This window comes from Ascaphus truei, unplaced genomic scaffold (genome assembly GCF_040206685.1).
Source record: "Ascaphus truei isolate aAscTru1 unplaced genomic scaffold, aAscTru1.hap1 HAP1_SCAFFOLD_441, whole genome shotgun sequence".
Taxonomy (NCBI): domain Eukaryota; kingdom Metazoa; phylum Chordata; class Amphibia; order Anura; family Ascaphidae; genus Ascaphus; species Ascaphus truei.
In genome coordinates, this window is record NW_027456772.1 from 42 (window position 1) to 72,130 (window position 72,089).

The following is a 72,089-nucleotide window of genomic DNA, read 5'->3' on the forward strand; positions in this document are numbered from 1 at the left end:
GAGTGTGTGTGTGTGTGTGTATGGGTATGAGAGAGAGATTGTGTGTGTGTGTGTGTGTGTGTGTGTGTGTGTGTGTGTGTGTGTGTGTGTGTGTGTGTGTGTGTGTGTGTGTGTGTGTGTGTGTGTGTGTGTGTGTGTGTTTGAGTGTTTGTGTGTGTGTATGGGAGAGAGAGAATGTGTGTGTGGAGGACACCAGAGGTAACCCCCAGTCAGTCACCCCCCCTCCACCAGTCAGTCACCCAGTCAGTCACCCCACCCCCCACACAGTCACCCAATCAGTCACCCCACCCCCCACCCAGTCAGTCAAAAGTCCCCAGTCAGTCAGTGTCAGTCATACCACCCCCCCACCCAGTCACCCAGTCACCCAGTCAGTCATCCCATCCCCTCACCAAGTCACCAAGTCAGTCATCCCACCCCCCCAACCAGTCACCAAGTCAGTCAAAAGTCACCCAGTCAGTCAAAGTCAGTCATCCCACCCCCCCCCCCCCAGTCAGTCAGTTACCCCCCCAGGTCAGTCAGTTGCCTCCCCCCCGTCAGTCAGTTACCCCCCGTCTCTCCCCCTTCTCTGTCTCTCCCCCCCTCTCTGTCTCTCCCCCCCTCTCTGTCTCTACCCCCCTCTCTGTCTCTCCCCCCTCTCTCTCTCCCCCCTCTCTGTCTCTCTCTCCCCCCTCTCTGTCTCTCTCTCCCCCCTCTCTGTCTCTCTCTCCCCCCTCTCTGTCTCTCTCCCCTCTCTGTCTCTCTCCCCTCTCTGTCTCTCTCCCCTCTCTGTCTCTCTCCCCTCTCTTTCTCTGTCTCTCCCCTCTCTGTCTCTCTGTCTCTCCCCTCTCTGTCTCTCTGTCTCTCCCCTCTCTGTCTCTATGTCTCTCCCCTCTCTGTCTCTCCCCTCTCTGTCTCTCCCCTCTCTTCCCTCTCTGTCTCTCCCCTCTCTGTCTCTCCCCTCTCTTCCCTCTCTGTCTCTCCCTTTCTGTCTCTCTGTCTCTCCCCTCTCTGTCTCTCTGTCTCTCCCCTCTCTGTCTCTCGGTCTCTCCCCTCTCTGTCTCTCCCCTCTCTGTCTCTCCCCTCTCTGTCTCTCCCATCTCTGTCTCTCTCCCTTCTCTGTCTCTCTCCCCTCTCTGTCTCTGTCCTCTCTGTCTCTCTCCCCTCTCTGTCTCTCCGTCTCTCTCCCCTCTCTGTCTCTCTGTCTCTCCCCCCTCTGTCTCTCTGTCTCTCTCCCCTCTCTGTCTCTCTCCCCTCTCTGTCTCTGTCTCACACACTCTCTGTCTCACACTCTCGATCTGGATATCTTATTTACCCTGTATATCTTAACTGCCCTATACTACACCGAAATAACCTATACTGCTTTCTTCCAGATCTCCCCCAAGCTTCACCCGGAGACATCGGAATCCCCCCCAACCCAGAAGACAGGTAAGGAACACCTCCCCTCCAATGTATAACATTGCGGGAATGAGGGTACCTGGACATTGAGGGACTGCGGATCAGGTAAGATCCCAGGCGGGATTGCTGCTTTAAATATTGTGAAGCGGGGATGTCCAGATACTGGTTAAGGGGTTCAGGAAACTAGTCATTCACATCTGGCTTTTTTTTCTAGATCTGACATTTATTCACACAAACACACACACACATACTCAATCTCTCTCTCCCATACACACACACACACACACACACACACACACGTAACAAGGACCAATTGTAGTATAATGTAATACAATAAATAAACTTATGTCAAAAACGAATGTTCTTACTAGGAATTTATTCAATTTATTTTATTTATGTATTTTTTTAAAAGCGGGGGCGGGACTAGGGGCGGGGTTGTGGGCGGGACTAGGGGCGGGGTTGGGGCGGGACTAGGGGCGGGACTAGGTGGCGAGTAGATTTTTTGGTTCGGCGAGTAGATTTTTGGGTGATTTGTCAAGCACTGTATATATATATATATATATATATATATATATATATATATAGTGATGTGTGTGTTTTGTGATTGAATGTGTGCTGTGATTGTGTGTGGTGTGGGGGGTGTTGTTTGTGTTGTGATTGATTGTGTGCTTGGCGAGACAAACAAAATTGACATTGAAGCATGCTCAGCAGCAGTCAATGCGCACAACCCCACACCCACACACAAACACAGAAATAGCCCTGATCCATACCCCCCACTCGTGCTTGCAAAATTATGCAGGACACCCTGTGCTCATGCTTGGAGAGTTGGTGATGTCACCACTCTCGGCGGCAGCGTGTACGCAGCCTAATTTTGCAATCGCGAGCTGTTGAAACATATTTGTATTTACATTGTATATCGTTTAATAAAGGGGGGGGGGGTTCATGTGATTTTGATTACGTCAGGCAGGGGGGGCCCGAGAAATTAAATGGATGAAAAGGGGGGCTCGGCATAAAAAGTTTGCTCACCCCTGCGAGTCTATCTGACCTTGCATAGCGAGGCCCGCCCTTTCCTGCATGGAGCAAGTCAGGTGACTACTGCTCCATGCCACTCTCGCTTCCCCCTTGTCCTCCTGCTCTGATTCCCCCCCCCCCCCCCGCTCCGGTCCCCCCTTCCCGTTCCGATTCCCCCCCTGCTCCGGGTCCCCCCTTCCCGTTCCGATTCCCCCCCCTGCTCCGGGTCCCCCCCCCCTGCTCCGATTCCCCCTTGTTGCGAGTGTCTGAGTTTGTGTCTGAGTGTGTGTCTGTGTGTGAGATCAGGGGGGGAGGGAATGAATGTGAGGAGGACGGATTCAGGGAGTGGGTTTGAGTCAGAGGGGCATAATTGATGGAGGGCGGAGAGTGAGGAGACAGGGGGTGTAATCGAGGAAGTGAGGTGTGAGGGGAGAGAGTGAATGAAGAAGAGAGGGGGTAAGAAAGAGATGGGGCTACACCTTGGGACTATCTGCATTAGAGTGGTGTGTGTGGTGTGTGGGGTGTGTGGGGTGTGTGTGTGTCTGAGTCTGAGTGAGAGAGAGAGAGTCTGAGTGAGAGAGAGAGTCTGAGTGAGCGAGGGATTCTGAAGGGGAGGGAGTCTGAGGGGGGAGTCTGAGAGAGTCTGAGGGGGAGAGAGTCTGAGGGGGAGAGAGTCTGAGGGGGAGAGAGTCTGAGGGGGAGAGAGAGAGTCTGAGGGGGAGAGTGAGAGTCTGAGAGGGAGAGTGAGAGTCTGAGAGGGAGAGTGAGAGTGAGAGTCTGAGAGGGAGAGTGAGAGTCTGAGAGGGAGAGTGAGAGTCTGAGAGGGAGAGTGAGAGTCTGAGAGGGAGAGGGAGAGTCTGAGAGGGAGAGGGAGAGTCTGAGAGGGAGAGGGAGTCTGAGAGGGAGAGTGAGAGTCTGAGAGGGAGAGTGAGAGTCTGAGAGGGAGAGTGAGAGTCTGAGAGGGAGAGTGAGAGTCTGAGAGGGAGAGTGAGAGTCTGAGAGGGAGAGGGACAGTCTGAGAGGGAGAGGGACAGTCTGAGAGGGACAGTCTGAGAGGGACAGTCTGAGAGGGAGAGTCTGAGAGGGAGAGTCTGAGAGGGAGAGTCTGAGAGGGAGAGTCTGAGAGGGAGAGGGAGAGTCTGAGAGGGAGAGTCTGAGAGGGAGAGTCTGAGAGGGAGAGGGAGAGTCTGAGAGGGAGAGGGAGAGTCTGAGAGGGGGAGAGTCTGAGAGTGGGAGAGGGAGAGTCTGAGAGGGAGAGTCTGAGAGGGAGAGGGAGAGTCTGAGAGGGAGAGTCTGAGAGGGAGAGGGAGAGTCTGAGAGGGGGAGAGTCTGAGAGAGGGAGGGTGTGTGTTTGTGTCTGTCTGTCTGTGAATGAATACAGACACCAACCCACAGTCAGTCAGTCACCCACCCAAGTGTCAGTCAGTCACTCAAGTGTCAGTCACACACGAGTCAGTCAGTCAAAGTGTCAGTCACCCACCCCGTCACCCCCCCCCCCCACAACCACTCTCTCTCTGTCTAGTTAACATTATGCCCCCCCCTGAAAACATTTCTGCGGACGCCCATGGTCATAGTATTCCTCAGATGGTGTTTGTGATGTTTCTGATTTTCCCAATGCGGTCACTTTATATGGGGATAAAATCATCAATAAACAGAAATAAATGAAAGGGACGCTTCATTGTGTAATTGCAATCACAGCTGTAAGTAATTTATACTTCTGTCTGTAATTATAAATCATGGAGAGAGAGTAAAATACATCGAAGTTTATTCAGTTGACTTACTCAATATAATTAGAGTTATTTTTAGACACAACCCAATTATCAAACTTTTGGGTAATGTTGAGTAATCGCCACCAATCCCAAATGCAGTCCATTTATGGCACGTTTGATACAAACAAACCAAATATGTATGTCTGAGGAGGTGATAGAGAAACCTGACATCATAATTACACTTGGTGCTATATTTATGTAACCCCCCTCCTAAGGGGTTACTAGCTGGTTAGTGTTTGCTGGGCCCACCCTGTGTTGTCATAGGGATAATGATGTTACGATGAGTATGTAGGATAGGAGGAAAGTTCTAGAGAGTCAGGTTCCTGGAAGATAAAGGGAGAGGAGTCTCGGGGAGAGTAGATAGGGATATATTCATAACGTAATAAAACAGACCAGGTCCCCCTTTATTTATTATGTTAAGATAGGGAGAGTGCCGTTTAATTAGGATCCAAGAAGATGGCTAGTGGTATCCAACAGGTCCCAGAGGGGGGAAAGTGACACACTACAGAGGGCCTCAGAAAGAGGGTTCCTAGGTGTTGGCGGATCATTTCTAGATGTGCCAAAGTATGAATCTCAGCCTGCATGGAAGTGACAGTTCCCAAAGAGTTCATGGGTATAATCTTCACCTTCATAGGACCGGACAGGATCCCAGTAATGGACCCAGCTTAAACAGGGTCTAACAGGTTACTCTGAAACAAAAGGGTCGTCGGTTCCAATACCAGTAAAGCAACGATGCATATACACCTTCCTCTGAGTGTTATTGTATTTTATTGTATGTCTGTGACGATCCAAGGTATTCCTTCCCCTTTCTTATCTTCTATACTTGTGAAATACCCCCGCTACAGCTTGTGAATGTGAATTGAGGAAGTGGTGCTGCGAGGGGCAAATAGGGTGATGTACTAGAAGGCGGACAGAACTCCTGTAGATAGCACTCTTTTCCGGTGTGAGATGATGATTGATTTAAAATTACTACTGTATCTTTATTAAACAACTTTATTAAAACAATGGGGTTAAAACAATTATTAAATAGTACCAAGTTCTGCCAACTCTTGGAATTAGTAGTTCCAGAGAAGTGTGTGATTAATGTTAATGTCCAGTGTTAGAATATTCACTGGCCCTAGTGTCCCTCATATAGAGTGATACAGTATACTATAGATTGGTATGATAGTAGGAACGGTGATTAGGACCATATATGTAGTGCCACAGTAATTTAATACTAATAGGTGCGCTAACACAGTAACCTTTACTTTGCTGCTATCTTTTGCAGTCAGTAGTATAATATTGATTTGTGAATTGCAAATCTAGGTTGTTATGCACCCAATGGTGTCCTCTTACACCAACAGTGGAATTGTTGGTGTATAGGTGCAAGATAGTTGTTTTGTTATGACGTGTGAAACCCGGATCTGTAGTAGCAGATCTATAGTTAACACTAGTATTAATAAATTACTGGTGAAAGTAGTGGCACTGCTGAAACTCCTGCATATTCTGATACAGAGTTATCTGCTAAGTGCTGCTCCTTGTAGGGTGAAAATACTGGTCATCTGTATAAGACCTTTCCCTAATGGGTGCAGCACTACTCCATATGTGGTGATAGACTGGCACTCCAGAGCTTAATTACTGGATGGGGTGCTGTTTGCTAGCTAGATTGTATCCTTTAAGCTCAGTGCTGTAGTAGGATGCTTGCATTAAGGTATCCCTTTTATTGAAATAATAGGCTGCCAGATATAGATTGTGCCGTTCCTAAGATTGGCTCATGAGACCGTCAGGTCTGTGATAAGCCCGTAATTGTGCAGGAGCAGAGCCACGCTGACTTTCCTAAGGTACACTGAGTCAGCGTCTGTGAACATGGGCTCCGCGCGTGCACGTGGTCACCTGGTGCCGACGCGCGCGTTTCGCGAATGTGCTTTGTCCAGGCTAGTAATCACACACTTCTCTGGAACTACTAATTCCAAGAGTTGGCAGAACTTGGTACTATTTAATAATTGTTTTAACCCCATTGTTTTAATAAAGTTGTTTAATAAAGATAGTAATTTTAAATCAATAATCATCTCACACCGGAAATGAGTGCTATCTACAGGGGTTCTGTCCGCCTTCTAGGTTCCCTTCCTTATCTTCCCCTGTCCCATCTCCTGTTATACCTTCTACCCTGTCCCACTCCTGTCCCATTCCTTCTACCTCTCTCCCACTTCCTCAGCGCATGCCCCGCAGACTTCGCGCACCCGCGCAGTCCCAGAGCTCCTGCACCAGCGTTCCCCGCTCCCAGTCACTCGCTGCGCCCACGAACAATACCTTGCCATCCCTGGCGGTCCCGTCCGCTCCTCTGCCCCCCTCCTGCACGGTTCCCGCAGCGCGGCGCTCCGAGCGCCTGGTGACACGGCCTGTGCACGCGCCCCCTCCGCTCACGCAGGGCGCGCACGCGCTCCTCCTCCGGGCTCTGTCCGCCCTCTACGTCCTCCTCCCGGTCCCTGCGGGCCATCTCCCTCTCACAGGCTGTGCGCGCGCACCCTCAACTTACAGAGGGTGCGCACACACGCTCCTTTTCTCTGCCCTGCCACGACCCTGACTCCTCCTCCCAATTCCTACCGGTTACTCCCCTGATTACCACTTCTGTCTCCTCCTGTCTTCTTCCTGACCTATCCCTATCTTCTCCCACTTCTCTCTCTGCTCCTCCCCTCTCTGTCATTGGTGCACCTTCCTTTATAATCCCTGTCTGTCCACTTCTTCCTCGCTCTGCATAGTTCCTGTTTCCCTGTGTGCTGACCTATGCTGTGCTCCCTCTGTTTCCCTGCTGTATCCTGCTCCTGTGCTTCACCTTTGGATTTCCCTGGCTTTGACCCTGCTTACTCTGGACTATTCTGCTCTGTGTATCCCTTTGAACCTTGCTACGCTCTCGATCACACTGCTCTCTGAAACCCTTGGACCTGGCTTTGTACCCCGACGACTCTACCCTTTGGAACCCTTGGACATTGGCACACGGACACGACTATCCCTACGCATACTACTAAAGACGTTGCAAGTATCACTAACTACTCATTAAACAGGCCAAGCAACGCTATACCACACTCCGGGCTTGCTCCCACTGCTGTGGGTGTGTGGTGTAATACCTTTCCCACCTCAGTTCTGGGGTCTTGCCAGGTCTGCGGGCATACAGGCGTGACAATGTCTTTAGCTATATAGCGCCAAAAGTGTACTCAGCGCTTCACAAAGAATACATTACAGGGAATTAAAAAAATATAATAAGTGGAGCAAAATCAGACAATGGGAAAGGAAATCCCTGGCACGAAGAGCTTACAATCTAAGAGGTTTGAGGGGAGACTTACAGAGACAGCAGGTGAGGGAATAAGTGCTGTAGATGGGTGTGCTTGGACCCAGCAGACAGCAGATAACATGTTTCTCTTCTGCTGTTTTCTGTGTCTGTCCTCACTCTCAGGTGAGTGACAGGGACCAAGGGGGGAAATGACCCGACTTCCTTATTGTGGGAACTGATCTCTAACGTGTGTTACTTTCCCATTCACAGGAGTCATGTCAAATATCCAACTTGTTCAGCCCGGCTCAGACATGAAAAAGCCCGGGGAGAGTGTGAAGTTATCCCGTACACTTCTGGGTTCCCAATCACTGATTACTTTATGCATTGGGTCCTGCTGCTTCCTGGGAAAGGATTGCAATGGGCAGAATTAACCCTGTGATTAGGAACACAGAGTCCCCCACATTCCAAGGAAGATGCACAATCACTACAGATAATTCCATTAGCGCGGGTCATCTACAAATAAACAGTCTGAAGACATCACCAAATATTACTGTTATAGAGAGGGATGGGAGAGTGGACCACTGTTTTATATTAGTACAGACAGTCCTCGGTTATCCAACAGAATCCATTCTGAAAGTAGCGTTGGATAGTGAAACCGTTGTAAAGTGAGTCCCATGTTAATCAGTGGCGGTGAGCGTTGGATAATGCATTCAGGCATCGGATAACGCATTCCGGCATCGTAAAACAGTCCTTACGGTTGCATTGTAAAGCGTTGGATATGCCATTCGTCATAAAGTGAAACATTGGATAACGAGGACAACCTGTACAAGAAACCTATACTTTTATTTAATACAAATGTTTTACCAGGAAGTAACACAAAGAACCACAAAGTACAAGCAAATATTAACCCTTAGCACACTGGTCCTGTGCAGAGGGGAGCAGATCTTGGGGAGCCCCATCAGGCTGTCCGCCTTAGGGACAATGCAGATGTACACTGGGGTGGTTGAGATTCAATGCAGCTGTGAACACAAAGTTCTTTGTGTCCTCTTGGCTCATTAACATTCCAGTGGGTGGGGTTGATGTTCCACAAAGTTCAAGCAAATGTTAACCTTTAGCACGCTGGTCCTGTGCAGAGGGGAGTCCCATCAGGCTGTCCACTTTTGGGGCAACCTAGATGTACACTGGGGTGGTTGTGATGCAATACATTTCCTGATCATAGATTTAGGGGTCTGGGACAAACAATGACATCTGGGGCATTATTTATCTGCCATTATTGGGGACTTCTGATTCATTTCTGTTTCAAAAACTCTGCATTATTTAACCCATCTGGTTACAAAGGGGTTAAAAACATTTCCCAGCGTTGAGAAGTAAAGAGCGATCCGGACGCCACCATCGGGATTAATGTAGGAGAGAGGTACTTTTATTGCCAACCCTCCACATGATTAAAACACGATCTACTAGGAGCCTCATGCACAGCACGAGCCAAAATGGCGGCCTAAACCACGCCATTGATCGCGATGGCGACTGCACCCCTGAGATCAAGAGATGCTTGGAAGAAATGCGATGGTCAGTATGAACAACATCTGGAAGAGTAAAGACATCAGCCTGGCAACCAAATGCAGATTGGTCAGTGCTATCGTTTTCCCGATAGCAACATATGGCGGTGAAACCTGGACTCTGAGAAAGGCAGACAGGCGAAAGATCGATGCATTTAAAATGTGGTGCTGAAGACGTCTTCTACGCATTCTGTGGACATCCGGAATAACGAACAAAGCAGTTCTGGAACAGATCAAACCGAAAATCTCACTGGAGGCCAAGATCACGAAGCAAGAGCTCTTCTACTTTGGTAATATCATGCAAAGCAAGTTGCTTGAGAAGGATGTCATGCTTGGAATGATCGGTGACAAAAGAGGAAGAGGCCGCCCAAGAACTCCCTGGCTAGATACCATCAAGAAAGATACTGGACTGGACAAAGCAGAATTGAAAGAAGCCGTGAGAGACCGGAAGACATGGAGAACACTGATCCATAGAGTGGCCGAGAGTCGTACTCGACTGAACGGACAAGGAAGGAAAGAAACCACAAGCTCTTCTCACCCTGGGCTCTAAAAGCAATTAAATAAGCAAACCCAAGAATGTTTGGGGTTTCTCAGAGCTTGTTGGGTGTTTGTGTGTTTATTAACTATGTGCAGCTTATCTCAGCTTTTTTTGGGAGGGAAGTGCCCCCCCCCCCACCCCAAGGTTTAAGCTCGCTCCTCCATGTGACGTGGGGAGGAAGGGGTTAAACTGATTTGCTATGCATTACTGTGTTTGCCCTGTCCCAGCCATTTCCCTCCCCCCCCCCCCCCATTTGCAGGCCATTTCCTGCCTGCCATGTTAAAAGACAAAATGCATTGCTCGCCATACCCTCTAACCGACATATGATGGCGGTATAGCAGCCGGCATTTCAATGAGAAATACTCATTCTAGAACGAAAGCACACAGAAACCTGATTTTTGGGGTGCAAATACAGTGAACCACTACATGCACATAGATATAAAAATTACAGTTATAACACAAACGGAACATGTTGTTTTAATAAAGTGTGTATAAACTGCAGATTGTAAATGTAAGGCAGGAGGTATTTTTTGTAAGTCCAAGCAGAAATTACTTGGACATCCAGCTGTGATATGGGTGAATGAGCTGGGGGTATTTACATGGCTGAACTTCAAAGGGGTCGCTGATTTAGCACCCCTCAGTCTAAAAGGAGAGTCAGGGATGAAAAGACCCAGAGACCCATAATATATACACGGCCGGCATTCTGAGGTATACCAGATGACAGGCTATTGACATCTCTGGGTGAAAAATCAGACTCAGTGGTGCCAAGGTATGGGTGTAGCCCAGGTACGCTAAGTGGCCTGGGCATCAACCTGACCCATGTGCCCTGCCCACCGGACAGCCCTTTTGACCGGTCTAATGAACTGTGGGTAATTTGGCAAATCGTGGTTTTTTTTTGTTCCCACGAGGGGATTGGATCCACATGTTAAAGATAGCTTTGGGCAGTCTATAACCGTGGCTCCCCAGGTATCCCCAGTGTGATTCCTCAATTTTGATCCATGATGTAAAGATGCATGACTTTGTTCCAGCACAGAGGCAACTGGTACAGGCGTGAAGGGGTTAATAACAACATAACCACAGGACTTTTAAAACCAAGGCTGCATTTCTGGCGCTTGCAAGCTAAGGACAATTTATTTCGTTCCAAGGCCAATTTATTGTGTTCCCTTATCCCAGTAAGTGTTGTTTTAAGTGTATTCTACAAATGTTGTGTGTTTGTCTATTAAGGAAATAAATCACAATTTATTTTGCAACTTGTTCTGTTCAATCAAGTACCCAGAAATATAAATGTGTGGATGAAGTTGGTGTCCATCGTGACACTCCCCACTTTCCAAGTTGGCAGGTCAGTTTCATTTTGCTGAGTTGTGACAGATCTAATGCAGGTAATTCTTCCTGTAATAATACATGTAAATAATAATTTTAACTCAGGGAGTGTTAGGACCTGCTAACGGTCATGCCTTGAAAGTGGCAGCAGGCTTAAGATGCTTTGGCCAAAGGGTTAAACTAAATGACCCTTTTTCAAGAGAATATACAGGTGTATTTTTGTCACATTGGAAATAGCTTTGGGCATTTTGTTTGTTTTTTGTTGTACATAAATAGGGTCCCCATGTCAGTTAAGATCTCTTTAGGACTTCCCACCTGGCTAAACAAACTCTTTTGCTATGTTTTTGGCAGAAGTGTTACGTAGGGGAAATGCCTCCGGATAGCAGGTGGCATAATCTAATATTACCAATATATGCTGGGGTACTCTAGCAGATTTTATTAGAGGTCCTACTAGATCCATAGCGATCCAATCAAACAGTACTTCTATCATTGTAAGGGGTACCAATGGGCTACGGTATGCATTCAACGAGGCAGTATTCTGAAATTCTGGGCATGAGAAACAATAATTTGTCATTTACGCTAGAACCCCAGGCCAAAAGAACCTTCACATAACCTTTTCTCTTGTCTTTTACACCCCAGGTGCCCCCCAATGGGTGACTATGTGCTATGTACAAGGTGTAATAAAATATTTCAAACTGTCCGTGGGACTAACAACTGTTTAGTAATAGGAGGAATTCTACTATCGACCCGATATACGAGGTCATTTTCTACCTCTAAATAAAGGTAGGAAAGTGACATCTCTGGTGTATTGGTAGTACTACTCTGGTCCCGTATATTCCCCCTCAACTAAGGTGGGCTCTTCCCACTGGGCCCTCTTAAAACTCTGGGACTGACCTCTAGGTCAGCCAAGGTCTTATCAGTTCTAGGGTGCTAGATGGCCCTTCAGCATCCTGCCTTGGGGTGTACCCTACCACGCTAGCCATTGGAAAGAGAATTTTACAGCACTTTTCCTCTTCCCCTTTTGTATTTGCGCCCTCCTCGACCTCCATGTCTGAAAAAGGGAAACATCTTGCTTCTCGTGTTTCGTTTTTATGATCTGCTGGCGAACTCTGGGCCTTCTGATATGTCTCCAGATGTGTCATTGACATGTCAGCTTATTACAGACTAATAATACAAGTCCTTTAGGGCTGGGGGTGAAGGTCACACAGATAAAACACATGGAAGTCCCGTCTTTCAGGGACACACAGGAAACAGAACAGGAAGAAGCTGTGAGCCTGAGATCCCCCAGCAGAGATCTCTTGGGAAGAGGTTATGTGCAGAGCAGGAACTCAGATCCTCTACAGTTATCTGTATCCTGTGAACATTAATACAGCATGTGAGATTTATTGTCGGGAACACAGGAATCAGCAGATCAGTTACTTCTGTTTCTCTGACTAATGACAGCTTCATAATTACTATGCAAACAAAACACAGAACAAAGCTAACATGTTACCTGTGCCTGAGGTCTGACAAACAGTCGTATCACCAATATAAATTAGCTAATAATTTTTAAATCCCCTTAAGATTTTGTTTACCATGGAAATGTTAAAAGTATAAAAAATGATTTAACAAAGACTTCTATTTGTCCGATTTAATTTAGAAAAAGGTTTTAGTTATCTTCATTTAATCAGTTAAAAATATCTCTGTCATTTGGTCACTTTCCCCATAGTAAGGAAATAAGCATATGCATTTAACCCACAAATAAATCTGGTGCTGTTTTATGTCCCAATATTTATCACCGGAAGATATTGTTTGATTGTTGTAATTTTTCCAATCTTCTAATTATGCATTTAATGCAAATCTCAATTAACCTATATTTTTATATATACAGTAAATGTCTATTTTTCCATGTAACCATGTAGAAAGTTACTTAACAATACTCTGACAAGCAAAATGATACGAAATTGTATGCAACTTTATAAAGACATAGGGAACTGCATGAATATCAGGGTTTAAATGTATTTCCCTGTAATGAGCTTTATGTATGTGTATATGATTAAAGACAGATGTGCACATTGATTTTTTTTATATATATATATATATATATATATATATATATATATATATATATATATATATATATATATATATATATATATATATATATATATATATATATATATATATATATATATATATATATATATATATAATTAGGACACTATGCAAATAAAGTAACCACATGTCCTGTGTATAAAAGTCTCTGTCCCCGAGTCCCAGATAAAGCAGAGGAAGTGACTCTGTCCCCTGCAGGAGCCGCTCACCCCCTGACACTCCCACAATGCCCCCAAACTCTGCAGATATGGAGACTTTTCTCAGGCTGGGATTATTAGTGTCATGTTTAACAGGTAACATTTCCCAGGAGACATTTCCCACAAGATCAGGATAACATGTCATTTAAATGATTAATGTCCCTGAGGTCACACGTGTGTAGAAGTGTCCTTATGTGTCATGTTGTGTGTCTCTTTCAGGGGTTCTGTCTGATGTCCAACTTGCCCAGTCGGACCCAGTGGAGATAAAGCCCGGAGCCTCTCACACACTGTCCTGTGCAGCCTCCGGATTCACATTCAGCAGCTATAACATGCACTGGGTTAGACAGAGTCCCGGGGGAGGGTTACAGTGGGTGTCTCTGATTAGCCCCAGCGGGGGTACCGCATACTATGAGGATTCAGTTAAAGGGCGATTCACAATCTCCAGAGACAATAATAAGAACACGTTATATCTACAAATGAATAACCTGAGAACTGAAGTCACCGCCCTGTATTACAGTGCGAGAGACACAGTGACAAGAGTCCTCACAGGACTGTGACAAATACCTGTCCTGTCCCTCCTCACTTTGGCAGCAGGGGGCAGCAGCAACACATGAAAAGCCTAAATAAGAAGTGCAGGTTCAGTACACACAAGGCTTCTAGTTTCTCTATCACTGTTATTAAACGGGAATGTAATAAACATTGTTTCCATCAGACACAAACCTGAGAAAATGTTCTGTAATGCGTGGGATGGATTTGGGGGAAACGGAATGACTTGTTCCCTGTAATACTGAACATTGTCCTGTTTCTGTTACAAAAGATCAGACTATTATTTTTATACAGACAAAAGGTATTTACTAATCTAAGATTGTTACATATTTGCACCAGAGCCTGTATGATTGTGTGTGTGTGTGTGTGTGTGTGTGTGTGTGTGTGTGTGTGTGTGTGTGTGTGTGTGTGTGTGTGTGTGTGTGTGTGTGTGTGTGTGTGTGTGTGTGTGTGTGTGTGTGTGTGTGTGTGTGTGTGTGTGTGTGTGTGTTTGAATTAGTCCAATTGTGAGTATGATTATGAGTGAGTTTGAATTTGTGTATGAGTGAGTGTGTGTTTGAATTAGTCCAATTGTGAGTATGATTATGAGTGAGTTTGAATTTGTGTATGAGTGAGTGTGAGTATAGGGCTGGAGTAAAGATTTACCTTTATGGAATAAAATGACACATATTATTGTTTTATCCTTTTCTAGAAAACTCTAAGTTACTGATCCACATAACACAGATTTGTTGAGACTCACACAGTTCTGTAACCCAGAGAAGTACAGGATCCATTCTCAGTACATGTCAGATATAGAAAAGCAGTGATACTGTGATCACAGGAGCAGCTAATGGGACATATCAGGAAATGTAACCTCCCCAATCAGATGTTTTGTACTAATAACTGCACGTTTAATAACAAGAAATCAGACAAAATCTTCTTCTGTATCTTAGTTTTCCTTCCTTTTTGCACCCAACCTTGTGACATGAAAACATGAAATAAATTATTTCTGCAGCAATCGTTTCAATGCGTTTATTTTTACTTCATATTTTGTTTTCTCACATCAGTCTGTCTGTCTGTCTGCAATCCCTAGTAATTTTCGTTTTATCTGTGATTTAAACAAATTGGCTATAACATTATGTGTAATAAATAAGGGAACAAGCTGTGTGTTACATTCTCAGCTCACTCTGACGGTCTGTATTCACATTTACTTCTGTTATTATTCTATCCCCACCTCCATCCCCATCTCTATCCTCCCCTCTATCCCCCTCTATCCTCACCTCTATCCTCACCTCTATCCCCCACCTCTATCCCCCACCTCTATCCCCCACCTCTATCCTCACCTCTATCCCCACCTCTATCCCCACATATATCCTCAATCCGCACCTCTTTCCCCACCTCTATTCCCCCTCTATCCTCACCTCTATTCCCCCTCTATCCTCACCTCTATCCCCATCTCAGCTCTATCCTCACCTCTATCCCCCACCTCTATCCCCACCTCTTTCCCCACCTCTATCCTCACCTCTATCCTCACCTCTATCCTCACCTCTATCCTCACCTCTATCCCCACCTCTATCCCCACATATATCCTCAATCCGCACCTCTTTCCCCACCTCTATTTTCACCTCTATCCTCACCTCTATCCTCACCTCTATCCCCATCTCAGCTCTATCCTCACATCTATAGTTCCCCTGATTGATTGTTCTCAGTCTGACTCACTGAGCCACTCCTTCAGCACTACTCAATACAATGATACAATGATACAAAGCATCACTTATATATCTCCTAACGTTTCACAGGCCACTGAGTCTTAGTAATTCTCTTTACAATCTTTTAAATAATGCATTAAATATGATTAAAAAATAAATAAAATAAGGCTAAAATGGGGATGAAGTGGTGTCTTAGCTCCTTCCAACGTTCTTCTGTTTTTATATGCATATCAACTTACTGTATATAGAAGAGTAAACAATGATTGGCGCCATCAGTAGTATGGGATTATAATTTATATTGCTGTTATAATTTTGCACTTCTTAGTCTGCCGTCATATATTGGAGTTTCCTTTGAGTATTTTGTGTCTTTCTTTCCCAGACAGAAAACATGCAGCTCTCATGTACACGGTGAATAGAACCCTGGTGCCGGAGTTTGTTATTCTGGGGTTTTCCAGCAGCAGGGAGCTTCAGGAGGTCTACTATGTTGTCTTCTTGGTAATGTATATTCTGACATTAACCCAGCATGTGGTTATCATCATGGTCATACACTTAGACTAGCGCCTCCATACCCCTATGTACTTCTTCCTCGTCAACCCCTCATTTCGGAGATTGCCTGTCACTGTCACTGTCCCCAAGATGTTGGCCAACTTTCTATCAGAGACAAAGACCCTCTCAATTAACGGATGCTTTGCCCAGTCGCACATTTTCTTCTTTCTAGGTACCACTGAATGTTTCCTGGTAACTGCAATGGCATATGATCGCTACCTAGCGATCTGTAATCCTCTACATTATAATGGACTTATGGACAGATGGGCTTGTATTTGACAGGAATCTGCCCCTGGGTTTGGCTGAAGCCCATCCATCCGGAGCTTTGCAGGTTCCAGACAATCTATTCCCTGCTTCTGCAATCACCTGCCTCCTGCTGCCTCCTGCTGCCTCCTGTGCAGCTCTGGCCTGATTGGCCTCCTGTGCTATTTAGTTCCTGCCTCGCCCTCAGGAAGTTGCTGGACATAGACTTTGCAATCCATCTTGCAAGTAACTGTGCTTGTCACAGACTCTCTGTTTGGCCTGTTAGGCCTCCTTGTGCCTTGTATCCTGCTCCCAGTCCTCTGCTCCCCAAGGCCTCCTTGCATAGCAGCCCCGGCGCTGCTTCCTTTGTTCCTGGCAGACCGCCACCGTGCTGTAGCGGCTACGCTGGTTTCCCCAGTGTTTCCTGTGGCGTGTCTGCACCCCTGGTTCCTGTGACCTTCCTGTCTGCAGTTCCTGTTCCCAGTGGTCTCCACCACTCTCAGCTGTACCCGGCTAGGGGGTGCCATTTTGTGCTGAAGCACTGGATTCCCAGTTCCTGTTGTCTGCACCCCTGGTTCCTGTGACCTTCCTGTCTGCAGTTCCTGTTCCCAGTGGTCTCCACCACTCTCGGCTGTACCCGGCTAGGGGGTGCCATTTTGTGCTGAAGCACTGGATTCCCAGTTCCTGTTGTCTGCACTCTGGTTCCTGTGACCTTCCTGTCTGCAGTTCCTGTTCCCAGTGGTCTCCACCACTCTCAGCTGTACCCGGCTAGGGGGTGCCATTTTGTGCTGAAGCACTGGATTCCCAGTTCCTGTTGTCTGCACCCCTGGTTCCTGTGACCTTCCTGTCTGCAGTTCCTGTTCCCAGTGGTCTCCACCACTCTCAGCTGTACCCGGCTAGGGGGTGCCATTTTGTGCTGAAGCACTGGATTCCCAGTTCCTGTTGTCTGCCCCCCTGCTTCCTGTGACCTTCCTGTCTGCAGTTCCTGTTCCCAGTGGTCTCCACCACTCTCGGCTGTACCCGGCTAGGGGGTGCCGTTTTGTGCTGAAGCACTGGATTCCCAGTTCCTGTTCCTATCTCTGAAACCCTGCTGTCTTCGCTGAAGTAGCATTGTTGGATTCCCTGATGACGTCCTCGGCTCCTATCCTCGACCACCGCTCCTGTGCCGCCTGCCTTGACCCCGGCCTGGATAACGTTAACTCTGTTCTCTCCAATCCTGAACCTGGCCTGTTTGACGATGATTTCTCACTCCGGACCAGTCTGTGTGGTCTAAGGTCGGTGCTTGTACATCCCCACCTCAGCCCCGCGGTCCGGTACCAGTTTTTGGCAAGCACGTACGTTACAGTATTACATTTGCGGGGGGCTGCTGGCTGGGTGGTTCTCTGGCACAAATTTTGCCATCCACATTCATATTTCGCTTTCCTTTCTGCGGCTCTAATGTCATCGACCATTTCTTCTGTGACTCTCCCCCACTGCTGAAACTCTCATGCCAAAGCATCGACACTATTGAGATGAGTGTCTTTATATTAGGCTCCTTAATTCTCCTAACTTCATTCTTGCTGACCATGGTCTCTTACATCAATATCATCTCTACTATAGTGAAGATCCCTACGGCCGATGGACGTCAGAAGGCGTTTTCCACCTGTGCTTCCCACCTCACCATAGTCATTATATTCTATGGCACCACCATGTTCACATATGTCAGACCCAGGACCCTGAATGCTTTTGATACCAACAAGGTCTTGTCCGTCATGTACTCTGTAGTCACCCCAATGATCAATCCCATTATCTACAGTTTAAGAAACAATGATATCAGACAAGCAGTGAAGAAAGTTGTGGGTAGAAAATAAATTAGTAACTAATTGCACGTAAATCCTGCTTTACACCAACGATCAAAAACGTCAATTATTTGTTTAGTAAGCCGTAAGTTTGTGTGTTAACAAAGTAAAATGTACAAGCCTGTGTGCATAACTGTTGGACATCCACCACTTCTATTTGGTAGCTTAGACAATCTGGAAGTGGTGCAAAGCTTCTAGTTGGTATATTTCGAAGATGCAAAATCCATTACTATTAACTGCCAATGAATCCCAGTTTATTGGGAGGCCAGAGAGCGGGCTGTGACCTTGGAGTCGTATCTCATCTACTGTACATAGGAACTGCCAACAGGTGAGTCTTAAATCTATTGGGGGGGATTCTCCTTCCTGACATCAGTCATCCCAATCTACCGTTAAACAGTTAAAGTGCATTGCCAGAAGCTGAACTATTTGTATATTTTACTTCTTCGCAACCATAATTTACTCCTGAAGAGAGAATACATAGAGTCAAACACTCGGCTACCATGTTCCAATAAACCAGGTTATTTTGAACAAAATGTGGTCCCCCTCTTTTTCCTATTGAGCGGATGGGGGGTGTCGCTGCATCTCTGCATTTTGCCTGCACTTTTTCTAGCGGAGTCGCACGTCGGAGTATTCCTTTTTCATCTACTACAATATCAGAGCCCCGCTCCCACAGAGGATGTGAGTAAGAGATTGTGTTCTCTATTTATCACTTGTTTGCATACTTATACTCTAGTGGAGGGGGAAAGCTGTAAGCTGTATATACTCGGCTTGGGAGAATATTTATGCACCTGGCAACTTAAGGGTTGATAACATATTGACAATATACATGCCTAAATAGGTGCTATCTCCAATGTAATCAGCCCCCCTCTAACTCCACATTAATGAGTTATACATTCTAGGAATACTTCATCTATTTATTGTTCTAAGAAGTTTTTACACGAATATATGGAGTTCAAGAAATGTTTGGAGCCCCAGGTATCCTGTTGCTGGACTATACTGTACCTTCCTTGCAAAGCATACTGCTGAAGCCCACTGCCCTTTCTAGAAAGACTGACATACGCTTAATTTTGGAACTCGATGTACAGTAACCTTCATCCTTTTAAGTTCGATTGTCAGACCCTCAGTAAGAAGCGTTACCAAGACACTCAGATCATGCAGAAATATGCCTGTTCTCGGGATTCCATGCATTCCCTGTGTTTTATCCCTGTTAGGTCCAGTCTACCTGACCAGACCTTAGAGCAGGCAACTTCTTCTACTCGACCCGGGGAGATTCATCACGCAGCTGCTATATGCTTCTGGTCTCAGATATGATAGTCGAGCTCGGAGAAGCAAAGACTCAATGCACACAAGGTAGCCGAGTCATCACTTCTGGTTTTAATATGCTAACAGAGGAATATTTATACAAAAGGCAAGGACAATACATTGTGTGTCAATTTCATACATCTGTTACAAATTCAGTTCCCATGTATAGATCATACATCTAAAATGACATATACCATCTGGCCTAAATTAGTAGAAATAGGGATCAAAGGTCAATAACTACTAATGGGGTCAGAAACAAGACTAGTGATCTTGTTTCTTATGTAATAGATATCCTGGGACAGCTGTTCCAAAGCTGAAATACTTTTACCATCTAGTCTTCTTGTGAAAATAAAGCTTGACACATATTTATTTTAACCTGTTCAGTCCCTGAAAAGAACAGAGCTGGCAGATACAGTTTTTAACCTTACAATTCCTCCTTTTGTTCTGGAAGAACAATCCAATCGACCAGTCCCATTTATTCTTCTACACACCACTCAGGAGAGGAAAAACTCCAAGGGAGAAACCTCTAAGAGACCATGGGGATGCAGAAACCTATCTCTTTTAGGTACCTCGTTTGATAATCAGAGATGAACATATGGGTGGTTGACGAGTACCAAGACTATTGGTATTTCTCGCTCTCATTGTGGGAAACATATACATAACTGTAGAGCTAGAAGCAGAAGCAGCTTTCTTTTGGCAAAAATAGAGCTGATTACACTTTTAGCCATCTGAATTAACATATACACACAAAGTAATAAACTTGCGATTGCCATGATTCCATAAAGAATTTTCATTCCCAACGCACCTAGCCAATTTCCAAGACCAAATGTCCAATCGAACCCTTTTGGTTCCTCTCGCATTCTAGATTGAATTTCTGGTAGAGTGTCCATGTCATGATGTATACTTTTTGATTGGTCATCAATATAAACACAACATTCTTTACCTACTAACTTACAAACCCCTCCTTGTGCTGCCAACAGATAATCTAGTGCCATGCGATTTTGCAATACTGTTGCTCTAATTTGTTGCTATTTGCTACTGAGTCTTAAAATAGCGTCTTTAGTATCGTTAAAAACGGCATCTATATTGACTACCAAGAAATCCCCTTTTACATACAAATCATACATTCCTAAAAAGGTATTAGACCTCCCGCAACTCTCTTAACTGAGCTACTTTTAATAATTAATGCCTTTCAATTTCGTATCCTTTGCTTAGGTAGGGGGAACATTATTTAAATTCTATTTCTGAGCATAAGTGGGGGTTGGTGTGGGTTAATATTTCCTAGGAGCGACTGCCCAACACATACATCTTACATACTACATTTACTCAGAATATCGGAACAGACAAAATGGATGCCATAGTCAAAATGGCTGACTTGTGATCCTTTCCTTGTGGTTGACACACACCCTTCCCACCTTCCTCATATCCAATCTTCTCAGCCCCCTCGTAACCTTTAGAGACAGTCTTTTTAAAGAACGGTTAACCATATCATAGTCCTGCTGGACCAAAAAAATAGTCCCATAGTGCATAACTTGATTCCCATCTGGCCATTGTATCGGCCCAGTTGATTTCTTTTTTGGTCTCTTCTTCTGGGGGACTGCTGACATTTTCATCACCAAAAAGAGACATAGCATCGGTGGGGGGGTTGCAACACACTTCTGGACCAAAGTTTTGCTGTTCATAACACAGAGAGTAATGAGTAGGACAAACATACATACAAAAACATCCACTAGCTTCGCTCCCAGTGAAATAATCTAACCACCAAGTCCCAACAAATCCCAACCCTCATCTCTACCTTTAAACACTAAAATCACTTTCCCAAATAACATAACCTGGTCTAGTTGCAGGATAATACTTTATCTATCCTTCTATCACAGAGTCAATAACTTCCCTAGGGTAAAGTCGTATTTCTACTCCCTTCGTAACCAGTTTCTTTTATATATATATAGTTCTGCAAATATCTTATAGCATCTTGTCTTTTTCCAAGGGGTTAAAATATAACTCTCGTGTTCCTGGGGTGCAACTTATTGGGTATGGATAGTACATTGGGTTACATTGCACATAAGATGTGGGCTTTGTTTACCAGGATTCCATTATATAACAAGAAGGTGTGCATATATGCTATACACAGGACAATAAAACAAAAGAAATATTACTAAACAAAATATTCCTGTTACTACCCTATCATCTTAATGTGAACACCACTTATATAAACCTAACAGCATAAACATTGTAATTAAAATAATAAAACCTGTAAAAAAGGTTATTAAAAAGTTCAAAGTTCATATATTGAGGTCCGGATTTCTGGTACGAACTTTTCTCCTTCTTTGGTTAGTGCCGGGTTTTATTGTGACCCAAAACACCAACTGAAAATAACTGTGTCTTTAGGCCTTCCCTTCTGTATTGAGGTTTAATTTTGAAGCGACTGTGGGTGCACTTATGTAACATGGATCCAGGAAAATACTCTGACGGGGTAGCATCTGGAATGGGCCGCTCCACTTTAGATGAAAAGCGCTTTTGCGTCACCTTTATCTTCATCTAATTAGAAGGACTGCACCTGGACATGAGACACTCAAACAATTGCATTAGTTTCACACAATAGACTCTGATTAAAATCGTCTGTTTAGAGCATAATCATACAACATTAAATCTAAAATGTACCTGGGGTGACCATTGGTTTTCCCATGAGAAAAATTATTTCTGATTGTCACGGTAGGCCAGGCCAAATACACCTTTATATTTAAGGGATCGGTCACAAAGCAAAACAGGCAGAAAAATACATTGCGGTTTATTCGGATAGGACCTCAGAAACACACAGAAACACAAGAAACAGAGAATATACTTTGGGGGACCTTATACTTATTAGGGAAATAACCTGGGGGGATTTGGGCTCAAAATCCAGAAGTCTGGGGGACACAGGGAAGCCCTGGTGTAATTCACCCTGCGCACTGTCAAATCATGCCTGCTTGCTGGGGAAAATTAAGTGACTACCAGCACTTTGGACCCCTAACTCCTGCAACCATAATAATTATATTTCCACCCAAATATCCCCCTAAAACTGACACACAAGAAATTTCACAGTTCAAGGGCTAATGGAACATGACATAGGAAATAACAGGGTCAGTTCACTTTCAAGCACTCCATATCTGAGCTGGGGCATTGGAATGCTTATTCACATGCTAATTCACCAACCTGGGTTTAAATCACAGGACAAACACAATGCATTGCAGGTTTAAAACACATACAACCAACATGTAGGCACAAGAGCTTGCACTCCACCATTTGCACCTATCATGTGGGGTTCTAAAACCTTCTCTTCTCTAAGACACCAGCTAAGAATACCTTGCTGACAGGCCAAAATATCCCCTCCGTTTTCTATCATGTGCCAGGAGACTGCTCTGCAGCTATTTCTCATAAGGGGCCACCCATACAAGGCAATCCACTTATAAACTCGCACAGACAGCTGCAGTCCCATGAGGCAAAGGGAATACACAGAGAATGCATTAACTAGCCCACTGGTCTTACACAGTTAATCCCACATACACAGTTCCTAGCTTATACCCCTATGGGGGACAGTATCAAAGGGAAAAATTATAGGCAACACAGTAAGGTACAATATTAGACCCAAGAGCTGACAATCTCAGCCCTTGCCATTCGGTTTCAGGGGCAGCCAGCAATAATAACAGCAATAACACCCTCCTTTTGTTCACTTTTATTACATGTGAACAATATTACACAAAGGATAACAGCATTTAAAGCATAACCTTAATGGAATTGGCTGATGTATAGCAAAACTAACCTGAAACCTTTGGGTATAAAATTGACATTAAAAATCCTACTGAATATAAAAATAATCTGCTATAGTCTTCCGACAGAAACTTTTAGAACACCAAATAACATCTGGTTTGCTGAAAGAACAACCTGTAGCATAAAAACCTCATAGACACAGATTTAAAGGTGGGACACATTTGAGAGAAAAAGATGGTTAAAAAAATGATAAAATATTAAATATTTGATCAACTTTGCAGAAAAATAATTCCACATAGAACCCTCTAGTATACTGGCAGACCTCGCTAGGGTCAGTTTTCCTTGTCCATTGCTTTACTGCTATTTCAGGGTCTGCACACTTATACGTACATCAGCACTAGAGTATTTTGTGCTGATTACATTGGACTAGTGTTTACTTTATCCACTTCACTGTTCGCACTGCAAGACACTAGTTTAATGATTCTATGCAGTTAATCAGTGATCCAGAACATTACATTGTGCTCATACTATAGGTTCTGAGCATTTAATATCTGTTTTAATTCCCATCATTTTACACGGATATTAAAGATTTAAGTTTTAACCACTTCATAACCCACCCACCAGGTGTTTAGAGTGCTCATTCTAGGTTACTGTCCTTTGTTCATTTGAACTCTATATTAATCAATTTACAACTGTTTCCATTTCAAGCCATATACCAAGCTCAAAATAACTCTCTGGGCTTCCTGCCAGAACCTTGTAACAAAAAAAAAGGTTAATTACTGGTTACTGCAATACAATTTAGGACAGCTTGAAATATGCAGCTCGTCACAGAGCCCGATAATGTTACTGGTATTCAAAAATTAAAACTGGATCTTTGTTAAACAGAAAATTATAGGCTTAATATATACTTTAGACAGTTTTAGTTACTGGTTATACACAAAAAGAGCACAGAGTGCAGACACAAAACAAACAGAATTTTACGCTTCTTTCACACATTCAACCAGTTTTTACAAAAATAACAGACACATATTTTCTCACCTATTCTAATAAATAGGAAAACAAAACAATTTGATCCTGCAGACTAAATTTATAAAGATATCCTTTTTTTTTTCATATCATAATTAACTTTTAAAACTAATTTTAAAATGCTGAGCTTCTAGTTAGCTTTGTGTCTAGAATATATTTCGCCTGTTATTTCTATATAACATATTCACCTGATTTTATCTGTGGAGATTTAGAGGAAAAGAATTGTAATTCTGTTTAAGGAAATAAATCGCCTGGCCAGTACGATAAACATCCTTATTATTCCAGTGACAGAACTGTATACAAAAATAATTAATCCTTTCTTTATTCTTTTTTTTCTCCACAGATACCCAAAACTTTCCCCTTTCCAGTATTAATTAGTTTATATTATAATGGGGGTGTACTCCTTTTAAAAATTAAATTTCAACATGAGCAATTAATTATATTCTTATTTTAGAAGCACTTGCCCTGAATAGTAATTTTGTATACATACAATAAACCGTTTTTCTTATTATTCAATGCAAATAACACTTTCATATGGATAGAATTCACTCAGATTCTTACAAGCACACACACAGGGATTACATACAATCAACCTTTTTATCATATTCATGCCTGAAAATTTAATAAAAACATTCTAATGGAAAAAGAAACCTATACCTGTTATACTCTTGTTTTCCACTTTTCAATTCAGACGGGAAAATATTATTAATTCAACTTAAAATACACTCATACTTGGTTAATGTGGCACAAATAATTTGGGTTTGCATGTCTTAAAATTAAATTGGAAAAATTATATTTTTCTGTCTTTCTCTCTCCTAAGAGCTCTGCTGACTTGCTAACAACATTTCAACAAAAAGAAAACCATCTCTGTAACTTGTCCTATAAAACAAAATTCTTATTATTTCAACTTTCTAATTCTTGTCTCTCTCTTTTTTTTCTTTCTATCTGTCTACACATTCCTGTGCCTTTCCTGTGTAACAAATCATTGGGGAAAAAAAGGTGGGGGCTAGAGCAGCTTATACATGCAGGCAACTTGAGAGGGAGACAGACAAAAAAAAACCTTTTATCTTCCCAGCTTTTTTGCTGTGCTTGAGTGTTAATTGAGGAACCTATGCCACACTGCATTCATCCATAAGGGTTATTTTAACTCATCCTACAGTACATTTCTTCATACAGTATACCTATAATCCCATAAACAACTTATAAAGGAATTTTATCTTAACAAGCATACAATAAGGTTAGTCTTATCATTCTTAATATCATCTTAACCTAAACAATTATTAGCTTATCCTAAATTACCATCATATCTGAGACACCATATCAGTACAGCCCGTTTCAATTAAACAAATGGGACTCCAACCCTTTGTTATATAAATCGGGGACTCAAACCCTCGATTCTTAATTAAACAATTGGGACTCCAACCCTTTGTTATATAAATAAGGGACTTAAACCCTTGATTCTTCTGCCCTATAAAATTTAGGTTCTTTAGATTCGCAGAGAAACGGTGAGAAACAATAAAATAAGTTTTTCTCACCTTTTTTCTGTGCAAATCCCACTTTTTCTGACACCATTTGTTAGGTCCAGTCTACCTGACCAGACCTTAGAGCAGGCAACTTCTTCTACTCGACCCGGGGAGATTCATCACGCAGCTGCTATATGCTTCTGGTCTCAGATATGATAGTCGAGCTCGGAGAAGCAAAGACTCAATGCACACAAGGTAGCCGAGTCATCACTTCTGGTTTTAATATGCTAACAGAGGAATATTTATACAAAAGGCAAGGACAATACATCGTGTGTCAATTTCATACATCTGTTACAAATTCAGTTCCCATGTATAGATCATACATCTAAAATGACATATACCATCTGGCCTAAATTAGTAGAAATAGGGATCAAAGGTCAATAACTACTAATGGGGTCAGAAACAAGACTAGTGATCTTGTTTCTTATGTAATAGATATCCTGGGACAGCTGTTCCAAAGCTGAAATACTTTTACCATCTAGTCTTCTTGTGAAAATAAAGCTTGACACATATTTATTTTAACCTGTTCAGTCCCTGAAAAGAACAGAGCTGGCAGATACAGTTTTTAACCTTACAATCCCTCTCTTCACTCATGCTCTAGACTGTAATGTTTTTTAAATTATCTTCATTGGGACCTAGCGTACAGTACATGTATCTAACAACGAACCTGTTAGCAGGAACAAGGATAGAAAAAACGGAGCACTATCCAATGAGATAAGGATCCAGAGGGGTCTACCTCATAAAAAAGACTTTATTGGGTCACACAAAAAAAAGAACCCCTAAAGAGATAGGGGAAACACACAGCACGTTTCACGCCTATAGCGTTTCATCATAACCTGTTAGACCTGAATGCTACTGTAAATCACTGTCATGTATAATGTTATAAAACCATAAGTTGAAGACTCGCGGTTTTCCCCTATACCGTGTAGAAAAATATGTCTCCTACGGACCTAAGCATGTTACATAAAACACATAAACTTGAGGGTGATGATAAAGAGAAAAAGAGAGAAGTTCTTAAAATGTCAGATGTGTCTTCAATTTGTGATACTAAACTAGAGCATTTAACTATTCCAAAGGAAAATGCAGCAGCGGAGCAGCTTCTGCCCACTATTACTTCAATACCGAATCAAAACATTGCAGGATTCAAATGTGATTTACAGTAGCTGGGATTGCAAATCATACAGCTGATCATACAAGCAGAATTTCTAATGAAGAATCCCCTACTCAGGCCTTATGAATTGATGAGTTGAAAAGGGCAAAATGCTCAACTTGCGATGAAAGTAGACAATCTGGACAGCTCCGGACAGAACAATAGTCACATTGTGGGAATTACACTTTCCTATGTATCTACAACACTTTCAAAACCACCGAAGTCGGAGGAAAACCGTTTACTCGTAAAAACCGAAAGGGCGCATAGAATTGGCCTAGAAAGGATTCACCTCTACAAATAATTTTTGATGAAAGTTCTACATTTTCCAGATAAAGTGGTGATGCTACAGGTCTATAGGAAATTAAGAGACCAGCACACTAGGAGAATACATTTCTCCTCTTTCAAAGGTTTTTCAGCAGATTGGAGCAAAAAGCTTAGAGAATTTACTTCCGTTTGCTCCGCATTGGTTAGGAAGGAATCACAGTTTCCTGAGAGTACCCGGCTATTCTCAAAGGACCTTCTGAAGAGGGCGCTCTATCAGCTGAGCCGCCATAGGAAGCACAATGTCTTGTTGAAGATCAGGTGCCGGAGGGAGAATTTTAAAGTACCTGAATGAAGATTCCTGAATTACTACGTGATGAAGACAGACTGATAGAAAATAAATAAATAAAATATGCAGAGGAAGGACTGAATTAAAATGAAAATGCTATCATTTTGCTATATATTACTATTCTTATAGAATGCATTATATAATCTAAATGTATTTCTATGTTCATTAGGTTCCTGTTCCTCAGTACAAATGCCTTACTGAGGTATGTTTGGTCACCCCCATCATTTGGTTTGCCCCCTTGCTGTGATTTGCATGAGTAGAAAAACATTCTTAAATGTGGGAGGAACCAATTCTCCTGCCAAGAGACACCAAATTCTCTCATCTGGAAAGATTGGGCCCAGATATAGGAGACTATTCTGGTAGCTCCGAAGTGTGACAAACCTCTTCTAAAGTGCACTTTAGAAGTGGATTGGCATGCTTTGCTTTTCTGTAAGCCCTAATCACATGCCCAAACCCTGTTTAAACGGCTACTTTAGAAGCAGTTTCACTCTTGATCTGATAATCCGATCGGTTTGTTAAAAAAAGCTTTCAACTGACAGTTTTTGCTCACAACTGCTATTCTCGTAGCTCCGTTATGCAGATCGCTTCTAAAAACGTGGATATTTTTTAACACTACCTAAAGCAGGGGTGCGCAAACTGGGGGGTGCTAAATTTTGTAAGGGGGGCGCAGAGTGAAGCAGGGTGGTGATAGATGCAGGTGGGGGGAGATGATGGAGGTGGGGTAAAAATTGCAGTCAGTATATGATCTTATACTACTATGCTGATTTATTTAAAAACAAACCTACTGTATAATATTTGTCATGTTTTACTGGTTTAAAAATGTTATACAGATTAATTAAAAAAAAATCATGTGATTTGGATTACATCATGCAGGGGGGCCCGACTAATATCACGGATGAAATCGGGGGCTCGTTGTAAAAAGTTTGCTTACCCCTTACATAAAGAGCGGCGAAATTGGTATTGCGAGTTACACCCACTTTCTCAAAGTATAAAAAATATTGATCAATCTGCAAACCAAAGAAAGATATAAAATATGGACACGGGAATTAGATATGCTGCAACAAGATAATAATTGATTACACAGGCTGAATCCAGCGCAAGGTACTCTCAGTGGTATATCAAAAAAAGGAACAAAGCATACAATAGTGCAGACATACTAGAAGCAAAGATCATAAATAAATCCAACTTCCAAATGCCTACTCACATGGAGTAGGTCAAATCAAGCGTCTCAGATAAATCTGGTGGTAGATTTCGGCTGGACTTTATATGGGTATAAAAGAGAAAAGAGAGATGTGCACGGTGCAGATCAATTTATATTAAAAAGACATAAGCAGTGAGCTACAGGCAACTCGCATGCTCCCAGTAAGGTAAAAGCAGTTTGATCACTCTGGGTCCTGTAGTGGCGGCGCTCCGTTCAGTCCCTCGGGCAGTAAGATGTTAACCGGCTTCTCTCCGTCTTTCTGGCTCCACAGCGCTTCCGGGTTGTGCACACAGGCTGCGTCTGACGGCAGGGGCACAGACAGGAGAGTGCTCTGCGGTTCAGCAGCAGCAAGGGACTGACAACGAACAGCGTATACCCCACAGCAGGTAGGAAAAGGACCACACTACGCGTTTCACGTGACCCAGGTGTGAGCTTCCTCAGGGTTGTTTTGATCAATACACTCACAGCTGTTTCTCTCATGAGTATAGTTCGTAGATTAAGATTTAGGAAACAAGAACTTAAATTAGCCCTATATGCTAGTGACCCACTGTACTAGTTTTTTGTTCAAATTTCATTGATAATGCAAGAATTTACTAAGTTTCAGTCTCTTGGGATACAAAATACTTTTCTCTAAATTCAACATTTTCTGGCTAAACAGGGAACAGGACAATCCCCAAAATAAAATGTTGACAATTTAAATCCATATCAGTCTCTGGTGTAAGTGCTTTAATTTAAATGGTCTCTTCCCCAAAGCGTATTTATTTATTACATTTATTACCTCTACTTTTAAGAAAAAAAGACATTCCCAGAATTCGCAAGAGATTCCCCAATTTAATTTGGAATAATAAATGTAACAGGGTATGTCAACCTGTACCTGTTTCTCTCCACATAGTGTATCTGCTATGTAAGCCCTGTTAAGATCCAGGCATTAGCAGGTTAATCTATGGGCCATTGACCCCCCCCCCCCTTCTGCTTCCCCAGAAAGTGAAGGAAGGTCTGTGGTGACTCATGGCCCGCGTACAGCTCCTTGGAGGTGGGTACAGTCCATGAGCCCGCCCCTTCCAGAAGTTTCTAGGAGAGTAGCCAAAAAGTTATGAGTCTTCCCCTCAGCCCTGGATAGGGTGAGGTTGTGCTTGCCCCCTGCTCCTCCTGGAGTAAGGAGGGTGAGAGTGTTCCTCCCTGAGCCCTGGCGAGGGTAAATGAGGTCTATGCTCCCTGTTCCTCAGGGAGTGGGGTGGGAGCTGTGAGTCTTCCCCATGGCGGGGTAAGCTTGCTCATTTTAGGCTGGCTAGCCTACTGACCGCCTGGAGCAGAGCACTAGTGAAGAAGGTGCACCGTCTAGAAAGCCTGGGGCAAGTGGAGTGTGATATGCTGCTAGAAGAGATGCTGCAGAATGCCCTATAATAAAGTACCTTTCAAGATACCTCTGCCTCAGGTGTCAGTTCCTGGGCAGGAGGGAGGCAATTGTGTAATGATGGGGGCTGACACCTACCTCCGTGGGATACATCACTGCTGGAGGCGCTGACACCACCATGACGAACCCAAAGACCTACATGAGCCAGTCCTGTTCCTGTCTCCTTAACATCATGCAGACAACTCAGACCTCCTGCAAACCAACAGGTAGAGCACCATACAACCGTAGTAATGCGCCCACACCCATACACTAGTCCCTAAGTGAGGTTGGAGGGGTGGGGGGGGGGGGGGAACACGTGTTACATAAAAAACATAAAATTAGCATATTTACGTTACAAATGATTGAAGGGGATGGTTTAAATGCAAACTTCAAACTCAGCCTGATTAACTAGATACAGTATTGCAGAGATTGGATTATTGATTAATCAAAATTTGTAAATCTTGAAATGGAAAGTCAATTGATCTGTTTGTATTATATCATATCAGCTGGTAGGTCCCATATTTGAACAGCTTAAAACCACATTTCAATTACCTAACAATCACTTTTTTTTTTATAAGTCCAATGCTATGTAACTCGTTGCTTAAATCTGCAGACCAAGCAATATCCTATGTGTGTTTTTTTTTAAATAAATATGTTCTGTACTATGAGAAACTACTTGTAACATTTAAAAAAAACACCAACTCTGAATTACATTTTTAATGTATTATAATGTATCTAGCCTTTTTTGTTTCTATAGCAACCATTTACAAAGTCACACTTACTGCAGAATTCTCCTCTGCAGTCATTTAGTGAACCCCCAAGCCGAATCTTCGCCATCGATCGCAGGAGAACAGATCGATCGGCAACTTATCTAATTACTTATCATTGTGTGGATTGTATTGATGCACATATTACATTAATTTTTTTGAAACGGCAGCTTGGACTGCTGCTTTAAAATGAACCCACAATTGTTTATGACTAATCCATTGGAATCTAATATGAAAGCTTCATTGCAACTTGGTTTCACACCTAAAGTGACTATTTCTATTCCTTTAGTGGAACTACAAACTAACCCGCGTTGGACACCCTTATTGAGTAAATGGCAAGTGGATTGTCCTGACCTGATCTGGAAATCCCAATTCCTGGCTTTCCAAGTGTTCAATCTCTTAATTTGACAGATCTGCTGTTTAAATGAATGTAACCGTACATTTCTAGCGCCAAGACAGTTAAATAAATTCAACTGCCATGTTTAGGTTAAATGTATGAAATGTTGTTCTGAAGATGGTAACATTGCCCATTGTACATGGTATGGTTGAAGGAAAGTGAAAACAATTCTGCGTGAATAAAACGTTACATCTTAAACTCCCTTCTAAGTACGAAGCAATACGTTTTGGCTATTTAGATGAGTGGAAGAGAACGGTTATTAAACTACCACAACAAGCAGGTACAGGGTGGTTGCTTTGCCAGCGCGCACATCCATTCTGGTGCCTTGTGTACAGCAAGAGCAGAAGGCTCCAAACACTTGGACTTTCTGATGTCCTATGATGTCTACTCACACACTAGGATGACCACCTTGCTTAATTAAGATGACCACCTTGCTTAATATTTCTGGATCCCATTAGGTTTAGGTACAAACCACACTGAGCTCTAAAGAAAAGAATTCCTACAAAACCTTCCGCATGGATCGAGTGTTATTGAAGTGAAACTTCTTTCGTGGCACCTAGTCCTGATAAAGCAAAACTGGATAGACGGGGGGCGAAACGTGAAACGGAAGTGACGTCACGTAATGGACGCCGCTCCGCTCACACATCCCTATCGCCGGCGCCGCTCTTAATTGCCGCCACAGGCCCCCCCCCCCCCCCACAACCCCGGCTGCTGACATATACGGCGGCAATAGCCGCCGCCGCTCCTAACGGCCCGCCTAACTTCCACGACCGCTGCCATGCCGCGCATGCGCAGTTGTGATGGTGCCGCTGAAGGACGCCACACATGCGCAGAAGTGGCTGGCAGCGGCGCCATTCAGCCCTCCAGTGACGCGGGCGTTTGCGGGCCCCCCAGGAAGCGGTGGCACACGGCGCAAACCCGGGCGCAACCCGCGCGGACCCCCCACACATTGACTGACCCCCCAGACCCCCACACACACTGACTGACCCCCCAGACCCCCACACACACTGACTGACCCCCCCAGACCCCCACACACACTGACTGACCCCCCCAGACCCACACACACATTGACTGATACCCCCCAGACCCCCACACACACTGACTGACCCCCCCCAGATCCCCACACACACTGACTGACACCCCAGACCCCCACACACACTGTGAAACAAAGAAAAGCCCGGGCGCTCCCTGATTAAGTTCTTAAGAACAGGGTCAATGTAACAATGGAATTTACAACCTTATAAACAAAGGTCCCCTCTGGTTCGTCTTCTTGTCCTATGGCTCAGACCCCAATAGGGTCCTTATCCAGGATCCTTATTAGTACAGGGATATAGAGAGAGAAAGGGGGAGCACAGGTTGAAGAATTTGGGGTGTCTGGAGTATCTAATTAGATATTTGTGGGTGTGTTTGAAAGATATAATAAATCACTTACACGGCCTTGTGTAAATGCTCTCACAGCAAGGTTTACTTGTCTTGGTGTTCCCTCGGTCGGTTGCCTTCTTCTTTTCAGGACTTGGTTTTCTTTCTGGATATCTTCAGCGGTCCTCGGCTTACAATGAGGATGTCTCCCTCGGAATCAATAGATTAAAACAATGTTTTAGAGGGTGATACAGGCAGTATTGATAAAATCCAATGATATATATATATATTTATATTTATAAGGCAGTAAATACTGCCAGTACTCACACGGGCTAGTGTGAGTACAATCCTAGGGGAAGGTATCTTTTTATCCAAAGTTGATCTTAGCACGTAGTGATCTATAGATGTATTAGGGGTCTGGTATGTAATGATAAATATAAAATGATACTCACACGGCCTTGTGTGAGTGAATGCACATCAAAGTATCTTTATCTTTATAGTCCCCTTTTTCTTCTTTTCCGGTTCTTGATCTTCTTCCTGATTTTCCTCGGTGGTCTTCAACTTCCAGTGTGGTAATCCCCCTCGGTGTGAACAAATAGGAAAACAATTGTTAGTGGGGAAACGTCAACATAAATCAGTGGCTACCCACTAGAAGAGCACGAGCAGATACGTCAAAACAGCAAAATGCTGCAGGCACTCACACGGGCAAGTGTGAGTGTAATCCTAGGGGAAGGTATCTTTTTCTCTTTTGGTGTCTTTAAATCTGGTGCCCTGTAAGGGTAATGGTGGTCTAATATATATAGGTATATAAAAATCAAATTCAAAATGATACTCACACGGCCTTGTGTGAGTAAATGCACATCAGGGTATCTTTGACTTCTTTGTGATACTGATAGTATTGATCTCCAAGTGCCAGTGTAGGTAGAAACCCCCTCCCTGGTGTAGATGTAAAATTGAACACTATCGCGATTTTCGTGGGCTACAACAAAATTTATTAAAGAACACTCTAAAAACGGAACATATTTAAAAACAATAGAAAAAATGCATAGAAAGAAAAAGCCAGCCGTCTGAAAGAAATTTGCTCGTGGGTCTCGTGGAGCGCAGCTAACTTGCTCCGCGTCCGGATATAGTGCTGCCTCCTCTCAGATCCACTCCTTGACGGTGGCTGTGCTGGGTCACAATTGCCTAGTGGTCAGAGCAACGCGTTTCGACTTTTGGTCTTCCTCAGGCTCCGTAGTTTGGGGTTAAGGTTCGTGGCAGGTATTTATACTAATGTCAGCCAATCCCCATTCTACTTTAGGCAATGTCCTCTGTTGTTCAATTAGAACTGATGAGTGCTGTGTGATGCACTCCATTTTCTACTTCTGCACGTCATAGTAAATCAATAATTAAATGAATTGACGCATTTACTGGTTAGGATCTCTAAAATTTATACATAGGAGTAAAATCTTGGTGAAACATAAAGTTAATACATAACTTAGAAGACAATAAGTGAAGTGTTCTACATAAAGAGTGAGGTAATAGGTGATGTACCAAATAAATCTGTGTACTCTGTGAAGATGCCTGCGTGATTAATAATAATTCCATCTGTGGCTGGGATAAAGTTTCCATAAGTGGTTAATGTGCATGTAATATTTCTAATGTGTTTTTTGTTAATAGTTAAGAAAATGAATGTTTTTATACATTACAATTAATAAATATATATATATACAACAGTGGGCTTTAGGTGTCTGTGTTTCTTATTCTACTTATTATATAGTGTTAAGTGAGATTAAGTGAACGAATATGTGCTTATTAAAAAGCGTTGGTTTAGTGGGCGAATATGTGCTTATTAGCACATTATTGTTTCATGGATGTTTTTAATATAAAAGGACAAAAACCATAAAATGTGTTTTCATATGAAATGAAAATGATTAAATATTTATGTGGTAGCCGTGGATTTCCATACAGAGTTCACACTTTAAACAAATTACTTAAAATGATATCTTATTTAAGTGTAAATATCTATATACACTTTCATGTTTCAATATATTCGTGCTAAACTGTAAAACATCATATATTCTATTGCACCCAATAGTGCAGTTTTTGATACTCTCGATAATCATAATATATTGGAGCCATGGGATTTTTCAAAAGAATTTAAAAAACATTTCTTATACAGTATACAATTTTAGACACATATATTAAAACATTGAATTATTAAAAGACGTGTCCAATACACACTTTGTATTTAAAAAAAAAAAAAAAAAAAAAAAAAAAAAAGGAATCCAATATACTTTTGTGCAATATAATCAAGTTGTTGCCTAAAGAACCCAATGCAGTATTGAAATGACCATAGTAGTCCTTTAGACTGCTGTATATAGCCTTATGTTTATATTAAATCATGTTATTCCACAATATAGTTGTGTACATACTTTGGGCATACAATTTTATCGTACAGTCTGTATATTAAAATTGGAATATTTTGGTTTGATATCGTTGATGAGTGATATCTGTAAAAAAGATCAAAAATGATAGTAGTGAATTCACATATGTGGTATGGTGATATAAATACATAAATGGCGAGTGGGGGTAGTGGAGGGGTGAGGGGCGACAGGAGGGGGGGGGGAAGGGGAGGGGGAAAAAAAATTGAGGATGATCTAGATGAAGAGAATGAAGGTAATGCTGAATGGGGAGAGACGGCGGATACTGGAACTTAAATAAATGACCCCAGGTCTATATCTATATTCAGACCTTTTGGGGTCAAGGTTTTAAGTTTATATATCCAGTATGTTTCTCTTTGACAGAGTTTCCTTAGTCTATCTCCGCCTCTCCAATGGGGGTCTACTCTTTCTATTCCCTTGAACGTTAGGCCTTCTGGGTTTCCCTCATGATGTGAACTGAAGTGTCTGGAGACGCTATGTGTTAGCACCTGTTTACGAATATTGCCCATGTGCTCCAAGATGCGCACTCTCAGAGGCCTGGAGGTGCGTCCAACATATTGGAGACCACATGGGCAGGCAAGAAGGTAAACGACATAATCCGTTCGGCAACTGATTGCTTGTTTAATTTTAAATTCTTCTTTGGTTATATGTGAATTAAAAGCTGCCTTGTCACCTTTCTTTACCTGTTAGCAGGCCTTACAACTGATGCAATTAAAAAAAACCTTCGGTGAGGGTAACCAATTTTGACTGCTTTCTTTTATTTCTTTCCGGAAGGTGCTTGGGGCTAATTGTGCTTTGATGTAAGGGGCCTTTCTAAAAATTACTTTTGGGATTGGCGGAATGTGTCCCTTTAAAATCGGGTCCATTTGGACGACGTGCCAGTGTTTTTGTACTATTTTTTTGACTTTAGCGGCGTCCGAGCTGTAAGTTGTAATGAATGCTGTTGAAAAGGGTGTATCAGTTCGTTTGATTGTTGGTTTTAGCAGGGTTTCCCTTGGGATCAAATTATTTTTGTTCATAGCCTGTTTCCAGAAAACTATCTTTCAGACGGCTGGCTTTTTCTTTCTATGCATTTTTTCTATTGTTTTTAAATATGTTCCGTTTTTAGAGTGTTCTTTAATAAATTTTGTTGTAGCCCACGAAAATCGCGATAGTGTTCAATTTTACATCTACACTGGCGACACACTTTATTCGAGCTCGGCTAGTCCCACGAATTCGGGTATACCCGGGTGTATTGAGGTTTGTGACTGTTTTCTGCCCGAGTGCATTGCGTTATTTTCCAGGCAGGGATTGAAGCATTTTATTCCCGCTGGCTGCAATACTGCACAGTATATATATATATACTGCATTACAATTCATGAATTTATGCCATCTGGTAGACACGCGAAGCATTGCAGCCTATTAAATCCTAATCATTATCATTTAACAGATCAGCCGCCCGTCAGCCAGGCATGAACCCAGGCTGGGAAGGCAAACGCAACGGGGCTTGTCAGAGGTGAGGAGCGGCGCATTCCAGGTATCTGCCAGGTACATACTGGGTATTTGCTCGAATAAAGTGTGTCGGTGCAGTACACCAGGGAGGGGGTTTCTACCTACACTGGCACTTGGAGATCAATACTATCAGTATCACAAAGAAGTCAAAGATACCCTGATGTGCATTTACTCACACAAGGCCGTGTGAGTATCATTTTGAATTTGATTTTTATATACCTATATATATTAGACCACCATTACCCTTACAGGGCACCAGATTTAAAGACACCAAAAGAGAAAAAGATACCTTCCCCTAGGATTACACTCACACTTGCCCGTGTGAGTGCCTGCAGCATTTTGCTGTTTTGACGTATCTGCTCGTGCTCTTCTAGTGGGTAGCCACTGATTTATGTTGACGTTTCCCCACTAACAATTGTTTTCCTATTTGTTCACACCGAGGGGGATTACCACACTGGAAGTTGAAGACCACCGAGGAAAATCAGGAAGAAGATCAAGAACCGGAAAAGAAGAAAAAGGGGACTATAAAGATAAAGATACCTTGATGTGCATTCACTCACACAAGGCCGTGTGAGTATCATTTTATATTTATCATTACATACCAGACCCCTAATACATCTATAGATCACTACGTGCTAAGATCAACTTTGGATAAAAAGATACCTTCCCCTAGGATTGTACTCACACTAGCCCGTGTGAGTACTGGCAGTATTTACTGCCTTATAAATATAAATATATATATATATCATTGGATTTTATCAATACTGCCTGTATCACCCTCTAAAACATTGTTTTAATCTATTGATTCCGAGGGAGACATCCTCATTGTAAGCCGAGGACCGCTGAAGATATCCAGAAAGAAAACCAAGTCCTGAAAAGAAGAAGGCAACCGACCGAGGGAACACCAAGACAAGTAAACCTTGCTGTGAGAGCATTTACACAAGGCCGTGTAAGTGATTTATTATATCTTTCAAACACACCCACAAATATCTAATTAGATACTCCAGACACCCCAAATTCTTCAACCTGTGCTCCCCCTTTCTCTCTCTATATCCCTGTACTAATAAGGATCCTGGATAAGGACCCTATTGGGGTCTGAGCCATAGGACAAGAAGACGAACCAGAGGGGACCTTTGTTTATAAGGTTGTAAATTCCATTGTTACATTGACCCTGTTCTTAAGAACTTAATCAGGGAGCGCCCGGGCTTTTCTTTGTTTCACAGTGTGTGTGGGGGTCTGGGGTGTCAGTCAGTGTGTGTGGGGATCTGGGGGGGGTCAGTCAGTGTGTGTGGGGGTCTGGGGGGTATCAGTCAATGTGTGTGGGGGTCTGGGGGGGTCAGTCAGTGTGTGTGGGGGTCTGGGGGGGTCAGTCAGTGTGTGTGGGGGTCTGGGGGGGTCAGTCAGTGTGTGTGGGGGTCTGGGGGGTCAGTCAGTGTGTGTGGGGGTCCGGGGGGGTCAGTCAATGTGTGGGGGGTCCGCGCGGGTTGCGCCCGGGTTTGCGCCGTGTGCCACCGCTTCCTGGGGGGCCCGCAAACGCCCGCGTCACTGGAGGGCTGAATGGCGCCGCTGCCAGCCACTTCTGCGCATGTGTGGCGTCCTTCAGCGGCGCCATCACAACTGCGCATGCGCGGCATGGCAGCGGTCGTGGAAGTTAGGCGGGCCGTTAGTTTAATTTTTTATCTGTTTCATTTCCCCGTACACCTTTATTTTATTTTATACCTAAGATACATAAGAGTTTGACTTCACCCCCGGGTAGACCTATTATTTCTGGTATTTCTTCTCTAACCTCAAATCTTTCACAATTTATTGATCACCATCTTCAACCTTTAGTCACTGGCGTTAGATCCTATTTGCGAGACACGACACATATATTACAAATTTTGAAAGATCTAGATTGGCAGCCGGGGTATATATTGGCCACGGCTGATGTAACATCATTATATACTATCATTGATCACCATCAGGGCTGCCATGCCGTGTCTCGCAAACTGGAGAAATCTAGCGAACATTCACTCATTAAAAGGAATTTTTTGGTAGATAGCATTTGGTTTATTTTAACGCACAACTATTTCACTTTCAATTCACAATATTTCATTCAGAAATGTGGTACCGCTATGGGCACGAGGTTTGCTCCTAGTTATGCCAACTTATTTATGGACAGTTGGGAAGAGGAGTTCATTTGGAACAACTGTCCACTAGGAGCGAACCTGGTGCTCTGGCGGCGCTACATTGATGACGTGTTTTTTGTCTGGTCGGGCACTCAGGATTCATTGGATAAGTTTTGCACATATTTGAATCACAATCATTTTAATCTTAAATTCACTTGTAATTTAAACACTGAACACATTGATTTTCTGGATCTTCACATATATGTCAAAAATGAAAAACTGCACACTAAGACCTTCTTCAAGCCAGTACAGGCCAACAACTATGTGCGTGCAGATAGTCAGCACAATCCACAGTGGCTGCGCAATATACCAAAGGGCCAATTAGTACGTCTGAAACGTAATTGCTCTGAAGAAGAGACTTTCAGAGCACAAGCGGAAGACCTAAAGCATAAATTTATCAGCAGGAAATATCCCGAGTCAGTTTTAGATGAAGCCCTTAATCAAGTAAATAAGATGCACAGAGATACTCTATTGCAATATAATACAAAGAAAAAAGACACTTTAGAGAGATGTAATAAGCAGGTTGCATTTATCACTCAATATAATGAAATGGCGCCTAAAATAAAACAAATTTTTAATAAATATTGGCCCATTCTTTTACAAGATGAGGTTTTAGCGGATTTTCTCCCTAAGAAACCCAACATTATATTTTCTAGGGCTAATAACCTTAAAGCCAAATTAGCCCCTAGCTGTCCGGTTAAACAACAACAACAAAGACAAGCAGGGAGCTTAAAAGGTTTTTTTACCTGTGCAAAGTGCGTAGCCTGTTCTTTTAGTAAAAGTACCAAACAGTTTATATCTAATGTAACCTCTAGGAATTATCCCATAAGAACGTTCATTAACTGCCACTCAGTGTTTGTAATATACCTACTGCAGTGCCCTTGTGGCTTGCAGTATGTAGGCAGAACAGGGAGAACTTTCCAGAGACGCGTCTATGAGCACATCTACAACATTAAAAAGGGTTTGGTGACACATAGCGTCTCGCACCATTTTCTGTTGTGCCATGACAAAAATCCTAAGGGTCTCCGCTGTCAGGCTATTGAGTCTATTGATATTAATCCAAGAGGAGGGAGTAGATTACAGCAAGCCAGTATGCGTGAAGCATACTGGATATATGAATTGAAAACCCTCTCCCCCAAAGGGTTAAACATAGATTTTGAATTGAAAGCTTTTCTCTGATCTCATTATAAAACTGCCTCTTAATATTTATTCTTTTACTAGTTCATGTGTTTTTATGTATTACTGTTGTTTTATGTATCTGTTTTTCGGCTGTCTTTATTGTTTAGCATTGGTTCATCCATATGCCGCCCTTATTATGTCCAATATGGGGTTAAATTAATTATAATTATCTATCAACCAATTGGAGCACAGGACTGTTGGTATTTATATCATCCAGTCCTAAGGGGTGGCATATCCCTTGAAGAAGTGCGCGCATGCGCACGAAACGCGTCGGGAAGATTCGAGTGTATTGGAGCTTTGGACTGGCTGTGGAAGCATTTGGCAGTGCAGAGAGTGGAGCCGTGTTGTAGCTGTGGGAGCCAGGTGAAGGAGAAAGTCAGCGCTGGGGACTATCGAGTAGCGTGACGTCATATCCGCCCGGTAATCCCGCGATTCGTGAGACTCACCTTCCACCCCTGTCACGTGGGGACGCCGGAGAGGACACTCCGGCCGCCATCTTGGATTTCCTCCAGCACGATTGCTGTCGGTTTTGCCTGCTAAATTCTAGCTTTCTGTGAGTAGGGTTTTAATTTTACCCCTCCGGAGGCGTGATTTATCCACTTAAATAGCCAGTAATAAATTAGCTTCGACTTTTTACTGAGCCTTGCTAAAGTGTCTTTGTTAGTTTGTCTTGTTTGTTTTGTGTAGTCTGTTTGTCTGTTTTTAGCTGTCATTGTTGGCATACTGCACCATAATTTGTTTTTCTTTTTTCTTTTCATGTATTGCACTCCAAGGACATGAGATCCTGCATTTACCAGCCCTATTAGGATTCATTTGGACTTTACACCACATGGTTTGGACTTTTCACATATTGGTTTGTGGCGCCGGTATTCCCCTTTTTTTCTTGTATTCACCTACTGACTGTACTGTCAGTATTTACCTGGCTGCCAGTGATTATTTTATTAGTATTTTATTAATATTTATTTATTGTTAGCGCTGTTTACACCGTCTTTTTTTTGTTAAGGATTCATCACAGCTACAGTGCTTATTCCTACATGGTTGGTCTCCGATGTGCTGGGGGTTAATACAGCCTGCGCGTGATACACGCTGTCTACCAGGCTTGTAGCGTCGGGCTGGGAGGTCTTTTCCTCTGCTTCGCTTATGACTGTACGTAGTGGTAAATACAAGCCTGTCCTCCTTCTTATTTTTGGTAGCACTTACCTCTTTATCCAGTGCCCGGTCTAACACAGCAGGAGGATATCCCCTAGCCAGGAATCTACTACGTAGTTCTCCAATAGCTGGTTCAATATTATCCTTCCTGCTCGTGATTTTGCAGACCCGGACTTTCTGTGAAAAAGGTAATGCATCAATAAGAGAAGGAGGATGATGGTTATCTGCCCTTAAAATGGCATTTCTGTATGTATCCTTTCTAAAAAGATCAGTATGTAACTCCCCATTAGTCTGTGTAATGAGGACATCTAAAAAAGAGAGTTGCTGTGTACCACATCATCTGAAAAACACGGTGGAGGCAGTGATGGCATGGGCATGCATGGTTTACAATGGCACTGGGTCACTAGTGGTTTTTGATGATGTGAACGAAGACAGAAGCAGCCGGATGAATTCTGAAGTGTATAGGGATATATTGTCTGCTCAGATTCAGCCAAATTCAGTGAAGTTGATTGGACGGCGCTTCACTTTACAGATGGACAATGACCCAAAACATACTGCGAAAGAAACCCAGGATGTTTTTAAGGCAAAGAAGTGAAATATTCTGCAATGGCCGAGTCAATCACCTGATCTCAACCCGATCGAGCATGCATTTCACTTGCTGAAGACAAAACTTAATGCAGAAAGACTCACGAACAAACAACAACTGAAGACAGCTGCAGTAAAGGCCTGGCAAAGCATCACAAAGGAGGAAACCCAGCGTTTGGTGATGTCCATGCGTTCCAGACTTCAGTCATTGCCTGCAAAGGATTCTCGACAAAGTATTAAAAATTAACATTTTATTTATGATTGTGTTAATTTGTCCAATTACATTTGAGCCCCTGAAATAAGGGGACTGTGTATGAAAATGGTTGCAATTCCTAAACGTTTCATACGATATTTTTGTTCAACCCCTTGAATTAAAGCTGAAAGTCTACACTTCTATTGCATCTCAGTTGTTTCATTTCAAATCCATTGTGGTGGCGTACAGAGCCAAAATTATGAAAATTCTGTCAGTGTCCAATTATTTCCGGACCTAACTGTGTGTGTGTGTGTGTGTGTGTGTGTGTGTGTGTGTGTGTGTGTGTGTGTGTGTGTGTGTGTGTGTGTGTGTATATATATATATATATATATATTTTTTAATGATAGGGATGTAAAGTAGGTTTGTAAATGAAAAAAAAAATATGAAACCCTTAATACAGCTGAATCCCGTTATAACGCGGTGCTCTTGGTCCACATAATGAGCACGTTATAACCAGGATCGCGAAATGGTCGGCGCAATCAGGAAGAACGGTTCTGCGAGGACTTACCCGGCATCTGCAGCTCTCTCCACTTCATCAGGCTCCGAGGTGCTTACATACGCTCTCCCAAGCTTTCAATTTGACTGACTTTTGAGCGCAGGAGGGTCACATGACCCTTCTCTGATCAATGACAGCCCAACAGTGAATACATTTTATATAATACACATGCGGGAATTGAACCCTGATCACCCATGGACTGCACTGTGCAGTAGATGTTACGTTTGTTTATAGAGTCAGATTCATCACACCAATACTGTGGTGTAGCAGCTAGAGAATTGCACCAGCATATGAAAGATCATGGGTTCAATTCCCGCATGGTGTAGGGGTGTGTGTATATATGTGTATCAGCGTGTGTCTGTTAGCAATAATGCATTGAATATTATATAAAAATAAAACCTTGGAGATGTTTTTAAATCGGGAGCCACGCTCAGACAGCATTAAAAGCGGATTCGCGCTATAGCAGATTGCGCTATAACGGGGTTGAGCTGTACTAATATTTTGACCACAGGGTAAACGGGTTGGAGTAAGCCATGCTTCTTATCTGTACCAACATTAAATACCCAAGGGTTTAAAGATTGGTACATGTCTGGAGTGTTTATATCTAGCTAGCACCAACACTGTCCTGGGTTTCCATTACTCAATGCAATATAAAAAAATGTTTTTTTTTTTTTTCAACTTTAAATTTTTATTGGAAAGTACAAATACAGCCAATGTTCCACAGCCCATTATTACATTTCCAGTTTTGTTAAACACATGTAATGACGCCTCGAAGACACATCCACTTAACACTTTACAAACAAGACCAGACGAACTTGACAAGGGGACAGGGAAAGAGGTTAGGGGTGGGAGGGAGGTGGTAGGTTGCCAGGCTCTGGTGCAGTTTTTTAGATATCTCTTGTTCAACCTTTTAGGCAATAGCTAAGGGTTTTAACTGGGACAGGTTCTTCTGAGGTTTCTTTCTTTTATTTGTTTTTCCCTATTCTATGACTACATGAAGGTCTGCTAACTGTGCGTCGCTGAGTCGTGTTGTTGTCTAATCTGCCCTTAAAGGAGAACGCACCTAGTTTAATTAGTGCAAGATTGAGGTGGCGTCCACTCCTGGGATGTCTACCTGGGTCAACCATGGATCCCAGACCTTTAGAACATTTGTGCCGGAGTCATTAACTAAACTCGTTAATTGTTCCATCCGGCAGACATGCCAAATTCTGTTTTTGATCTTAGGGATAATTGGTATCTCCTGCTGTTTCCATAATGCTGCGATCTCACATCTTGTGGCTGTAGCAAAATGCGCGATTAATTTATGCGACGCATTTGACAGACCCTGGATCCGCATGCCCAATAGGAACAGCCACGGGTCCAGGGGGATCTCCAAATCGAGAATCCGCTGAATCCAATCTCTGATTTGTTCCCAAATAGGGGCCCCCTTAGTGCAAGACCACAACATATGTCGGAGGTCAGCTGCTTCCCCACACTGTTTAGGGCAGAGAGGGGAGTAGCCTTTTACAAATTTCGCTAAGCGCGTCGGAGTGTAATACCACCTCATAAGGACTTTATATGCGTTCTCCTTTAATGTGGTGCAGATTGAGCTTTTCGCCGCCGCCTGTATAATTCTGTCCCATTCGTCGTCCTCTAAAGTCTCTCCTAGGTCTGATTCCCAGTGTCTCATGTAACTCAGTCTATTGTCAATGGGCGACTTCTGGCAGATCACTTCCCTGTACATTCTAGATGTGAGTCCCCTTGTGTCCGTATCTCTGGAACACAGCTGCTCAAAATTTGTTCGCGCCGGTCGAATTGGCGTTTTATTGTAGAAATCTCTGATCTGAAGGTACCTAAAAAATTTGTTTGGGATATTCTTAGAGGATTTAATTTGGTCAAATGTTTGTATGGTCGTTATGCCCTCCAGATCTTTTAGACGGGAGAAGCCCTTCTGAGTCCATATCAAGAAATTTTTGCTATTCAGGTCCGGAGCGAAGTCTGGGTTGCCCACTATTGGTGTCATTAATGATGTTTTGGTAGTCAAATTACATTTGAATTTCGTGGCCTCCCAAACTTATAATGAATTGACCATGGTCTGCAGCGGATTGTTCATCTTGCGTACCCCTTCTCTGGGTAGCCAGATTAAATTTCGGATTTCAATTGGTGCACAGCATCTCTTCTCCAACTCAACCCATCTCCGTAGGCTTGGGTCTGTGTGCCATTGGAAAATCTGCCCTAATTGGGCTGCTTTATAGTAGGCCTGCAAGCAAGGCACCGCTCACCCTCCGCAGGATGAATGGGACGTTTTAATATTCCTTTAGCAATTCTTGGGTTTTTCCCGTTCCAAATAAATTTTATAATTTTTGACTGGAGGGAGAGGATGTCCGCCTGCACCAAAGGGATAGGGAGACTCTGGAAAAGATATAGCATCTTTGGGAGGAGATTCATTTTCACGCTATGTATCCTCCCAATCCATGAGATGCTCCCCTTCATCCAGGTTCGGAGATCCTCCCCCAGCGTCTTTATGATCTTGGGGAAATTTGCTTTATATAAAGTTTTGTACTCCCTTGTGAGATAAACCCCTAAATATTTGATAGCGGAGGGTTGCCATTTGAACTGAAAATTGAGGTCAATCAGTTTTTCAACTTCTTTTGGTAGATTAATATTGAGGGCTTCTGATTTAGACTGATTGATCTTAAATCCCGAAATTTGGTTAAATTTGCCCAGTATGTTGAATACATTTGGGAGAGATGTGAGAGATTTGGCTATTGTGAGAATGACATCGTCCGCATATAGAGCGGCTTTGTGCATTTGGTCTCCCACAGGGATACCAGAGATATCTGGGTTATTTCTGATGTGTGCCGCCAAAGGCTCTATACATAAGGCGAACAGTAGTGGCGACAGCGGGCATCCTTGACGTGTTCCGCTTTTGATTTCAAACTGTTCTGAGGGGAAACCTTGATATCTCACTCTTGCTGTTGGGTTTTTATACAACGCCAGGATGGCCTGCAGGAGGCGTCCCTCAAAGCCAAATGCTCTCAGTGTTTCCGATAGGTAGGGCCAATCTATTCTATCGAAGGCTTTTTCAGCGTCCAGACTTAACACCATGGAGTGAATTTTTTCTTTTTGGGCCAGATCAATTAGGTCAATAATTCTCCTGGTGTTATCTGCCGCTTGTCTACCTCCGATAAACCCTACTTGATCCGTGTGAATTAACCCGGGAAGAACACTACCCACCCTGTTGGCTATAAGTTTAGAGTATATTTTGAGGTCCAAGTTAATCAGTGAAATGGGCCGGTAGCTCTTACAGTCTGCCGGGTCCTTTCCGGGTTTATGGATCACCGATATTGAGGCTTGGAGCATTTGTGCTGGGAATGAGGCCCCTGCTAAGATTTCATTGAATAACTTTAACATGTGGGGGGCTAGAATTTTTAAATATTTATTGTAATATAAGTTCGAAAAGCCATCTGGCCCTGGGGCTTTAGCCGGTTTTAGTGCTTTGATGACCCCAGAGAGTTCCTCCATCGTGAAGTCCGACTGGAGTGCCTCCCTTTCACATCTCTTCAAAATGGGTAAATGTGCCTCTATTAAGAAGGTCCGTAAATCCTCCTTTGTTTTCGGATTATGGGTTACCTTATCTCCATTGTATAATATTTCGTAATACTTTTTGAATTCCCCTGCTATGTTCGCTGGGATGGAGGTAAGGTCCCCATCTTGGTTTCGAATTGCGTGAATGTGATAGTTTGGAAGCTTGTTTTTTTAGCTTATTGGCAAGTACAGTAGTGTGTCAGGCTTGTTAGCTTTTTCATAAAATTTCCGCTTGGACCAGGTCAATTCCTTCTCGGCCTGGGCGGAGAGGAGGAGGTTAAGACTAGTTTTAGTGGCTAGTATTTGAGTTAACGTGTGGGCATTCTTATTTTTTTGTGGAGGGAGGAAAGCTCTGCTAGCTGTTCCTCTAGCTTCAAAATTTTTCCCTCCCGTTCTCTTTTCCGTTTAGCGGCCAGATTCATAATGACCCCCCTGAGGGTAGCCTTATGGGCCTCCCACAGTCTGGAGTGCGTAGCCACACTCCCCTCATTCTCCTCGAAGTATTGTGGGAGCTTTTCCCCAATTTCCACCTGTAGGGCTGGGATTTTCAGCAAGATTTCGTTTAGTTTCCAGTTCGCTCTAGGTCTGTCTAGTGGGATTAGTGTGCACCGCAGCTCTATAGATGCATGGTCTGACCATGAAATATCATGGATCTCGGTGCGAGAGACCCCAGGGACCATTCTGTTGGATACAAGGAAGTAATCTATCCTGCTATATGTGTCATGTGGGTGTGAGTAGAAGGTGTATTCTCTCAGTCTCTGGTGTTGTTCCCTCCAGATGTCGAGTAGTTGGCAGTCACGTAACCCTTTTTTAATTGTTAGTATGTCAGATCTGTGTGTAATATTAGTGGATGAACATCTGTCAAGGTCCTCCCGCAGTGCCCTGTTCAAGTCTCCAGCGACAATGATATTACCTCTGGCCACTTTGTTGAGTTTCCCAAAGAAGGTAGAGAAAAAAACGGGGGCCGTCTCATTAGGGGCATATATTGTTGCTAGAGTAATTGGGAACCCTTGGATTGCACCTCTTACTATGAGGAATCTGCCCTCTTTATCTTTGAAAGTCCTATCGGGTACGAACGGTATTCTTTTATGAATTAGTATGGCCACCCCTTTTTTTTTGACTTTCGCGGAAGACAAAAAGTGTGTCGGGTAGTCCTTATCCAGGAATTTGGGGTAGTTGTCTTGAGAGAAGTGTGTTTCTTGCAGAAACAGAATTTCTGCCCCTTTACGCTTATAATCTCGGAAGGCGATTCTGCGTTTAACCGGGCTGTTAAACCCCTTAATGTTATGTGATACTAGCCTGAGTTCCTTACTCATTTAAAAGTATGAGATGACTTTGCTGCCGATATCTGTTCTTGATTGATGCACCTGGACCACAATCCCGACCTCCTCTTCTTCTCGAACTGCAATACCTCACTTCACCACCTTCAGCAATACACAAGGGGGAGCACACAAGAGGGTACACCTGGGGGGACACAACAAACACTAGACAAGACAAAAGACAGTAGAATTCTCGTCGTCTCGGCGACGTCGCCTCCTTGACGAGATCACCGCCTTTGGGAAGCTGGACTCCTCTCCAACCGCCCGGAGGAAACGTGGGATGAAGTTCACTCACCCACCGCGTCCAGTCCCAAAGGACTTCACTAGGGCCCAGGAGATCCACCCTCCTCCCCCCTAGTGCGTGGCCCATGCGGATTTTTGAAGCAGGTCACTCCCCCCCACTCCTGCCTCGCTCTTCCTGAGCTTGAATGAATAAAACCTAACATATACTATGCATAACCAGAGTCTGTCCCGGCTTTGTTCACCCCTGTAGTGTATCAGGCTAATCCCTCGGTGTCATGGCCTCAGCAACCTGTGTTTCTTTGCTTCTCCTCCAGTTCTCGTCCCCCTACTTGAGGTCTGGTCCCCGGCCACGGTGAAGCTGTCACCAAATAAAGAAACTCACCCCCGAGTGAAAGAGCGGTGATCCCCGACACCCCAACTACAGATGTCCAGTGATCAAGCAACCTGCGCTGAAACTGAATCCCTGGTGAGAAAATTTGCGGCCTACCTTTCTGATGATGGCGGCCCCCGACACAAGATGGCGAAGCAGCTCTAGAAGGCGGGAATCCACAGTGAACCGCAGGAGCAGGAAGAGAGCGGTGAGCGGGAAACAGGAGCGGGCGCACGCACCTCCGCACTGGTGAGAGACGTCTTCCAAAATGGCCGCCCCCCGGATACGCATCACAGCTGTGCCCCGGAAGGAGCGGCGCCATCTTGGAGGTGGCGCGGAACCAGCTCCCACCGGCGCGACCAGATGACGTCACCAGCAAGACCAAGGACAGCCGTAAGCCCATCAAGGCGTCCAGAATGCGCCGGATGACCCGCGCAGGCCTGGATTAGTCATCTCACCGGCCCGACGCGGGCTTTTTGAATTTTGAGTCTGGGAAGAATAGAAAGACATATGGGAAGGGAATTAGTATAGCGCCGTAGCGGCAGAACCATTAAGCGAGTAAGGGCAGGGTGAGTGATAGAGAGGGAGTTAGTAAGAGGATAAAAGCAAGTAGATGAGAGGAAATAAGCCGAAGTGGAGACATTTAAGGAGACAATACTATAAGAAGGAGTAAGGAAGTAGACTTGAATTTAAAGTGGGGTAGGGATGCAGCAAGTAGTAAGGAAGTGGTAGAGGGGAGAGCAAGGAGGAGAGGAAGTAGGGAGCTAGAAAGAAAGAAGAATAAATGTGGAGAAGTGAGGAAATCAGAAAGCTATAGAAATGTGCAAGTTAGATAGTGGGAGTGGTGACTGGAAGTGGAGTGAAGGGGGACGTGAAGTAGGACTTGGTAGGTTAGGTATCAAAGGAGGTAGAGAAGTGTTAGTAGGTTGGTGAAGACAGGTTGAGTGGGAAAGGAGAAGGGAAGTAAGGAGCAGGGCGACACAAGGTTTAGATAGACAGATGCGATCGCTGGGGAAGGTTGAAATCAAAAAAATGTTTTAAAGCACTTTACTACATTTGTGAAGTAAGGCTTTAACCGATAATAAACAATACAGACCGGCGCCAATTAGTCCAAGGTGATACTAATGTCCAGCACTGAAAGAGTCTCAGAATAGTAGATAGCTGCAGTAGTATCTTCACAGCTTGTCTTCAATGATTGGACTCCATATGTATGTTCATGGGAGAAAAAATAGACAAAGAAAACATATCATAGTGCAGTATGCAAACAACCAAACATGCAGGACAAACAGGACAAGACAAACACTACATAAAACAGGCAAGGCTGACTAATCCTACAATAAAGTATTTATTAACACAATTAAAATGAAAATGATGAGGTAGCACACGTGGGATCCGGTGGGTAAAAACCGGAATCCTACTTACAGTACTGCCACAGGACATAAGCAGGGGTGTAAGGATAGATGGTAACCGGCAGCAGCTCCGTTTTTTCAGTCCTCAGACCTCCAGGGATCTCTCTCTCTCCGTGACCAGAAGCACGTCACACCACGCGGCTTGACGGATCTCGTGGATCTCCTGGTGCTGTCTGTCAAGCTCAATCCGGAAATCCGCTGCTAGGAGGCGGGTGCAATCGCCGAATTTCCTTTCACTTGGCTGCAAGGCTCCCGCAGTCACTACCAGTCCTCTGCCACACTCAAAATGCAAATCTGCCCAACGCGTTTCGTGCGCATGCGCACTTCTTCATGGGATGAGCCTGTTTTATGTAGTGTTTGTCTTGTCCTGTTTGTCCTGCATGTTTGGTTGTTTGCATACTGCACTATGATATGTTTTCTTTGTCTATTTTTTCTCCCATGCACATACATATGGAGTCCAATCATTGAAGACAAGCTGTGAAGATACTACTGCAGCTATCTACTATTCTGAGACTCTTTCAGTGCTGGACATTAGTATCACCTTGGACTAATTGGCGCCGGTCTGTATTGTTTATTATTTGTCTTGTTTTTCCAACCTGTCTTGGAGTTGGTATCACCTGGCAGCCTAAGTTTATTATTATATATTTATATTTTATTGTGTGCACTATCACATTATAACATTATTGTCACTGCACAAGATTTTTTAGCGCTATATACACCCATTTTTTTCTTGTTAAGGCTTTAACCGAACATGAAAATCAGTATTCTGAAGGAGCAAGTCACACGCTTTTTATAAAAAAAAAAATTTAAAACAGGATTGAAGCAGAGGGTCTCCCCAAGCTGAACCGCATTCATTTCAACTCTGGGACCCCCCCATTTCCCATAATACTTCCCTCCAAAGGGGGTGCCAGGCTATACGATAAAGGGGGTAACCAGGCTATACAATAAAGGTTACCACTGGAACGGTGGGCCCCTGGCTGCTACCTGGCACCATAAGCCAGGGGCCAGGCATTATAACATGTGAACGTTAAAGTGTCCCCTGCCTTTCCACTTTTCATGGAAAAATGGAAAAAATGTGTGGTGCTCTGAAAAAAAGCCTCAAAATATGTAGTACAAAAATTGTAACGTTCAATAAATGTATATAATGATTCCTGAAATGAAAACCCCCTGGATAATGGATAAGGGATAGCCAATCCATAGGACACAGAACAATCATGTATTAATCACTGCTCCATTGTAATCTGACTAGTGGGCTAGGGCCCCCACGAGCACTGTAGTAAGGGGCCACACAATAAAGTGTCCCAGCATATAATGTCAGAATGGAGAATGTGCTTGTGATAAAATAACTCACAGTTAGAGTTGGTAATGTCCTTTTGGCTGTGCAGTTTTCTTCTTTCACAGTAGGGGGCGTGCTTCCGTTTTTTCTGGATGACTTGACACGAAGCAAAAGGAAAAAGCAGACACTAATACTCCGGAAAGTAAAAAAAGGTTGAATGAAATCCAGGAGAGCGTGTGCCCATAAAAAAAGACTATTTTAATGGAAACCACAAAAAAATACAGCTACATTACGGGGTATACAGACCCCCACCAACGCGTTTCGAGCCGCGTTGGTGGGGGTCTGTGTATTCAAATACTTTCTAGGCAAGCTACCCACCTATCTGAACAAGCTCCTCACCCCTACCACGTCAGCACTTATCATCTGAGATCAGACTCCAACAGACTGCTCATGGTCCTAAGGTTCAACAAAGTATCCGGACGCTCCTCCTCATAGGCCTTCATTATACCACCGGCGGCGGGACACGCGCGCTACCTCTGTGCGATGCGCTGCCCGAAACTTGCACTGCAGGCAGGAGGCATCGGGAGGCGAGGCCATGATGTCACGTGAGTGGTTCACGCTCATTGGCTGAACCGCTCACATGACGCGGCCATCGCTCCAGAAAATAAAATTCTTGGATCTGTTCGAAAATTTGCGCACTTGGTCACCCATTCTTAGCGTGCGCTCATAGGAAAACTTTTATTTGTTTTGGTGGCGCACAACGTTCTGCGCTCCGCCGCTTCGGGTATAATCACGGCCTTACCGTGCACCCCAAAACTGGAACAACCTACCAGAGACTCTTGCAGATGCCACCAGTCTAAGTTCTTTCAAAACTAAGGCCGTCTCACATTTTAATCTGGTCTGTAACGGTTACATGCGCCTATAATATATATTATCTCTAACTGTGCATGCAATGTCTTGTATATAATGTATACCATGTTCACTTAATGTAACTATGGATTTGTAACAATTTATCTGTCATCATAACTCTGTGCCCAGGACATACATTGAGAGTTACCTCATTTTCAAGTATTGCTTCCTTCCTGGTAAAACATTTTATAAATAAATAAAATATCCGAGGCCTAAGGAGCGAACACATGATTAGGAAATGCAGGAGGGGGGTGCAGGACCCTCCAGGACTGAATGGGTGAAAATCCCTCAGCTGCCCCAGGGACATCAACTTTAGGATTTCCTGTACAAGTGTACAGGCATACCCCGGTTTAAGGACACTCGCGAGTAAGGACATATCACCCAATAGGCAAACGGCAGCTCGCGCATGCGCCTGTCAGCACGTCCTGAACAGCAATACCGGCTCCCTACCTGTACCGAAGCTGTGCGCAAGCGGGGAGACTGTAGAGACTGTTACACATGTGTTATTTACATCAGTTATGCGCGTATATGAGGATTGCAGTACAGTACATGCATCGATAAGTGGGGAAAAGGGAGTGCTTCACTTTAAGTACATTTTCACTTTACATACATGCTCCGGTCCCATTGTGTACGTGAATGCGGGGTATGCCTGTACCACCTGATAAGATTACACAAATAATGCAATAAATTGCACCCATTTAAGAAATATAGCGCTGTGCCATTTGTTTAAATAGAGCTGCGTTAACGTTCTGCCACCGTTAACCTGCGTTAATAGATGCGACCAAATCTGTACATCATTTTCTTTTACACTACATTAAGGTGAGACTATAATTACACGTTTATAATGTGAGGTCTATGAGCTGAAAGCGCAGCTTAGTGCAGGGGTGAGCAAACCTTTTATGCCGAGCCCCCCTTTTCATCCATAAAATTTCTCGGGCCCCCCCTGCCTGACGTAATCAAAATCACATGAAAAAAAAAAAAAACCTTTATTAAACGGTATACAATATAAATCCAAATATGTCTATAAATACTTACATATTTCAACAGCTCGCGCTTGCAAAATTAGGCTGCGTCCACGCTGCCGCTGAGAGCGGTGACATCACCAACTCTCCAAGCCTGAGCGCAGGGTGTCCTGCATCATTTTGCAAGCGTGGATCGGGGCTATTTGTGTGTGTTTGTGTGTGTGTGTGTGTGTGTGTCTGTGTGTGGCTGTATGTGTGCATTGACTTCTGCTGAGCGCACTTCAAAGTCAATTTTGTTTGTCTCCCCAAGCGCACAAAGGCAATACTTTTGGGGGGCATTCATCCACCTCTTTGCTACCTCCCTTCCCTATCCCCCCTTTTGTTTCTACCTTCCCCTCCCTGCTCTTTGGCTTGCTATCCCCATTGTCATCCACACTCCTACCTACATTATTATTATTTATTATTTATTATTTTTCCGTTTTCAATGTTTTCACTTTTTTTTATTATTTCTGTACATTCATAGTGTGATTGATACAGTGGCAGCCGACCCTTTCCCTCGCAGAGGATCGCAGCGAAGCAGGTTGCCAGCGGAGGAGAGCAGGAACACAGCGCTATTGCAGGGCAGACACCGGGAGGGGCGTTTGACTTCACCGTGCTCGGGCGTGCTCCTCCCCGTACCCCCGAAGCCCCTGCGCGTGTGCGCACACACCATCACGAGGCCGCCACCTGCACTATCTTGTTCAGCCACCCGCACACATCTTCGGCTGCCCGCCCGTGCACATCTTATTGGCCGCCCATCGCGTACAGCTTTTTCGTCCTCCCGCGCAAAGCGTCTGCCGGCCCGCGCACCCAGATTTCGCCGCACGTCGCCTGCGCCCCCCTAAATCTTGCGCCTTATTGCCCCCCACCAGTTTGCGCACCACTGCAATACAACACACACTCTCTCTCTCAATCAATCACCACATACACACCACATACACACACACACACACACAATCCCCCCCCACACACACACACACACACACACACACACACTCCCCCCCCCCCACACACACACACACAATCCCCACACACACACACACAATCCCCACACACACACACACACACTCCCCCCCCCCCCCCCACACACACACACAATCCCCACACACAATCCCCCCACACACACACACACACACACTCAATCCCCCCACACACACACAATCCCCCCACACACAAACACACCCCCCCCACACACAAACATACACTCAATCCCCCCATACACACAATCCCCCCCCACACACACACACTCTCAATTCCCCCCCCACACACACACACTCAATCCCCCCACGCACACACTCAATCCCCCCAATCACACTCAATCCCCCCCCCACACACACACAATCCCCCCCACACACATACACACTCAATCCCCCCCCACACACACACTCAATCCCCGCCCCCACACTCAATCCCCCCCCCACACACTCAATCCCCCCCACACACACTCAACCCCCCCACACACACACACTCTCAATCCCCCCCCCACACACACACTCAATCCCCCCCACACACACACACACACACACTCAATCCCCCCACACACACACAATCCCCCCCCACACACACTCAACCCACCCCCCACACACACACTCAACCCCCCCCCACACACACACTCAACCCCCCCCCCACACACACACTCAACCCCCCCCCCCACACACACACTCAACCCCCCCCCCCACACACACACTCAACCCCCCCCCACACACACACACACTCAACCCCCCCCACACACACACTCAACCCCCCCCCCACACACACACTCAACCCCCCCCCCCACACACACACTCAACCCCCCCCACACACACTCAATCCCCCCACACACACTCAATCCCCCACCCACACACACACAACCCCCCCCCCCACACACACACAAAATCCCCCCCACACACTCAATCTCCCCCCCCAACACACACAATCCCCCCCACACACACTCAACCCACCCCCCACACACACACTCAACCCCCACACACACAATCCCCCCCCCCACACTCACTCAATCCCCCCCCCCCATACCTTGTGACCTTGAGCAAGTCACGTTATCTCCCTGTGCCGCAGGCACCAAATAATAGATGTATGTGTAGGGATGTGGTAGGAGCCTCATATGTGTGTTCAGTTGGTGTTTTGACTGTTCAGGAGAGTCATGTGGAGGTTCTGCGCTGATGCAATAGCTGTGAGTCTGTGCAGATCAAGGCAGAGAAGCTCCGTTGGGGAACTACAACTCCCATGAGCTCCTGGGCAGTCACCTGACTTGAGGAGCCAATCGGAAGGCTAGAATTACGGGAGGAGGAAAGGGAAGCGTGGGGGAGAGGCCACGCTAGTCAGAGGGGATCTGGAAGGTAACGGAGGAGGGTGTATGCGTGCAGGGGGTCCGTGACCCGCCTGCATAGGCTAGCTTTACCCCGCAGGCCCTTAGGAGAAACCCCTGAGTCACAGTGTGCTGCTGTGCTGCAGGGACGGCCATAGTGCTAGCGATCAGTCACCTTACTGTGTACACAGTTAGGGACAAGCGTGCGGAGCAGGTTTGCTGGTGAGCTGCTTGGGACCAGACAGCTGCACTGCGGACATCCCAGACAAGCAAGGATTCGGCTGATCCTTTTCCAAGTATTACCGGTCACCGCCGTGACCGGAAGGTAGTAGATACGTCAAGTGCACCAACACCGGTCAACAGGCGCTGATCCCGCCTTAGGCATAACTATAGGGAGACACTAGCGAGTGGCCAAGGCCTAAGTACTCGCCGCTATCGTACTATTACACGGACACGGTGTGTGGGGCACGCGGTGACGGGATAGAGACACTCATAAGAGCGTGGCTGAGCCACTATTGTACAGGACAATATTCCCTAGGGGTGTGGCCGAGCCACTGATGTTAGAAGGACATTATCCGTTAGCGGTGTTAGGGTATGATAGAGTATAAGTATAGTGTTATAAGATAAGTGTATGCATATTGGGTTATTGCCACGGTTCATATAGAGTATAAGTTTATTATTGCACATAGTAAAGTTGGTTGCACGCATTGTATCGGTGTGTTTCTTGCCCAGGGGAATCTTACATGACGGTGATCCTGGGTAAGTGGAGGCGCTGCGCTAATAAGTGTTACCCCAGGCTCCCAGCTAGCGGAGGCTCAGATCTCCTGGAGCCGCAGGTGCGCGCAGTTACCCGAAGTCGCTTAGAGTGTCAGAAAAAGGGCTACAAATGTCTTTTTTTATATAGCGCCATTAAATGTACATAGCGCTTCCCAGCAGTAATACATGTGACAATCATATAAATTACAAATAACAGGTCATGGGAATAAGTGCTTCAGACATAGATTGTAAGCTCTATGGGGTAGCGGCTCGCGCCTGCAAACATTCTATGTACAGCGCTGCATACACTGGCGGTGGAAACATTACTACTGTTTTATATCAGACCTGACTGCTGATATAAACAGGACTTTAAAATCAGTTGCGATTCATAGAAAACCAGTGTGATCTGCCTGGCTTCTATCTAGGTGACGCTAGAGGGTGAGAGGGTGAGAGGCTGGTGTTGCTGTTTAGGGGGCGGGAGAAGAAATCATGGCGCCCTCCTCCCGTGTGAGGCAGGACAGTGATAGCCACGTGCGGACCCCCCGGTTACCTGGCTGCAGGCAGGGCTTGCGGACCCCCCGGTTACCTGGCTGCAGGCAGGGCTTGCGGACCCCCCAAATACGTGGCTGAAGGCAGGGCTTGCGGACCCCCGGTTACCTGGCTGCTGGCAGGGCTTGCGGACCCCCCGGTTACCTGGCTGCTGGCAGGGCTTGCGGACCCCCCGTTACCTGGCTGCAGGCAGGTCTTGCGGACCCCCCGATTACGTGGCTGCAGGCAGGGCTTGCTGACCCCCCGGTTACCTGGCTGCAGGCAGGGCTTGCGGACCCCCCAGTTACGTGGCTGCAGGCAGGGCTTGCGGACCCCCCGGTTACCTGGCTGCAGGCAGGGCTTGCGGACCCCCCGGTTACCTGGCTGCAGGCAGGGCTTGCGGACCCCCGGTTACCTGGCTGCAGGCAGGGCTTGCGGACCCCCCCCGGTTACCTGGCTGCAGGCAGGGCTTGCTGACCCCCCCGGTTACCTGGCTGCAGGCAGGGCTTGCGGACCCCCCCGGTTACCTGGCTGCAGGCAGGGCTTGCTGACCCCCCCGGTTACCTGGCTGCAGGCAGGGCTTGCTGACCCCCCCGGTTACCTGGCTGCAGGCAGGGCTTGCTGACCCCCCGGTTACCTGACTGCAGGCAGGGCTTGCGGACCCCCCGGTTACCTGGCTGCAGGCAGGGCTTGCGGACCCCCCCGGTTACCTGGCTGCAGGCAGGGCGTGCGGACCCCCCGGTTACCTGGCTGCAGGCAGGGCTTGCCCTTGGGCACCCGGTCGGCCCCGCACACGGTGAAGGTGTGAGTGTCGTCGCTCAGCCGCACGGTGACGCCGCGCTCGGGCCGTACGTGCAGCACCCGGCCCTGCATCCACACCAGGCCCACCTCCAGCCCGCCGGCTCCTTTCTCCAGCCAGAAGGAACCGGGCCGCCGCCGCACGCATTCCCTCAGCCGCCCCGCTAACATCTTCACCGGCGGGGAGGTAACCTGGAAGCCGGGCCGCGCTGCAGGCCGATCTCCGGCGGCCGCCATGGTCGCCATGGAGACAGCAAAACTGGCGCGCCTTTTCTGACATTGACAGGGGACCAATCGCGGCTCCTGTACGAGAGCAGCAACCAATCATAGGAGAGGGGGGCTGGGCTGGTGACCCTGCATTAACCCCTTCCAGGCTGTTAGTGTGACAACCCTCTATAAAGACGTGTCTCTGTGTAATAAACCAATGTCAGAACAATACATGGCGCGCCTGTGTTTGTGTTTATTAAGCAGCAGTGTCACATATTCCAACATCTTTTTATAAATGTCAGGGGTCAAGTCTGCACTATGTCTGACCCCCATACAGGGGAAAGTGGTTCTTGGGTGAGCCATACTCCAGCTAACAGTAAACAATAATAATAATGACAACAACAAATATAATAAAGTTAATCTTATACTATATTAGTGAAAGCACTGTATGTTTGCCTGCCTGGATGTCCGGTGTCCCTCTCATTGGCCTGAGGCGGAGTGACGGGCCAAAGGTCCAAAAAAATAAATAAAACACACACACACACACACACACACACACACACACACCTCTCTCCCCGCTCCAAATCACCTCTCTCCCCTCTCCAAATCACCTCTCCCCCCTCCCCAGCGGCATCACCTCTTCCCCCTCCCCAGCGGCATCACCTCTTCCCCCTCCCCAGCGGCATCACCTCTCCCCCCTCCCCAGCGGCATCACCTCTTCCCCCTCCCCGCTCCAAATCACCTTTCCCCCTCCCCAGCGGCATCACCTCTTCCCCCTCCCCAGCGGCATCACCTCTTCCCCCACCCCGCTCCAAATCACCTTTCCCCCTCCCCAGCGGCATCACCTCTCCCCCCTCACCGCTCCAAATCACCTCTCCCCGCTCCAAATCACCTCTCCCCGCTCCAAATCACCTCTCCCCGCTCCAAATCACCTCTCCCCCCTCCCCGCTCCAAATCACCTCGCTTCCCGCAGCTGCCACGCGGCGCGTAAGATGGCGGACCCCCTTCCTCCCTCGCGGCGCCGAGTCAGACGGTGGCGGCGCCCGGAAGTACAGGTAGGTGTCGCTCCCCACCTCCGGCGCCAAACGGAACTGAGAAAGGGCGCATCAACTGGTGTGTGTGTGTGTGTGTGTGTGTGTGTGTGTGTCACTGTCCACTGCCCCCCCCTCCTGTCCACTGCCCCCCCCTCCTGTCCACTGCCCCCCCCTCCTATCCACTGCCCCCCCCTCCTGTCCACTGCCCCCCCTCCTGTCCACTGCCCCCCCCTCCTGTCCACTGCGTCCCCCCTCCTGTCCACTGCGTCCCCCCTCCTGTCCACTGCCCCCCCCCCCTCCTGTCCACTGCCCCCCCCCCTCCTGTCCACTGCCCCCCCCTCCTGTCCACTGCCCCCCCCCTCCTGTCCACTGCCCCCCCCCTCCTGTCCACTGCCCCCCCCCCCCTCCTGTCCACTGCCCCCCCCCCTCCTGTCCACTGCCCCCCCCCTCCTGTCCACTGCAGGAAATGCAGGGGGAGGAATCCATGCCTTTGAGGCGCCCCCCCCTCCCTTTGACGCCCCCCCCCCTCCCTTTGACGCCCCCCCCCTCCCTTTGACGCCCCCCCCCCTCCCTTTGACGCCCCCCCCCTCCCTTTGACGCCCCCCCCTCCCTTTGACGCCCCCCCCCTCCCTTTGACGCCCCCCCCCCTCCCTTTGACGCCCCCCCCCCTCCCTTTGACGCCCCCCCCCTCCCTTTGACGCCCCCCCCTCCCTTTGACGCCCCCCCCTCCCTTTGACGCCCCCCCCCCTCCCTTTGACGCCCCCCCTGCCTTTGACGCCCCGCGCGCACACACTGACTGACTGCCGCACGCACGCACGCACACACTGACTGACGCGCACACAAAGCCTGACTGACGCACTCACACACTGACTGAGGCACACACTGACTGTGTGTGCGTCAGTCAGTCTGTGTGTGTTTGTGTTTCTGCCTCAGACTCACTGACGCGCGAGCAAACACACAGTGACTGACGCACACACGCTACATGAAGCTGTAAAGGAGGGAGGGGGGGGACTGGATTGATGTGAATGGGGGACAAACAGAGAGAGGGGGGAGGAGAGAGAGGAACGGGAACATTACATCCCGGGCAACGCCGGGTCTCTCAGCTAGTCTTATACTATATTAGTGAAAGCACTGTATGTTTGCCTGCCTGGATGTCCGGTGTCCCTAGGGGAAATCTCATTGGTCCCTTGGGTCGCCCGCCCCCGCACACCTCTCATTGGCCTGAGGCGGAGTGACGGCCCACACACACACACACACACAACACAGCAGCTCTATACACACACACACACACACACACAACACAGCAGCTCTATACACACACACACACACACACACACACACACACACACACACACACACACACACCAGCTCTATACACACACACACACACACACACACCAGCTCTATACACACACACACACACACACACAACACAGCAGCTCTATACACACACACACACACACACACAACACAGCAGCTCTATACACACACACACACACACACACACACACACAACACAGCAGCTCTATACACACACACACACACACACAACACAGCAGCTCTATACACACACACACACACACACAACACAACAGCTCTATACACACACACACACACACACACAACACAGCAGCTCTATACACACACACACACACACACACACAACACAGCAGCTCTATACACACACACACACACACACACAACACAGCAGCTCTATACACACACACACACACACACACACAACACAGCAGCTCTATACACACACACACACACACACACACACACACAACACAGCAGCTCTATACACACACACACACACACACACACACAACACAGCAGCTCTATACACACACACACACACACACACACAACACAGCAGCTCTATACACACACACACACACACACACAACACAGCAGCTCTATACACACACACACACACACACAACACAGCAGCTCTATACACACACACACACACACACAACACAGCAGCTCTATACACACACACACAACACAGCAGCTCTATACACACACACACACACACACACACACAACACAGCAGCTCTATACACACACACACACACACACACAACACAGCAGCTCTATACACACACACACACACACAACACAGCAGCTCTATACACACACACACACACACACACACAACACAGCAGCTCTATACACACACACACACACACACAACACAGCAGCTCTATACACACACACACACACACACACACACACACAACACAGCAGCTCTATACACACACACACACACACACACAACACAGCAGCTCTATACACACACACACACACACACACACAACACAGCAGCTCTATACACACACACACACACACACACACAACACAGCAGCTCTATACACACACACACACACACACACACACAACACAGCAGCTCTATACACACACACACACAACACAGCAGCTCTATACACACACACACACACACACACAACACAGCAGCTCTATACACACACACACACACACAACACAGCAGCTCTATACACACACACACACAACACAGCAGCTCTATACACACACACACACACACACACACACAACACAGCAGCTCTATACACACACACACACACACACAACACAGCAGCTCTATACACACACACACACACACACACAACACAGCAGCTCTATACACACACACACACACACACACAACACAGCAGCTCTATACACACACACACACACACACACAACACAGCAGCTCTATATACACACACACACACACACACAACACAGCAGCTCTATACACACACACACACACACACAACACAGCAGCTCTATACACACACACACACACACACAACACAGCAGCTCTATACACACACACACACACACACAACACAGCAGCTCTATACACACACACACACACAACACAGCAGCTCTATACACACACACACACACAACACAGCAGCTCTATACACACACACACACACAACACAGCAGCTCTATATACACACACACACACACAACACAGCAGCTCTATATACACACACACACACACAACACAGCAGCTCTATACACACACACACACAACACAGCAGCTCTATACACACACACACACACAACACAGCAGCTCTATACACACACACACACAACACAGCAGCTCTATACACACACACACACCCTCTGTCCGCCCCCCTCCCCCCCCCCTCACGTGCGCCATCCTGCACTGGCTCCGGACGGGAAGCGCGGCCCTCCTACCCCAGCCGCTCCCTTACCTCCCCGGCGCTACCACCCGCTCAGGTAAGTCACTGTGCGTCCCGCCTCAGCCTCAGGCCCACTGCGCGTCCCGCCTCAGCCTCAGGCCCACTGCGCGTCCCGCCTCAGCCTCAGGCCCACTGCGCGTCCCGCCTCAGCCTCAGGCCCACTGCGCGTCCCGCCTCAGCCTCAGGCCCACACAGGGCGCTTCCTACCGCCGCTCAGCCAGACGCCACATCGAGCGGGCGCCGGGGGGGGGGGGGAGCGTGAGTCTTAGGCCCACACAGGGCGCTTCCTGCAGCCGCCTGCACGCCTCACTCAGCAGGACGGCACATCGGGGGACCAAGCGGCCGCCGGGGGGGGGAGCGCGAGTCACAGGGAACGGGGGGGGGGGGGGAGTCACGGGGAACGGGGGGGGGGAAATGCCCATACATAAATTATGACAATACATATGCCCACCGCTCTCCACCCCCCCCACTCCCCTTTCCCCCCCCCCCCACTCCCCTTCCCCCCCCCCCCCCCGCTCCCCTTTCTCCCCCCCGCTCCCCTTTCTCCCCCCCGCTCCCCTTTCTCCCCCCCCCGCTCCCCTTTCTCCCCCCCCCCCGCTCCCCTTTCTCCCCCCCCCCGCTCCCCTTTCTCCCCCCCCGCTCCCCTTTCTCCCCCCCCGCTCCCCTTTCTCCCCCCCCGCTCCCCTTTCTCCCCCCCCCCCGCTCCCCTTTCTCCCCCCCCCCCCGCTCCCCTTTCTCCCCCCCCCGCTCCCCTTTCTCCCCCCCCGCTCCCCTTTCTCCCCCCCGCTCCCCTTTCTCCCCCCCGCTCCCCTTTCTCCCCCCCCGCTCCCCTTTCTCCCCCCCCCCCGCTCCCCTTTCTCCCCCCCCCCCCCGCTCCCCTTTCTCCCCCCCCCCGCTCCCCTTTCTCCCCCCCCCGCTCCCCTTTCTCCCCCCCCCGCTCCCCTTTCTCCCCCCCCGCTCCCCTTTCTCCCCCCCCCCCCGCTCCCCTTTCTCCCCCCCCCCGCTCCCCTTTCTCCCCCCCCCCGCTCCCCTTTCTCCCCCCCGCTCCCCTTTCTCCCCCCCCGCTCCCCTTTCTCCCCCCCCGCTCCCCTTTCTCCCCCCCCCGCTCCCCTTTCTCCCCCCCCCCGCTCCCCTTTCTCCCCCCCCCCGCTCCCCTTTCTCCCCCCTCGCTCCCCTTTCTCCCCCCCCCGCTCCCCTTTCTCCCCCCCCCCGCTCCCCTTTCTCCCCCCCCCCGCTCCCCTTTCTCCCCCCCCCCCCCCGAAACCTTTACAAGAAATACTCACCTATTGTTCCACGAGTTATAAATAATACTACCTATTACGCATTTACATCCCGGGCAACGCCGGGTCTCTCAGCTAGTAAATAATAATAATGAAAGATGAATAAATAAATCCTAATGAAAAAGAAATAAGTAGCACCAAACATAATGACAATATTTGTTTGATGTTAACATTTAATAATATGTAACGTATAAAGCACCAAACCCCTACTCTCTCCACCAGAAGTACAAGGCTAATTTCATTTAAAATAGATTTGAAGCAAAAGGTGACACTGTGCTCATTTGCATGTCATTTCCCAGAGTCCCTGGCTGCAGTGGAAGCTGTATGGGATAATGGTGAAAAGCAGGGTTGCAGACCTGTCTGAGACATGTGAATGTGCTCACAAGGGAGATTGTTATTTCTCTTTAGTTCATAGTCATTTTTAGAGCAAAGATCAGCAACATTTTGCCTAAGACGACATTGTTTAGGATATTTACTAAATTGTACTAGGCCAGCAAGGCACTTTACAATGCTGTACAGTAACTAAGGCCCGGGCCATAGAGGGGTGGGGAGAGCGGATGCGCGCTAACGCTGAGGCTCTCCTGCTTAAGTCAGCCCGATTCCACGGAGCCAGCGTGCGCGAAGGGAGCCGGGGGGAGGTGGTTGGAGGCGGGGCAGTGACGTCGCTGGGCCAATCGCCCGCGATGCACTGACGTCAATGTCACGGCGCCGTGACGTTGACGCTGCTTAAGGCTGATTGGATGTTTTCAGCCGACAGCGCGCTGAAAAACAGCTTGGCGCTCGGCTGAAAACTCCAAAGCCTGAGCACGCCCGCGGACGCTCGCATGAGCCCCCTCTCAAGGCATCCTCATTGAGGATGCAGGGGCTCAGCGCGGAGCGTCCGCATGCCTCAGCGCTGCTTGTCCTTCTATGGACGCAGCCTTAGACTCCTTACAGACTATTCACTTGAGTGGACCATAAAGTGTCTTATAGAGGGAACTCTAAGGTGTCTTAAGATGCATTAAGATATATTATGTATGGAAATCTTTATTTATATAGCGCTTTATAAGAGAGGCAATACAGTACAGGGAATTATAGTACAATAAGTGCAACAAACAAAATCAGACAATAGGAAAGGAAATCCCTGGCCTGCAGAGCTTACAGTCTTAATGCTAGATCCATGGAACTCTGTTGTGTTTACGCTAATAACGGGACATTCCTGAAATTGGTACCTGACCCTGTGTGGAAGGCAGAGACACAGGGGCAGTGCCTGCCAATATCATAAAGAGCAGTGCACTTCCTATTTAGTAGAAGTGTGTGTCAGAGTTAAGAGTTCAGTCCAGAGTTAGAGTCTGCTGAGTCTGTCACCTGGCTGGCCCAGGGTGACAGAGAGAGCCTATATCAATTGGCCGTTGGAGAAGGGGAGCCATCAGCCTCTGAGTAGAGCTGATGCAACCTTACTTAGGGAGGTGGACCAATTCCTCTCACCCTGTTTAGGGGGCGAGGGAAGAGCTAGCCCCACCCTGGGTGCCCTTGACCTGGGGTGGTGGCAGGGACACAGAGACCATCCTGAGGGAGAGCAGTCCTGTGTGGAGGAAGACACCCTGTACCTGATTGACAGTCTTGTTGCTGCTATTCTGCTGCTGTGAATAAAGAGCTGCGGCTGCTTTTAAAGATATACAGTGTGAGACTGGAATCTCTCATCCCCGGGGGGGGGGGGGGGGGGGATGACGACTCTCTGGAAGGATTCCACCCGTATTCCTGGGGCTCAGAGATGGAGGTGCTGCACCATTAAATGAGACGAAGGCATTCACCCCAGAAACCTGATCCTATCATCCCCCATACCATCGCGGGAGACTCAGGCCCCCCTGTTGCCAGCAGGTATGCACCACACTCAGACACGTAGCCAGGCCCTAGTACAGAGGAGGGGGCCCGATCTGCGATTGGCCCAGGGAAGGGGGGCTACATTGGGAATGGCTGTTACTTTTCTTCATATTAATGGGTATCCTCAAAGCTAATGATATGCCAAAATGACGTCCATTAGCAAAACTACAATTGTTTCTTCACTTTTTCTGCTTGATGAATAGGGTGACCAGATTTCGAAAATGAAAAACCGGGACACCTTAAAAAATAATTTATTAAACAAATTACATCACGTGACACCTCCTGTTGCCATGACAACGAGACACTCTGATGCTCCTGCAGTGTTAGTGAGTATAGAGGTGGGGGCTTTGCTTGGGCCCTTCAACTCTTACAGCCAGGGCATTATTGGCCAGGAATGCCCAGTTCGGAGGGGATTACTACTTCAAAATTTATTTGATTCGTAACAACATCAAAAAACTGTAATACCAATAACTAACAACCACAGACAATGGTAATCTAAACCATCAAATAAAATGTCTACGGCCCTTGTTCAAGCATGTTTGCGGTACTTACCAGATAAATCAGTGCCTGCAATCCACGACTGTATCCGCCTCTCCGAGCGTCTGTAAGCAATCCAGCGTTCCTGGTGTGTGGCTGAAGAGGTGAGGGACTCCCTCCTCTCAAACGGAAAAGAAGAGCAAAAAATAGAGTTGGAACATACCTATCATACAGGGATGAGAGAGAGAGACAGAGAATGAGAGAGAGACAGAGAATGAGAGAGAGACAGAGAATGAGAGAGAGACAGAGAATGAGAGAGAGACAAAAGTAATGTACTGTATAACCATTATACCGTACCCCCTAGTATTCGTGTAATCATTGTCCCACACCCCCTATTACTCACGCTTTGGCAATACTGAAATGTTCTTTTGTCATGCCAACAAAGCTGATTTTGATTTGAGAGACACAGAGACACAGAGAGAGACAGAGACACAGTGGCCTATTCAGTAAGCGTCGATAAGGCTGCGTCTATAGCAGGCCTGCACAACATAACGGCCGCGGGCCGCATGCGGCCCGCCCGGCCTCTCTGTGCGGCCCGCCCTGCCTCTCTGTGCGGCCCGCCCGGCCTCTGTGCGGCCCGCCCGGCCTCTCTGTGCGGCCCGCCCCGCCTCTCTGTGCGGCCCGCCCCGCCTCTCTGTGCGGCCCCCTCTGTACGGCCCGCCCGGCCTCTCTGTGCGGCCCGCCCGGCCTGTCTGTGCGGCCCGCCCGGCCTCTCTGTGCGGCCCGCAATGAGATTTAAAAAAAAAAAAACTTCAAAAAAAAAACCTTCAAAAAAAAAAAATGGCAGCGATTCCCCGCGGTCCCGGGGGTGATGTGAGGTGCATTGAGGTGAGGTGCAGGGGAGGTGAGGTGTAGGGGGTGAGGTGCAGGGGTGATTGGAGGTGCAGGGGGGGGTGATTGGAGGTGCAGGGGGGGTGTTTGGAGGTGCAGGGGGGGTGATTGGAGGTGCAGAGGGGGGTGATTGGAGGTGCAGGGGGGGTGATTGGAGGTGCAGCGGGGGGGGGGGGGTGATTGGAGGTGCGGGGGGGGTGATTGGAGGTGCAGGAGGGATCATTGGAGGTGCAGGGGGGATCATTGGAGGTTCAGGGGGGGTGATTGGAGGTTCAGGGGGGGTGGTTGGAGGTGCAGGGGGGTGATTGAGGTGCAGGGGGGGTGATTGGAGGTGTGGGGGTCATTGGAGGTGCGGGGGGTTATTGGAGGTGCAGGGGGGGTTATTGGAGGTGCAGGGGGGGTCATTGGAGGTGCAGGGGGGGTCATTGGAGGTGCAGGGGGGGTCTTTGGAGGTGCAGGGGAGGGTTGTTGGATGTGCAGGGGGGGTTATTGGAGGTGCAGGGGAGGGTTGTTGGAGGTGTAGGGGGGGTGATTGGAGGTGCAGGGGGGGTGATTGGAGGTACAGGGGGGAGAGTGATGTGAGTTGCAGGGGGGGAGAGTGATGTGAGTTGCAGGGGGGGAGAGTGATGTGAGGTGCAGGGGGGGGAGAGTGGTGTGAGGTTCAGGGGGGGGAGTGATGTGAGGTTCAGGGGGGGGAGTGATGTGAGGTGCAGGGGGGAAGAGTGATGTGAGGTGCAGCGGGGGAGAGTGATGTGAGGTGCAGGGGGGGGAGAGTGATGTGAGGTGCAGGGGGGAGAGATGGGAGGTGCAGGGGGGGAGAGTGGTGTGAGGTGCAGGGGGGGAGAGTGATGTGAGGTGCAGGGGGGGAGAGTGATGTGAGGTGCAGGGGGGTAGAAGGATGTGAGGTGCAGGGGGCGTGGGATGTGTGTGGTGTGCAGTGGGGTATTGTGTGTTTGTGGAGAGGGAGTATTATGTGTGGGTGAGGGGGAGAGATGGGGGTATGAGAGATAGATGGGGAGTATCGCAAAGGTTGATAGTGAGGGGTTCTGGGGGAGATATGAGGATGATGATGAGAGGTGCTGGAGGAGAGATGATGATGATGATTTTACCCGTGCGGCCCAAATTTTTTTTCCTTGGAGCATTTTGGCCCTTCTCGCTTTACGAGTTGTGCAGGCCTGGTCTATAGTATTTCAGACGGAGGGAAGGCGCACACACGCTGCAATACACTTGCTGAAGCCTGAGCTTTTTAATGGCTTTGCAGGGTATGCAGCGGGCGCGATTTGGGGGCGTGGCAATGAATATTTGGAGGCGTGGCAATAACGTTCCGGCGCGGACGTCACTTCCCTACCTCACATCCCGATCCACCGGCATTTTTTCAGATGCAGCATCTGAAGCACTGTGCAGACAAGAAGAAAAACGCACACAATGCGCACCAGAGATTAAAATATAGTAAATTATTTATTAATAAAACAAGAAATAACCGAGGGGATCCAACCCCACCTCAGTACATATGCGTCACAGATCCGGGTTCGGTTACAATGAACACAAACCACATGAATAATCAAATATAACTAAATGAAACTAAATCTATAAACAACATGACAAACGGTATATAAAATAATAAAAAGGAAGACAGTGTTCAATAAAACGGGATAAAGGAATCCTGGATTGGCTAAAAATATAGCTAAACAGCTGCCTGAGGCTGACAGGGGGAGACGGAGATTTACACTGAAGCCCAGAGCGGGTTCCGCGGCGAACGTATTGGGATCCGGACCGCGCCACCGCAGAGATGTTACCACCGCCCGAGCTCCCTGCAAACGCCATCTCGGCCTGTCAGAATACGCGCAGAGTGACCTGTCGTGACACGTCGGTTTATGTGTCTTTTTCAGTACAAAAACTTGTGATCAAACTTACCAGAGTGCTGTCTCCTGATCTCGTGCTTCAAACGGAATCGTGTGGTTTATTATTGCTTTATGGGACAAGCACCCAATTTTTTCTACATGCAACTGGAGTGCCGGCTGCTTCTGTGGAATATATATATATATAATTATATATATGCCAGGCCAGGACGCAAGATGCAAAACCTGCGCAATACTCTACACAGCGGACACAATACAAATACCACACAGGAATCGGGAATACAAAATCAGAGGAAGGTTCACCTGTTCCTCCAGCAATGTCGTGTTCCTCATCATGTGCATGAAATGTCCAGGGGGCTGCTACTACATAGGTGAGACGGGGCAGGGGCTAAACAAGAGAATGAACCTGCATCGCACAGCATCACACGCGGAACAAGAGACAGTCCTGTCGGCGAACATTTCTCTGACTCTGTCCATAAGATGGACGATCTGGGGGTTGCCATACTCAAAGTTAATCTTAAAACACCGAAATAGAGATGGTTGCACGAATAGAAATATATGCAACTGTTCGGGACACTTAGCGGTGGCCTAAACAGAGATCGAAATTTTATGAGTCATTACTGACACAAGTGAACTCTCTTCCCATGAGCGCTAAAGGCCATGTCTGTACATACTGTGCTATATGTATGCACACACAGCTGTCTCTTACACATACAAATACTCCTTGTTTTTCCATCCCTATACACCAATAGGGACCACATAGTATCTACACACACTTTTAGTTTTGCTACAATCTCTCACATTTCCACACCTACCCACACAATTTATATTAACTCCCACTCCACACACACACCTTTTGTAAAGCACTGTATAAACTGTGGGCTCTCCATTCATTTATATTCACACAGATACACACACACACACACACACACACACACACACTCTTACATCACTAACTTTCAGGAACCATTTAACACCTCTAGCCATAAATCACATTCACACAAGGGGGGGGGGGGAGAAGAGACAAGCACAGATAACATTCCAAGAGACACTGTTTTTAAGTATACCCTTTGCTTGCTTCATTCATTGTAACACCGCCAGAAGAAGAGATCAGCGTATCTCGAAAGCTCGCACAAATAAAAGCATTTCGTTAGCCACAGAACGGTATAGTCTATTTATTTTTTGATTATATATATATATATATATATATATATATATATATATATATATATATATATATATATATATATATATATATATATATATATATATATATATGTGACACAAAGTATACCGCATCAGCACAGTGCGTCACTGTTGCCCAGAAACTGTCTTGATTTATGATATAATAACAATGGACAGTGGTGCTAAAGGATAATGGATATGTATTACAACGAAAAAAGCATCCTTATGAAGAAGCACACGGGCATGCCAAGAAAGTGATAACAATACAAATGTATTACTGTGGGTTAAAAACAAGGGAAGAAAAATTGATAAAAGAGGAGGGGGACTCACATCTACCAAACATGTATTCCGTGAGGCAAAGAACAGCAAAAGTAATCACCAGCACAAGCAGCTCTGATCCAAGCATGCACATATACCTCTACACACAAGCAGCTCTGATCCAAGCATGCACATATACCTCTACACACACAAGCAGCTCTGATCCAAGCATGCACATATACCTCTACACACAAGCAGCTCTGATCCAAGCATGCACATATACCTCTCCACACAAGCAGCTCTGATCCAAGCATGCACATATACCTCTACACACAAGCAGCTCTGATCCAAGCATGCACATATACCTCTACACACAAGCAGCTCTGATCCAAGCATGCACATATACCTCTACACACAAGCAGCTCTGATCCAAGCATGCACATATACCTCTACACACACTGCAGCTCTGATCCAAGCATGCACATATACCTCTACACACAAGCAGCTCTGATCCAAGCATGCACATATACCTCTAAACACAAGCAGCTCTGATCCAAGCATGCACATATACCTCTACACACAAGCAGCTCTGATCCAAGCATGCACATATACCTCTACACACACTGCAACTCTGATCCAAGCATGCACATATACCTCTACACACAAGCAGCTCTGATCCAAGCATGCACATATACCTCTACACACAAGCAGCTCTGATCCAAGCATGCACATATACCTCTCCACACACTGCAGCTCTGATCCAAGCATGCACATATACCTCTACACACACTGCAGCTCTGATCCACGCATGCACATATACCTCTCCACACAAGCAGCTCTGATCCAATCATGCACATATACCTCTACACACAAGCAGCTCTGATCCAAGCATGCACATATACCTCTACACACAAGCAGCTCTGATCCAAGCATGCACATATACCTCTCCACACAAGCAGCTCTGATCCAAGCATGCACATATACCTCTACACACAAGCAGCTCTGATCCAAGCATGCACATATACCTCTACACACAAGCAGCTCTGATCCAAGCATGCACATATACCTCTACACACACTCCAGCTCTGATCCAAGCATGCACATATACCTCTCCACACAAGCAGCTCTGATCCAATCATGCACATATACCTCTACACACAAGCAGCTCTGATCCAAGCATGCGCATATACCTCTACACACAAGCAGCTCTGATCCAATCATGCACATATACCTCTCCACACAAGCAGCTCTGATCCAAGCATGCGCATATACCTCTACACACAAGCAGCTCTGATCCAAGCATGCACATATACCTCTACACACAAGCAGCTCTGATCCAAGCATGCACATATACCTCTACACACAAGCAGCTCTGATCCAAGCATGCACATATACCTCTACACACAAGCAGCTCTGATCCAAGCATACACATATACCTCTACACACAAGCAGCTCTGATCCAAGCATGCACATATACCTCTACACACAAGCAGCTCTGATCCAAGCATGCACATATACCTCTACACACACAAGCAGCTCTGATCCAAGCATGCACATATACCTCTCCACACAAGCAGCTCTGATCCAAGCATGCACATATACCTCTACACACAAGCAGCTCTGATCCAATCATGCACATATACCTCTACACACAAGCAGCTCTGATCCAAGCATGCACATATACCTCTACACACAAGCAGCTCTGATCCAAGCATGCACATATACCTCTACACACAAGCAGCTCTGATCCAAGCATGCACATATACCTCTCCACACAAGCAGCTCTGATCCAAGCATGCACATATACCTCTACACACAAGCAGCTCTGATCCAAGCATGCACATATACCTCTACACACAAGCAGCTCTGATCCAAGCATGCTCATATACCTCTCCACACAAGCAGCTCTGATCCAAGCATGCACATATACCTCTACACACACTGCAGATTTGTGCACATAACGTAAGGAGATAGCTGTTGTTGTAAAATAGTAATTGCAGAAATGGAGGCAATAAATGCTCGAGTATTAAAGATGTAAATACATCACCATTAAAGCGTAGGTGTGAAAGGCCAATTTACAGATAGCCAAGGCCTCCTGTCATGGAAAAGGGTAGGGGTCCCACTCCACAGACTCTCACTCCAACGCGTTCCGACTAAAACGGTCTTCTTCAGAGAGAAGAAGATTATATATATATATATATATATATATTTTTTTTTTTTTTTTTGCATGTCATTTCCCAGAATCCCTTGCTGCAGTGGAAGTGCTGTATGCTGGTGATAATGGGGAAAGGCGGGGTTGCAGACCTGCCTAAGACATGCAGATGAGCATACAGTTGTATTTGCATATTTGCTTTCCTGTGGAGGGTTTTTGTCACTTTTTTTACTCACCATAACTTAACTCAGTATTATGGTATAGCCTATCCCATAGCCTCTTTGCATACCCAGTTAAATCAACCCCACACTGATGAGACCCATTAAGGTCGAAACAGCTGTCTGTGGGTGGTTTTCTGGGTATGCACCTTAACCCTGGCTGTGCTCAAAGCTGTGACCATGCAGCAAGCTTAAGCCTATAGGGAACCATGTTAAAAATGGTTTTTGAGGCAAAAAGTGACACTGTGTGCTCATTTGCATGTCATTTCCCAGAATCCCTTGCTGCAGTGGAAGTGCTGTATGCTGGGTGATAATGGGGAAAGGCGGGGTTGCAGACCTGTCTAAGACATGCAGATGAGCATACAGTTGTATTTGTATGTATATATATATATATATATATATATATATATATATATATATATATATATATATGAAACCAGGTGTCCCACCAAGGAGACAAAAAACAGCACTCAAGGTATATTGCAAAAGTGTATTTGAAAAAAAGCAGGCACATATAAATCCAACGTTTCGGTCCTGTATAGGACCTTCCTCAGGGGCGTGAGGAAGGCCCTATACAGGACCGAAACGTTGGATTTATATGTGCCTGCTTTTTTTCAAATACACTTTTGCAATATACCTTGAGTGCTGTTTTTTTGTCTCCTTGGTGGGACACCTGGTTTCCTGTAATTTTTGTTGAACAAGCACTTATTTCTTTGGAGCCTTTGAAGTGCCTGCTGTTATCTATATATATATATA

At 46.2% G+C, this 72,089-nt stretch overlaps 1 pseudogene; it reads left to right on the forward strand.

The window, feature by feature from the left end:
• Window positions 1–8,918: 8,918 nt before the first annotated feature.
• Window positions 8,919–17,979, forward strand: LOC142484856 (olfactory receptor 6N1-like; annotated as a pseudogene).
• The last annotated feature ends 54,110 nt before the right edge of the window (window positions 17,980–72,089 follow it).